Below are 62821 nucleotides of genomic sequence, written 5' to 3' on the forward strand. Positions count from 1 at the left end.
AAAATAAATTTTAAGTCTACTCTTAACATCCCTTAAAATTTTTATGTAATTAGCCGAAACAATTTGTTCTTAAATTATGATGGCTTTTATTATTATTATTACAATTTTTTTTTATTTATAAATTAATTCAATGCCTCTTAGATGACGAGCATATAAATGCTTATCTTTGTGTCCATAAATAACTAATGACATATATTGACGGGTGACGGGTAAACCAACAGAATAATACATGATTACCAGAGTTAAATGGATAGAGTTTATATGGATCTAGATATATAGATACATCGTCTATAAATGAATTTAGATACAGGTAATAAAATTTTACATAATAGATACAATTTTTTTCTTCTATACTTTATATACAGAGTTCGCCGTTGTTCTTGATCAAAAACTCTTATTATGAGAGCACAAAATAAGTAAGCAAGTTAATAATAAAAAAATTGTCAATAACCCTATTTTTATCGTTCTTTCGAACAAATTCTCCTTTAAAACGAGCATTTGTTTATAATTTATTCATTAAAAGTTCAGGATAAATAAATTTGTATGCTTATAACAATTTTGAGCATCAATGGTATTGTTTTCAATTTATTAATGGGTGGCGTGGTTAAGCGAGGATTTATATATTCCTTATAACGAGTGTTACGAAAAGTTGGCAGCGAATCGCCACGAGGAAAACTCGCAGTATCATCCCTAAAAACGCGAATCAAGTCAAATCCAACGAAACATCCTCCTCCCTATCATCCTTTACTTATAAAATTATTTTTGATTAGTATAATTCAACCATTTTGTTTTGAAAATTTTTCTAAAAATTTTGGCCTAAAAAGAAAGTGCTATTTAAATATTTGAAAATTTTGTCAAAATAAGACACATCAGCTGTGTATTTAAAGGGCACATAATTACACTTGCATTTTTTTTAGTTTTCTTTTTTTTTTTGCGAATTTTTAAGACTTATAGATATAAATTGAATTACATTATAAAATAAATCGAAAAAATTTGGAAGGGATGACATGTCAATTAATTATTTTTTATTAAGAAAGAATAAAATCTGTAAAAAGAATATAATTAAATTTAAAATACACATGATGTCTTAAAAAAATATAACGGGTAGTGTAAAAAGTACATTTTTTAAAAAATAATAATTCTATGAGTAATATAATTATCTCTGATCGATTAAATAAATCCTTTCAATCAGAGTCACTATCTCCTGTTGTTTCGGTTTCATGGGTGGTAGTGGCTTCAGTTTCATGGGTAGTGCTTCAGTTTCTTTAGGTGGAAATGTTGGAAATAGTGGAAAGGTTATTGTAATGGGTGGTCTTGTGGTAATGGCGGGCTTAGTTGTGGTTATTGGGGATCGGGTAGTCGTGAGGGGTGGTTTTGTTGTTATTGGAGGTTGATTAGTTACTATTGGAGGCTAATTGTAGGCCGAGTAGTTACTATGAGACCTAGTTGGAGGTCGAGTTGGTGGTTTAGTTTTGGCGCGGGGTGCGATTAACGGTTGGACAACTTTTTGGTAATGTTCAACTGAATTAAGGGAATATCTATCATCACACTTGACAAAGCACTTTTTCTCGCAACCTTAAAATAATTATTTTATTTATTTGGTATAGTATTAGAATAATAAATATTTCTACTTTAAAATATTATACGAACCGTAGCAAGTATTAATCTTCATATGCTATGGTTGTATAAAATATGTGAAGTGTTTTATTTTCTACAAATATGAACTTGAGTAATTGAATTGTTTGCCCTATTTTTTTATTAAAAATAATCTAAGCAAATTTTTTTTGATCGATATTTCTAAAGCATAGTTCTTATCTAGTAAAAATAATGAAATTATTTAATTTATGTGCCGTCTCTTTACCCTTATTATGTTTATTTTTATTATTTTTTAAATATAATTATTATTTTATTTTTATCTAAGCATAATTTCGCGCCAGATTATTGTAGAATCAGAAACAATCTCATATTGGCAAAGTTTAAAGATGGACCAGTCAGTATAATTCAGAGATGTTAGATTATAAATTGAAAAAATTTATATTTTAAATAATCATAATCAAAACAAATTATTTCATGTATTTTAAATATGCATTAGTAGAAGCTATCGATAGCAATAAGGATAATATTGGGAAACTTTAAAAGCCTCATTTTAAAAATAAATTAAAAATGGTAAAAAATAAAAAAATCAAATGATTAGTCTTAATAAATTTAAATTGTATATATATATTAAATAAATTTGTGACCTGTGGCTAATATAATGTGTTAAATGTATATCCATTATAAATAAGTAAAGATGCAATTAAATTAACAAGATGGCATATATTTTAATGGTAAAATAAAAATTAAAATATTTGAATTACAAATTAATAAGAAAAAATTTAATGTAATATTGCCAAACTAATTTCATAAATTTTTTTTTCCTTCAAAACTTTTTCAGCGAAGATAATATCGTTGATAATATCGCTAATTTACCGCTTGTAGTGCATACATTTTGGGTGAAATCTTTATCGCGGAATCCTTGAGAGAAAATTTTTAACCGCGATTAAAATTTGCTAGTATTAACGATAAACAATGAACAAATGCATTTATTTAAGGAAAATCAGCATGGAATATCAATTTATACCCATAATAAACTCAGAAATGTTTTAAGGGTATTTCGCTACTCATTATCAATTAAAATAAATATGCAAATTGGGTGATCTTTATCATATGTGAGGTTATAATTTAGCAGTTTCTTTCTTACAATAAAGAATGTTTAAGGCCGTATAATTTCTTAGAAATCATATGTTTACCAATAAATTTGAATATAATAAATAAAGGTTTTGAAAGTTTGGATATTACAATTCAAGATGCATTGCCTCTATTAACATTCTGTAAATCGCGTAAAATGCTAAACCCCTTATTCTTAGTCTATAAATACCAATTTCATGAACAAATTATAACTGACACTATACGCATATATTGACGGATAAACCAACCGAATAATACATGATTACCAGATTTGTTATGAGATACTTTTTTTAAATGGAATCTAGTTACAGATACATCGTCTAAAAATGAATCTAGATACGGGTAATAAAATTTTTACATATGTATCTATAAACAGATACCATTTTTTCCATACTTTTATTCACCGTTGTTCTCGAACAAAAACTCTTACTATGAGAGCACAAAATATGTAAACAAGATAATAATAAAAAAAATTGTCAATAACCCTATTTTTATCGTTTTTTCCAACGAATTCTCCTTTACGAACGAGCATTTGTTTATAATTTATTCATTAAAAGTTATTGTATCCAATAAAATTATTTTAAAAAAAATAATAAATTTATTTGGTTATAATAATTTTGTGCACCAATGGTATTGTTTTTAATTATTAATGGGTGACGTGGCTAAGCGAGGATTTATATATAGTGCCAACATATTTGAGCCTTTGCGTTTGCAGTATAGATTAAAATATCCTGCACAATTTTGAACTGATATCTATAGATTTAAATGGGAAAAATAAAATATTATTTAATGAATATTTATATTATATTTTTTTTACATTTAAATTTTAATATTTTATAATATATAAGTTTTAATATTTTAAGCATATATCTTTTTCATATTATATTGATCTTAATTTTTTTTTTAAATATATATTTATTTAAATTATATGCTCATATGAAAAATAAAATGAATTTTGCATTCAAATATTTTTATTTTTAATATAAAAAAGTGTATAAAAAAATGTATCTTAACAGATACAGATCCCTCTAAAATATTATCTAGATTTAGTTACAGATACTTTTTTAAATAAAATTGTATCTAGATGATACCACATTTTTATATCTAGATATTTTAACAACTGATCAGAGTTTTTTTTCCTCCCGTAGTAAGGGCAGGCGGGTGGGTTAATATATTTCCCGTTTCGGATCTCTAATACAGACAGGAAAATAATTCCCATGTATTTTATACAAATATAATTATACAAGATTAATTTTAATTATAGAAACGAAATTCTAATTTTCTATTTTTTTTTAATAATAATAATATGAAAAATAACTTAATTTTTTTAATTGCATTTATTTTTTTAAAAAAAAGACGTTAAAGAGAAATTACTTTTCTTAATACCATATTTATCTAAACATATTAATTAATACATTTCCCAAAACAAAAATAAAATAAAATTATAACCCCCACTCCCTTCGACCAAATTAGAATTTATATCGAATTCGATATTCGCGGAAATTAAACGCGTCTTATTCGGGCGGTGATGGAAACGAACCCTAGACGTGAATTCAAATCCCAAATACCCATTCCAGACACGGGTGCCTTTCGTAAAAATGCGACGTCTAACCACGACAACGCAAGCAGTAACAATCGTAAATTTTTAGATTGCGAACAGGGCCGCGATCATTACCTCGGAGATAACGAAGGTTCCGAAAAGTTGGCAGCGAATCGCCACAACCAGGAAAACTCGAGTAATAACGGTAATACCAGCATCATCCCTAAAAACGCGAATCAAGTCGAATCCAACGAAACATCCTCCTCCCTATCCTCCTTTTCGTCCCTAAACCTGAAGAGCCCGGGGTCCCAGTTATCCCCGCTGCTGTCCCCCTCGAACGAATTTATTGATAACGGCGACAACGCCTATCACCTATCACCCAATTATGCTCAAAACTATAAGCAAACCGATGCCCATAATTCCGAGGGTCCATTTGAACAGGCTCCTCCGAGAGAGGAGCTGAGAATCGGAGATAGGGTGGCCATCAAAAATAGCGATCCCGTGGCGAAATTACTAGATAAATCGAATCTTTATGCCAATAATAGCCTTCGTCCTAATAATTCTTCAAATTTCAGTAGCATGGCGAGCGATCTGAATGCCCTAAGCAATAGCGTAGTCAACTTGACCGAAACCGGGGAAGGGAGAAATATGAAAGCCGGGATCGTAAGATATATAGGCCCCATAGATGTTTCTCCCGGATGCTGGGTGGGCGTGGAGCTCGACCTAAACTTGGGGAAAAATGATGGGAGAGTTAAGGGTAAAAGGTTTGATCCTTTTATTTTTTTTTTTAAAAATATATTTCTTTCCTTTTCCACACCTTTTTCATTCATTCATACTCTTACTAATATTATGATCCATTTTTGGAACTATGATACTTAATAAAACATGGCTTCTCATTACCCATCTCGAGTGTAGGAAAACAGAAAGATAGAATGAAGGAATATTTACAATGAACAGGAAAAATCGATAATATATATTTTTAAAATTTACAAGGGAAGTGGGAAAGGGCTTATCAATCAATGATACCTTTCTTATAGTTTGAGTTTTGAGACTGTTGGAAATGGGAAAACCACTTCAAAGAATCACCTTATACAGATAAATGGCCGATATAGTGGTAATTTGAAGAGAAATAAAAAAATAGTAAGCTAATGCAGGATTGGCAAGTCAGTTAATTGACAGGTCAAATTCAGTCACATGTCAAATAAGGTCAAATGCTTTAAAAGATTGTAAGATTTATTTGTTCACAATATCAAGGGTAGCATCTGACTGAAAGTGAAGTAAGTGATATAATACAAGAATTGGGCATTTTGCAAGGTGGTGATGATCAAATTATTTCAAGAGATAAGAGGCATGTTTAATTGCATTGTGGGAAGCAGTAACTTCCATAAGAAACAATCAGATTTCGGAATCATATTCAAAAATTTAATGTATCGATAAAAATTTTACAATACTTCGGTATATTTAGGCCAATCATTTTGTTTGCAATTCCGAAATTTATTATCATCGAAAGAAAAACAACTGTTTAAATACGCTACATTTAAATGAAAAATTTTAGGTACAGGCCCATTAAAACCAGGCCCGCCAAAAAATCTAATCTTGGACCCTACTCGTCCCATAGGTATTGGCTCATGGGCCATGAAACGACCCAACTTACGAAGGTGTGAGCAATATACACATTGGCTGGACCGGTCAATCTGAAATTAACCAGCCGGGTCCAGCAAAAAAATTTTGGGGCATGGTCGTGGGCTGAGAATTTTATCATGGACCTCTAGTATACACATTTAAATCAAAAATACATGGATCACTTTTTTTAGTCCTATTTTAGGTAAAATTCTATAATATAATAGGCAATAATTCCCCCTCCCCCGATATTGTATTACACATAGATACTTCACGTGCAAACCCAACTACGGTATCTTCGTGAAACTCGAGAAAGTGGTCAAACTGCCCCATGATAACAGCAATATATACCATAAAATTTCCGATAACTTCAATACTTTCCGCAACGACCTCGTTTCAAACCGAAGGACCACGATCGCCGGAGTCTGTCTTACCGGCTGGAACAGGAACAGGTTTTACAACTCGACGACGCATTTGGCGCCTATGGGCAGTCAGGAATCGCTAGGGAGCGAAGCCTCATTCTTGAGTTTGAATCCGTCTAACGTACGCAAAACGCCTTCCTCATTGTCCGGCATCAATAAAGGGACAGATAGAATTACGATGAGCCAAAAAAGTAATTTATTTTGGTGATAAAATAAATAATTTTTTTGAACTAGCCAGAAAAATTTTTGTTATATTTTTTTAAAAACCTATTTCATTTCAGTAAGGAATATAGTTTAGTTACGGCTGAAAATAGGCAAATTTGGCTAAAGCTATAGCAGTGTTGTTGGTATATATGGAACCAAGAAATATTTTATCTGTATATCTAGATACATTTTTATAAAGTATCGGTATCGCGATCCATTTTAAGCGCTCTCTTTATCTATTTATCAATACAATTTGTTAGTTTATTTCTTTCCAATCGAAAACACGTTTTAGTTAACACAATTTTATGACGAAAATACGATTAAATGGTGTTAATAAATAATCTTTATATACTACAAATTTTTCGATGATTAATATTAGCGATTACCCGAAGAAGAAGAAATAGAGGAAAACAAATCAAAATAGCAACAATAATTTTTTTTTCAAACTTGATTGGACTACCTTTCGCATGGCAGAAAATTTAAAGATTAAAAAGAATAACAGATACCGCTATTAGTCTATGAACTTTCAAAGTTTACAGATTTTGCTAAGGAGAAAATCGCATAAAAAAAGATCACAAGAATTAATATATTATTTTTTTTACCAACGCCATTAAAAATGATTATTCTAAACATGAGTGTCGTTATTGTACTATACCTAAAAAATTATCCTAATATAAAGAGGTTATTCATAAAGTATAACACTACACTTCCTTCCAGCTTCCCAGTTGTAAGATTTTTTTTTTAGTATGGTTAAAAATGTGTTTACGGATGAATGGGGATATGCTTCTGTGCTGAAAGCTAAAGCTTTGATATTTGGTTTATTATTGTCAAAAGCTAAAATCATATTTTATAATCATTTTGTTATATATTTTAATATTTGGTTTACTTCAAAGATCTAAGTTTTAACAAAAGATCTTCAATTTCGACATTATTCACGCACGATACATGAATATAATAAAAATGTATCTTGGTAAATTGGTAACTGAAGATATATTTGAAAGTAACTTACTAACAATTTAGGTCCAAAAGCTGTGTATCAAAAAAAATACGCAAAGAATTGAGACGCATGTTTTTATAAGTTTCTTCAAAGTTGGATTATCAAAGGATGCTATGTGAATTTTTTGACCGAAAAATAAATTTTAGCCGTTTCAACTAGCCGTTTAAAAATTGGCTTGAAAGAACAATTATCCAACCATAGCTAAGGTATTTTCAATATGGAGTTGGGCAAAAACAACAAAACAAAAAAAAACATGTTTTCAAATGCTTTCCCTTTTCTTATTACACTCAGTATCCACATCATTCCACTAGGAACTCAAAATTTTAATAATAAGCAGGATGGTATAACATAAAATTTTGCTATTTATTTTAAAAAAATGTATATATTTGAAGAACTAATGCACGATAACATAGCCACTAAAGGTAAGGACGATTATGCCTCTACAGTAATGATGTTGCGAATGGAACTGGATAAATGCCGGAAGTGTTTGGAAGGTCAGAAAGTCGAAATAAATCGTCTCACGACTCTAATGAAAGAAGTTTATATAAAATAATATTATTAAATTATGAGGTTTTTAAAAAAATATTTTTTTATTTATATTTGTTGACCATAAAAATTTCTTTTATAAATCGATCAGATCCCGCCATTTTTGAATTTTTTTTAAAAAAACCCGGAGAAAATGCCGACCCGGTCTTTCCGTGTCAGCTCGACCGATCAGATAACACATCGGCACACCCTATATGGGTCGGACAAGAACATTCATGCATAGTTAACATATGTTTTGAAAATACAAAAGTTTTTTGGGGGGGGGGGGTGGAAGTAGTTATGAGGAAAATTTATCAAAATATTATATAATTATAGATATAAATATTATTTAAAAAAATTTGTATTTTGAGATATAAAGCAATATTTTTTTATAAAAAAAAATTGCTAGAAAAGATGTAAGGTATATTACAATAAAAAAAACACAAAATTAATGCCTGATCCATTAAAAGACATAAGTGCTAAAGGGACCGGGGCAGGGTTGGATCAAAAATTTCCAAAACAACTATAAATTTTCTGAACCCGTACCCGTAAATAACACATTCCTCAACACGTCACGATGCATAATTATTATTTATTTTAAAAAAAAAAGAAAAGCGAACAATTCGATTGCTTGAACCAAGATTACGTAGATTTTAAACACAGCAGCGAAGAAAAAATTTCGTTCCTTCATTCCCAAATCGAGGATTTTGAGAAGCAAAACGATGATTTGGAGATCAAATTCAAGGAAGAACAACAGTAGGATTATTATTATTATTATTATTATTATTATTATTATTATTATTATTATTATTATTATTATTATTATTATTATTATTATTATTATTATTATTATTATTATTATTATTATTATTATTATTATTATTATTATTATTATTATTATTATTATTTATTATTATTATTATTATTATTATTATTATTATTATGTCTTTTGACGTTACGTCGTTTACTTTTCGTAACGATTGTATTTTGACAAAACTGTCAAATGTATTTTATGATCAATTTTTTTTAAATTTATTTATTTGATATTAATTTTATTTTTAATTATATTCATGCATGACAATAAGGATATATCGATTTTAATAAACAAAAAATTGATCTCATTGAAAAATTTTTTTTAAAAAAATCGATCAGCTGTTGAATGGTATCGGCTCGGACCCTACTATGAATACAGCCCTTAGACATGAATTGGTATTAATTTTAAAGGGAGTATTTATTTTACGGCACCTGTCACAGATATAGCTATTTTAATGATTGTCATTTATTTCGACAAAGTCCACATCCAAGAATTATTTTTTTATAATTTTACTATTCTCTCTGCATAAAACAAAAATTCGGAATATGTATAAACAGATAAGTTCTATTTTGGCCAATATAAGGCTATATACAATGATAGAAAATAATAGAAACATAATTGTTAAAAATTTCCCTCCAAATGGAGATGGAATAATCTAATTAATTGTCAAGCGCCGATAAGTAAATATTAAAGTTATAGAAGTTATACTAAATCAAAAAAATTTTTTAAGAATCTATTGGATAACATATAAATATATAAAACTAAACCATCCTTATCCTTTTTGACCAGATTAAAAATTTTATATTTCGTTATTTCTAAAAAATTATAATGACATACAAACTCAACCCGTTGAAAAATTTGGCATCCTTAGCTAAAAATGTTAGAAGTATGTTATTTTTTTTTGCCATCGGTCTTTATGTTTATCGAAAACTAAATTGAGCTGAATAAATTGAAACCGATTGAAACTAAGGTAGAAATTCTGAAGAATTTTACACCAATATCTACTGCTTCGAGCCAGATATATTAACAGAACAGACCTTTTTTTATTTCATAAGTTTTCAGAATTTGCGAGCTTCTGTATATTCTAGAGTTTGCTAAGATGACAAAATTTCTTTTACCTATTTGATACAATAAATAAAATGACAGGTTCATCCTTATAATAAATGAGAAAAGATTTTTTTTAAAAAATTATCACGTGACTTTGCTTAAAATTTGGGAAGGGAACCCTATTCGGAAAGTTTCGAATGGTTATAGTATATTTTATCCGCCAAAATAAAATTGATTGTTTTTTTTTGATTCCTTGGGCAAAATCCGAACTAACCTTTATACCATTTTCTAAACAAATCCAACCGGTTGGAACCCCTTTAAAACCGTTAAATCTAAATATTTTAATCTTTGCTTGAGTGCGCACTTTTTTGAACCGGGTCTCAATATAATTATTCGGGTTCGGTTAAAATAAAGTTGATGTTCTTCCCAATTCCGGTTACTTTCAATTTGATTTTAAAATATCATAAAATTTGAGGAAACGCGAAGATGCAGAATTTCAATTGGAAGAGCTGTCAATCATGAAAGACGAGAACAATCGAAAAGAAAAGTGTACCTTAAAATCCGATTCGATGGGCGTTAATAACGCGGGTGAAGCTATCAGCGAGGAAGTGTTCGTGGATTTAGAGGGGGATTTGATACTGAACGAAAAAATTCGAGAAAAAGGTTAGAAGCAAAATATTTGTTTTTGAAAATAAAAATGTCCACAAAATCTAAGGAACCGAGCGGAAGCGTGGCCATTTTTATAAAAAAATGGCACATCCGGTTATTTATAAATAATAAATTAAGTTAGCATATGCTTGAAAAGGTTTAACGGCTGATTGAGTTCGTAAAATCTTTTAACGTTTGTCTTTATTAATAGTAATAATTCTTAATTCGTCAAGATTGGGATTAAAGATAATAGTTAATATCTAGAAAAAATTGATTCTATTAAAATATTTTATAAACAGTCCTGATCAGCTGTTGCATTGTGATTGCGGACTTATATATTGGCCATTTTTCGTCAATTTATTTATTAGCAGTTTAGAAGTCAGGGTTCGGTTGATTCAAGGGCCTCGTTTTTTTTAATAAAGTGTCCAGAAATTTCTTATAGATTTTATAACTTCCTGTAAATCTTATTTCTGCCATATTTTTTTTCACTTGCAGATGAAAAAATACAAACACTTTACACCGAGAATGATTCATTGAAATCAAAGATTGAAAGTATGAAATTAATTTTATTTTGGATACAATTTTTAACCCCCTTCCTTCTCTCACCATGACAAATATATTTCTAAAAAAAATTTATTGTAGAACTGGAGAACGATTGGATAGAACTCAATAATGAAAGACAATCTTTAATGTTAGCCAACTATGATTTGGTAAAAAAAAATTAAAATTGTAATTTTTTTTTAAAAAATATATAAGAAAGGAAGAAAAAAGGTGGAAAATGAAAAGAAAAGAAAATATATAAAAGAAAAGAAAAGAAAATATATAAAAGAAAAGAAAAGAAAAAAAAAGAAAAGAAAAGAAAAGAAAAGAAAAGAAAAGAAAAGAAAAGAAAAGAAAAGAAAAGAAAAGAAAAGAAAAGAAAAGAAAAGAAAAGAAAAGAAAAGAAAAGAAAAGAAAAGAAAAGAAAAGAAAAGAAAAGAAAAGAAAAGAAAAGAAAAGAAAAGAAAAGACATGAGTATAAATAAATGTTTACAGATGAATCTAATATTTAGACGTGAATGATCTAAAATCAGTGCACAGATTATCTTTTTTTTTTGGTTTTTTTAAAAATTTTATTTCACTATAATAAGAAACTAATTTATTATTGGTTTTGACCGGGAAAGCACAAACAACGTGACTTATGATCTCAACTATGTCGTATCATATGAAAGACTATGTCCGAACACGCATATAATTTTATTTATTAGTTATTTTAAAACTATTTAAATGTCATTAATTAGCTTAAGTAGACCCATTTTAGCCTAATTAATAGCGTCAAATCTAATAATATAAAATCGTTAAGTACTTTTCCGCATTCTAACACAGGTTTAAGCTAAGTTTTGCAAAATCGGCTTATTTGACCAGTTTGAACTTACCCAAAACCCGAAAGATTTTAACCCTAAGGAATAATTTGACATCGAAGGAAACCGAGAGAAAAAAATCAATATTTGCTCTCTTAAGACTTATCTGATTGTTTTTCGGCACAAATCCTTAAGATTGACTGGATTTTAATTCGCATTTGCTACATTATACGTTTTTATTTAAGAAACACATGCTTATTTGTTTATTTTTCTTTGCCCACTTCAAGCAAAAGGCTATGGATTCCCAAAAGAGTGCAGACGACTTCTAGACCCATTTGGGACAAATAAATAAGGAACACGATGCTATTGCGGAAAAGGTAGAGAAATTGAATAAGGAAATCCTTGAAAAAAAAATACAAAAATGATTGAAAATGATATTAACATGTTTTTTATTGAATAATTTCGCAATCCAAAAACATGACAAAAAATAATTATTTTTACAAATTCAAAATTTAATAGTTTTTTTTTTTGGAAAAAAAATATTTTTTTATTGCGCATGGTCTCAAAAATATTGTTTAGACCAATTAGAAAATTTTTATCGGATTTTTCTTTTATCTATTTGGATCAAGATTATATTACTTAACAAGAAAAGGGTAACTTTGTTTATACAATTTACTTTCATATCAACAAGAAGAACATATTCCACTTTTAGATAAGATTTTCAATTTGGGTTAGACAATTTTTGTGTGTGTTAGAGCATGCGCGATAAAAATGTTTCGAGAATCATCTTTCTCTTTTTTTTCTAAAAAAAAACTAAAAACGCGCAATTTTTGATTTTTTGTATTTTGTAAAAAGAATTATTTTTTGTCTTGTTTTTGATTGTAAATTATTCAGTTATGAAAAAAACATGATAATACTATTTATAAAACTTTATTAGGATTTTCTCATTAAATTTCTCTATATTCTTCAGCATATTTTCCAAAATGACAACCAGTTCCCTATTGAATTGTTCTAGATCGTTCAAGAAGTTTGCACTCCTTCGGGAATTCATAGCCTTTTGCTTGAAGTGGGCGAAGAAGGAAAAAAACGATAATGTAGTGGAAGTGAATTAAAATGCAGTCTTAAGGACTGTGCTGGAAAGCATTCAGATATATCTTGAGAGCAAGTGTTGATTTTTTTTCTCGGCTTCCTATAGGGTCAAATTATTCCTTAGGCTAAAAATCTTGAACTAAGGCCCGGTTTTGGCATTCAAAACGGGTCAAATAAGGTAATTTTGCAACATTTGGCCCAAACCTCTGTAGGAATACGGGAAAGAACTTAGCGATTTTATAATATTAGATAAAATATATATAGGATTGACTAATTGGGTAAAAATTTACATTGATTAAGTTGAAAAATGAGATTAAATAGGTTATTATAGACCCTATAAATTAGGTTAGAAATGGGTCTACTAAAGTTAACAAATTAACATTTAATAGGTTTAAAATAACTAATAAATAAAATTATATGAGCGTTTCGGGATTGTACAATAGTATTTTGTTAGTTTTTCAGAGTTGAAACTCGTTGTGCTGATTTGTCATGAGCAGCTGTTAATGATCCAAATATTTTGAGCGTCTCGCAAAAAACTTTCTTCCCTATTAAACAATTTCCGCTGCCGTATAAAGTTTGATAGGGAATCAAATTAAATCATTTTTCTAATCTTTCTTGTTTTTGCAACATTGGGAACTCCAAGGAAAAGGTGTTCGTTTTGCAGGTCAAGGAAATTGACGAACAAAAAGAGGAACTAACCAACAAATGCCTCAAGGCGCAGGCTAGCATCGATTTATGTCATCAGAACTTCATGGAACTGGAGGAAAAATGCCATATATACGAAAAGAGAATCGAAGTTTATTTCCTTTTTTTTAAAATTATTTATAATGCATTAGAGATCGGCTCAAATCGGCTCCATAAGTTGTTTTCCCCATAAAAATATTTTTACGCATGTATTTCGCCCTACACCAAATCTTATCGAGCCGAGCCGATCTCAAATACCGATAAATTCGTGTGTTTATAACCTGCCTGAACGTCACTCGATATCTTACAGCGTTATGGCGCAGACTCGTAACTTCCCCAAATTCCTACCTTTGCCCTTAACGTGGTGGGGGGGGGGGAGGGTGACAACCTCTCCGGTTGGCTATTTGAGGTTTAGAAGGTTCTCTATGGCCTGGGATAGAGTGTAATTACCGTTCCTCGACGATAAAGCATCTACATTGGGTTGATGTCAGAAATAAAGAAAGAAAGAAAGAAAGAAAGAAAGAAAGAAAGAAAGAAAGAAAGAAAGAAAGAAAGAAAGAAAGAAAGAAAGAAAGAAAGAAAGAAAGAAAGAAGGAAAGAAGTGGATATCATATATAATATTTTCCCTTGCCATTTATTCATGTGGTTCATCGTGATCGATAAGAATCGCATGATGCAAAAATATTTAAGATTCGGCGGAGTGAACAATTGGTGGCGTGTTTGCTTCAAATTATTTTGGTAATGAGTTAAATATAGACTTTTGAAAGAAAGAAAAAAGAAGTCAGAATTATAGAAGATACAGAGGAAAATGGTGAGGGGATAAATGAATCAATGATCGTAATAAAAAGAAAATGAAATAATAATATTTATTTTTTGAATTTACGTTTCCGCCAAGGCGAACAACGCGGATTCCAATCGTAGATACGAGGAATTAAAGAGCCAACTCTTCGAGGAGATGCAAGTAAAATTAAAACTGGAAGCTCAGAAGCTTAAGCGAGACAGGAGTGAGGAAAATCGTGCTTACCGAGATAAAATAAAGCAGTTAGAAGCCATTAACGCGGAAGTTCTGGAGAAATTTGTATCTAGTTCTCAAAAAGTATGAAATTTATGACATTTTTTTTTGATTGTAAAAAAAATGGGTCTATTCTAATTTCTTTCATTTTTTTCATCAAATATTGTCATTTTGGCAATATCACATGTGTCCACAACATTATTCTAAAATTGTAATGATATTCAACTCTTATAAAATCGATCCCAAATGATATGACCTAAATATCAAAAATATAATTAATTAACTATTAAATTTAACGAAAAAAAGAGAAATAAGCTATTTTTGATGTAAAAATAAAATAGTGGCCTAAATCCCTTATTCGAATTTACGAAAGTTTATTAATATTTTAAAGTTAGATAAATTATAAATATTGTTAATTTTTTAATTTTATAAAAAAAAAGGACATTATGACAAAAATATGCAAAATAAAACTTTGAAATTTAATTTATGAATAATCATTATTATGTATGAACAAGATTCGTAGAAATTCATTATTATTATATGGTACCGGCAATTTGTTATTTATTTATTTTTTTAAACTTTGAATCATTTTTTGAGCGCGAATATATAAAGAACATTTGATTTTTACCAGAAATATATTCCATCATGTTATGGATTACCTTACCTTATGAATTAGTGTTGTTATATGGCTCGTTTTGGGCCGATTTTTCAACACGGCTAACTCAATATTTTAGCCAGAAAAATATTATCTAGGCCTCTAGATTTCGATAATATATGTCTAAACCTTTGTTCCTTCTATGAGCAAAATCTTCAGGCTTGCGTAATATTTTTCTAGATAAAATATTGAGTCAGCCGTTTTTAAAAAATTGGCTCCGAGCCGTTCTTTCTTTCTTTCTTTCTTTCTTTCTTTCTTTCTTTTAGAAAAATATTATCTAAGCCTCGAGACTTCGATAATACATGTCCTAGACCTTTGTTCCTTCTAAGAGCAAAATCTTCAGGATTGCCTTAATATTTTTTCTGGATGAAATATTGAGTCAGCCGTTTTTAAAAAATTGGCTCAAAACGAGCCGTTTAACAACTCCTCTATAAATTTCAGACAATATTTCTGTGAACTCTCCATCTTAATTTAATTTGTATTAGTTTTTATCAAAATTGACTTACGATTCATAAGATAGGTATTCTAAACATGCTGGAATATATTTCCGGAAAAATCAGATTTTTAAAATTAAAAAGCGTGCTCAAAAATAATGATTAAAAGTTAAAAAAATTGCACAATGCCTGATAAAAATCCATTTCCGCTAACATGTACCCAAAAATCTTCTCTTCTAACTATCTATAACGATTTTTAATCCACTTATTTTGGGCATAACATCTGATTCTAGTAGTTATAAGTTTCTACGGATCTTTCCTTTTTCCTTGTCATCCTTAGTCTCCAGCGTTACTTTTCGAATTATAAATAAATAAAAATGGCCACAAGAGTATCTATAAATACGTGTCAACTTATTAATTTTAGTTTGATATTAAAATAAAAAATAGGCGCCAAGCAATTATATATATTTTTTTTGAATTTTATTAAGTTTTTAAAAAAAATTAAATATAGAAAGAATTATGTTGGTGTTTTATAGGGCTTGAAAAAAAACAACGTATTTTTCGTGTTTTTTATTTACATCCCTTGATCGAATAAACGAGCATATCCCCTCATGAACTGTTGACTCTCTTTCCATCCTTAGAAGCCGTCCTGGCTTTAAAAATTTTTAAACTCCTCGAATTTAAATAGTAAAAACCTCCTTTTTTTTAAAAAAAAAATATTGATTGTATATTTTTAATTTTTTTTAAAACTCTTATACAGATGGAAAGACTTGATCAAAATTACAAGATGAAAGAAGTGGAGCTGCAAAATTTCTTCTCTATTAATGCCGGTTTAAACGAAGAAATTGAAAGGATTCAACAAGAATTGTAAAATTATTTTATTTTTTTTAATAAATTACAACAAAAAAAATGAATATTTCTAAGGTTAAGAAAGAAAGAAAGAAAGAAAGAAAGAAAGAAAGAAAGAAAGAAAGAAAGAAAGAAAGAAAGAAAGAAAGAAAGAAAGAAAGAAAGAAAGAAAGAAAGAAAGAAAATAAAGTTTCTACAATCTCTTTAAATGATACATTATCATCTTACCAAAATATTTCATTTTATTTATAATGTACCTTAAAAATTACCTATTTAGGGAAAGAATGGAAGTACTGTTTTTCTCTCTTAATCGAGAAAAGGCTGAAAGAGATTCGGAACTTGATGGCTTGAAGGCTACGATCGTAAATAAAATTCAAAATTATTGTTTTTCTTCTAAATTTTAAATTATCAGTCTATCATCTAGAGGACTTATTTCAATTGTTTTATTTAAGGTTTAATCAATGAGATAAATTAGATTTTTGGTTTAGTTTGAAATAAAATATTTTCATATAAAAAAATTATATGATCAGGATGAGCAAGAATCAATGATTCAAGCTTTGCGTTCGACGAACGAGAAATTAAGCGAAAAGGACATTTTAGTCAAAGAAAATTCGGAAGATGAAGATGCCGACTTAAACGGATTTTCTGATTCGTTCAAAGAAGACATCGATAACTTGAACATGGACAGCGCGATGGGTAGAGAAATATTTTATTTTTCCTTTATATACCTCTCAATCAATTTAATTTTGAGTAAGAAAAAGAAAAAAAAAACTCTGCTAATATTGTAAAATATTAGCCAATTTAGCTAATCTGTCATCGCAAAATTATATTTTACAACCCTGTGATATTTTTAAAATTTCATAATTAAAAGTTCTAACATAATATTAAGTGTTTTAAGAGGATACGTGTTGTAATTCATGAATTTATAACTGGTTGGAAAAATGATTTATATTTAGTTTTAAAAAAAACATTAATACATATTTACATTTGGGTCTGATTAATGGGCGGGTATAGTTTATATTAGTTATGGGCTAAGATCTGATGTTGACTAATGTCTATTCACCAAAAATATAATGCTAAAATATTCACAAATTTTTAAAATTCGTATAAAGAAAATGATATTATAACTATCCGAAAGAATGCATATAATGGGATTATTGTCATTATTTTTTAACATATGTGTCTATTTACCGACATGTTATACACATTTTCTATAAATTAAAAACCCTTTGAAATTCTTAATTTTTTGTTAAATCGTATGAAGGAGATTTCAAGAATTTAGCGGCATCCCTAAATCCCGAGAATTACGAAACCATGCACAAACAATGCAACCTGAAAGTAAACCAATCAGAAATATACCAATATCCGTTATCGACATCTGCCGAGACCACGGATCCGGTTGCCAAATTATTTAACCCGATATCATGTGGTATCGGTATGTCGGTAAAAATGTAGTGTCAATTGGTTATGTCAATAACATTTAGCGTCTTTTAGCTTCTCGTGGTTGTTATTCGATAAAGAAGATTTTCAACTTAAAAGTATCTTTGTTGGTATGAAAGAGTCTAACTCCGGATTCACGGTTAGCTCGAATTCGCGGCGGGAAAATATTGGCAAAAATAAGTATCGCCGCGAATTGACTTTAACTATGAATAGATGGTTACTCGGTATTGAGCCAATCAGACTAATCATCGTCTTTAACTTGGTTAGAGCTGGGATCTTATTTTTGAAAATGGCGGACACGAGGGGGCTCTAATAAAGTATATAGATCATCCTCGCATCTTCGAGAGTTTATGGTGAGTTTTAAAAGTAATAATTTAGGACAATATTCCATTTTTTCACTCTCCACATTTTTTTTTTAAGTGAATCATTCCAAAAAAAAAACAATTTGAGATAACTATGTTTTTTACAGTTATCAAGAAATTTAACCACCCGAAATTTTTTTGGAAAAAATTTGTCCTGCCCGCCCTATCCCGAACGGAGTTTTTATTTATTTTTCCCGAAAAGCAAACAATGGTATAATTAGCGTAATAATAGGTATTTATGTAAATAAATATTAGGGATGATTCGTTCTGGCTAATGTTGTTTATTGCTGTATTTTTGATTGACTAATATATTTGTAATAAAGAAATAAAGGCCTTAGGGACATCGAAGCCATAAAGGCCAAGATGTCCGGTTATTTCCATTGAAAGACTGGTCTGGCACAAAAATGATATCATATTTAAAAATTTAATCCCGACTCGGCCCGGCCTTAAAATATTTTTAAAAATATTGGGCCCGACCCAGACCGAACCGAAATTATTTTTTTTAAATATACCCGAGCTCGGCCCGAGTACGGGCAGGCCGTTATCACATCACATTTGTTTTTTAACAGCAAGAATTCCTCAATGCGGTCATCATTGGTATGAACGAACAGCTGGCCCGGCTTAACGCCAGACTCGATGAAATGAAGATGCTGAGCGAAGAATCTAATACGAGTCTCAATAATGGTGGTCGGGATTCGGAAAATCGTTTAAAATCCAATTCCTCCGATGAAGATGGATGTGAGTTTTATTTTTAACAATATGTAATATGTTTAAAAAAAGTTGTAATATATGTTTAAAAAAAGTTGGAAGAAAAGAAAGAATGAAAAAAAAAAAACAATAAAAGAAGAAAAATAACGAATGAAAAGAATGAAAAGAATGAAGCTAAAAAAAATGAACTATCTATATTATAAAATAGTTAAATGGAGAGACAATAGCAAATTCTGAGTTTTAAACTAAAGTCCGATTCAAATTTATTGAATCAATAATAAGCTATAAAAATGGTTAAAATATTATCACTTTCGGCCCGGTCTAATAATTAAAATTACGCCAGAGCCGGGGTAAGATCGAACCTATCTTCTCAATACGGTTGGTCGATACAGTCTCTCCACTCTGAGAGCTTTCACGCCTTTGCCATTTTTAACGGTATCTGTATCGTGTGTCTTCGTAAGGGAATAATTGTTATAGAACCATTGTGAACAACTTTGCTATTCGAGATTTTATAGCATCCCCATAACCCATAGCCAGCACCCATCTGAAATACCACAAATCTCCTTTTGATTTATAAGATTGTTTGTTGCGAACGCCATCCACGAATGTTGGGTCATCCTGGTTACCGATGTCGACAGCGTTACATATTTCTTGGTTAAATAATTTTGATTCGGCGTTTCTTGTGAAGGATTCGATTGGTCAGAAAGTAACCTATCTTGATTAATAAGGGGGGTGGGGAAGACTAGTTGGGGTTACGAATATTTAAAATATTATAGTTATAAAGATATAAGTTTTCCTTAAGATCTATTGATTTAAATGCAGGAAATATCTTGGATTTAATTTATATTATCCCTCTATGGTATTCCTTCAGATTTTCTCTTGTGTTTGTACGTATTTTAAATTATTTGGGCCGAATCTGAAAATATTTTAACAACTTTGTAATGAAAAAATTTTCGAACCGTTTTTGAATTTCATTGTTGTTTGAACCCAGAATTTGCCCAAGATATTATTTTCCGAGTGGATCGAACACAAAAAAGGAATGTAAATAAATAGAAATTTATTCTAGTAACTTATAAGCTTATTATTATTTAATTGGTTTTCACTATATACATTTAAAACCGTCTCCGAGGAAAATTTCTTACTTTTCTTTATTCGCTTTAGCTTGAATCCTCCCTTAAATATATTCGAGTTCGACCAACCGCACTTGTGTGTAGTTCTTATTATTTACCTATTTTTTGCGCGCAAATTCAAAAAAAATTTAAAGCGGTAAAACAGATTATTAAAGCACGAGAAAAATAAAAATATTTTTAAAAAAGTAATTTTCAAAAAAGAAAATTTGCATAAAGTTGAATCTCCTTGGTCTGGGTATATGAAGCTTTGGCTTTAGCGTATAGAACCTGGTCTGGCTCTATCCGGCTTTGAGTGGACCGGACTTGGAAGGACAGGTCTAGCCCCGACCTAATCTAAATTTATATTTTTGCTTATACAATAAATGCCGCCTTATAAAAAACCCCATTTATTTTATATTTTATTCATTCTAGAGTTCGATCATGAGCCTTGTTCAAATCCGTGAGACAATAAAATAGAAAACTTTGTTTTTTTTAAAAAAAACACAATTATTAACTTTTCCATCCAATTAAATATATTTTTATATATATAGCATTCCAAAATCAAAATTGTGTGTGTTTTTTATTATTTTGTAAAATATTATATAAAATAATAATTTTTTTTAAATTATGAAAATTAAATTCATATCTATAATGATTTATTTTATTTTTTTAAAGATTTTTTGTTTTTTTTTAAAAAAAAAAATGTATTTTATAAACTAAAACCGATAATTAATGTTATTTGACCTCTTAGTTTTTATATGCATATTTTAATCAATAATTCATGACGCAAAATTGTAATATAATCATTTGACATTTATATATTTAAATTATTTATTTTGGGTTACTGAAAAAAAGAATAATAAGAATATGGAAATACAAACAAATTTATTGGTAAATATTTATTTATAAAAATACATTTTGAATTTTTTGAACTATATGGAATGTATGATGACAATAACCTGACTTTAATTATGTTTTAAATAAAAAAGTTTGTAAATGGTTTCCTTTGTTTAAATTATTTTTTTTTAAAATACATTAATCTTAACCTAAAAATGATTTGTGTGTCAGACCTGCTGACCCAGAATCAATGTAAATGACAAGATGGATAGTCAAGTTTGGGTTTTAAAAGGGTTTATTTATAAGTGATAAGAAATTAAGCATGGGGGGGGGGAGGGTAAAGGAGTTAATTTTTTTGAAGGTTTATTTTTATGAACTTGTGGGCATATAAATGGAGGGACATAGCATTTTAGACCCATAGAATGGTGAAGAGGCATCCCGTCTTAGGAACAAAAAGCCTCAGGAAAATTGGGATGGGAAAGATTGATCAATATTTAAATTTTGGATTATAATTAGTATGGATAAATATTTTTTGGAGGATAGTTTAAGGGGAATAATGTTAAAAGGAATGAATATAATTTGAAGGGAAAAAACAATGACGGAGCACACATTGAACTGACATATTTACGTAAATATTCTGTCCAATAAAACTACAATGATACTTGGATTAATGACACCAAGCCATGAGTTAGAATGGTCATGACCAACGATACTATAACATACAAAATATTGAAGGGATGAATGATCAATGATGCTACCATGTATATCTACGATATGGAAGGAGACTGACAACTACGTGATTACAAAAAATGACCAATCAAGCCATAACCTGTTAACCGTTAAGATTAAATGACCATCAACAGCACTATGAAAACTGTATATGATTAAGGGGAAAATGTGGAGGTTCCTAAGAACAGAAAAATATAATTTAAAAAAAAAAAATATTTGCACTTTTTTAAAAATAATTTATATAGACATTTACTTGGATTATATATATATATTTATGCGTAAATTGTATTTATTTACCCCAGCTTAGTTTAAAAAAAAAGGAAGGGGGGAGCATTTTGTATCTCTCAGTCACAAGTGACAGGTATTGACACTATTTTATAAAATTATTCGATGAAAGGGAGTTTGTTCTATTTTAATGTATAATATTTATTTAATCTTGATTTTGTATATATTTTTATAATATTAGTGTCAAGGAATAATTATTTATTTTTTTATAGATATTATCAATGTATGAACTTGATTATGGAATTATTACTGATATTATTTTTTTGAATAGGATACTTTTGTGAAATGAAATAAAACCAAATGAAAATATATTGTTTCTTATTTACAATAATATCGAAATTAATTGACTGCTATTTTAAATAGTTTTTAATATTTTTTTTCAAAATACATTTAAAATTTTTAAATATATATTATTCGTTCATGAAAATTTGAAAATAATTAAAATGTTAAAAAAAATAATTAAACATTAAACGCCAACTAACGGATTGTTTAAAGTTTAATTTTAGATTTGTATATTTTATTTTAATCTATAATTTAAGGAATATGTCTTATTCGTATATATTAAATAAATTCAATTAGTCCACTTAATAGTTGATGATAACTTTATGGTTAGTTTACAAGCCCTTCCAACACATATCAATTATTAGGAAACACCATAATCTTTTATTCCGAATAATAATTGTATTAATTTAGATTTATATTAAGTTATTGTATAGCGTGAATTACATTTAACGTAAATAATTTGTATATTGGATTTAATTTTTCTCTACCATAATTTTTAAGCTTATAATATTTAAAAAATGTTGTAAAATGGTAAATATATCAAAGTTTATAAAAATTACGACTGGTAATTATCAATCACAATCTTTAAAACATTTCGAATATGATTGAAATTTTTGCAATATACTAGTAATAACTAACACATTATTTTATAAGCATAAAATCATGAGGCTCGAACCGGTTCAGAAGCATTTTAGAGGTTCGGTTCAGGCTCGGTTAGAAATTTTTTAGCGGTATAGGTTCGATAAAAATACCGGCTTTTAGTGATTTAAGTTCGGTTTAGATCCTTGTAAAAAATAGACTAAAAAAATATACAATAATTGATTGACATTTTATACAATTTATAATTTACATGTTCGCAAACTGCAACACGACCACCATACACCCAATGTCCATCTCTTCCTAGTTCCTATGAAGTTGGAATTTATGATCCTCGAATTCATTCAATTATCGTATCTCTCTGGCATTGATCCACTTATAATATTAATCGAATCGTCAATTTGAATTGTAACGGTTTTTGGTGTGCTTTGGAACCGTTCAAGATATTTATTGAATAGTCCTTTTTTGATACTGATTTATGATATGATCTCCCGAAAATTTTTTCCAAATATTCACTTGGTGACATATTGATATGATGTTATAATTTATGGGATAGTCATATTGAGGTCAAATATAACGTGATTTATAAATATGCATACAAAAAAAAATGAAATAAACCATTATATATCATTCATTTTAAACAAATTTATAATGTAGAGTTCCTGATATGCTTCCTTATTCCGGGATATATTTATAATGTACATGTGCTGATAAGTTAGGTGCGATTGTGCATTTCTTTCTTTTTTTCAATATAAAATTTTTTTGGTTGATTGTATACTCATAATATAAATTTCAAAGAAAAAAAATAAATAAACAAAGATATCCTAAAGGAACATAACCGATTCATCAATATATAAAATAGTCTAGCCCTAACTTATTTGCAAAAAAAAAAATGATTTTGTAAATGTATCAATATTTTATCAGTGTTAAAATATTAGTATCTTTTTAAATTTAAATATCGATTATTTAAATAATAAAAAATATAAACAATTTTTACCACTCCCATTTACGGAATACGGAATAAGGCGCATACGCCCTCTCTACGTTGTAGTTACAACAGAGCTACGCTAGGTTTTCCTCATTTCCAGCTAATTGGAAGATTTAAGTTAAGTGTAAAGTAAAATATGAGGAGCCCTTCACACGTTTGTGGGCAAGCCGCACGTACTTGTACGCATAATAGTTCCTGAACTATTATTTAAACGTCTGTGGGCTGGAACCAGATAAGGGAAAATTAAGAGAAAAGCCCACACCCAATTACTCCCATTTTTAATTTAAGTGTGTCTAAACAAAACTTTTGGTAGTGTAATGAAAGGGGGAAAAATAATTAGCTCCCCGTTCCCAACTAGAACCAATAATTTAAAAAAAATATTGCATCAACTCACAACTTAAACCCAATGACATATAATAATACCTAGAATGGCGATGCATTCATAATAATGCATTTGAAGGCGTGGCTGAATTTAAATCAGCTGGACCCGCCATTTTGGGAACCCATGTTATAATTTTTCTCATGTTAAAAACTACTATTAATGATAACTTGCTTCTTTGTTATCTCGATGATCGGACAATTCTTTAATAAATTTTGCGTCAGACATAGGAATAAATTAGCCTCTCGTTTAAAATTTTTATTAATGATATGGGTAATCAAAATGACTTCACCAGCTATTTTCATTGGTGTACACTTTTAATGAATGTATCATCAGTCTTGGTATTATATATGTCATTGCTTAAACCATTCTTCAAAATTTATGGCATACGAACAAAGAATCCCCCCCCCCCACCATATTAAAACATTATCTATTTGGAAGTTGTTCATATAAAAGACATAATATAATATGATTTCATATTATTGACTCAAATCAATAGTTTTTGTCTTTACAATTTTATATTAATGGAGGTCAAGCAATGTTCTGTATGTTCGCTCCTTCTAGCTAATTTTTATCTCAAATTTTAACATGATTTCGTACTTTCTTTATATTCTCTCCTGAAGTAAATATAACGCCACCAACCTTATTCATGTATTATCATGATATCCTACCATTCCCCATATTTCCTGTATGGTAGTCAATGGATATGAGGACTCCCTTGCATTCTTGTTTGGAGTGTAACTGGTAAAAAGCATATATATTCGAATATCCTACCAAATTATGGGTGTTACCAAAATGTGAGCCAAATATGCTGATACCACAACGACATCTAGGGGTACAGTTACCACAACAACAGCTGTTGATGCTGCTAACCACAATGACAACCATATGCTGTTGCTAAAACATGCTGAGAAATCAAGACGCAATCAACAGCGATATACTCAATAACTCATCATGCTGAGACGTTAAGACGCAAGCCGCCAGAACAATATACACCATTGACCAATGACTACCATACCATGATGATCGTTGGATCATTAAAAGTCTGGGGTACATATAAAAAAGACTAGATATAATTATGCAATAAGCTAGAACATAAGGGAGAAGAGTGATACCTCTCAAAATTATGGCATGCATTAACTTCATAGGAAGATCCTTTGGTCGTAATAGTAACAAGTAACACAATGATCCTGTCTGCAAGATAGTCTATCTTGATGCACACAAAAACTCTATGAGTAAGCCTAATGTCGCCCCTCAAAACAATGCAGTATCAGGATCATCGGATTTGACAATCTGTACGGAGGCACGCGAAAAGATTTTGGATATAATGATTTAAGAATCTAAAACAAAAGGGAGAGGAGAGACAACTCAAAAAATTCTGACATACAACAACTTGACAGACATTGGCAAACATGGAGTTAATGTCAAAAGATTCATGGCCGATTCGGATGCCAAAATATAATATCAAGTGCCATAGAAAATTTGACGAATAAAACGTAGATAGATCCATAACCGTTAGGGGTGCCATTAGATTAAGTTATAAAAGCTAAAGCCATGATAACAGCCATAGCCAAGCAATGTAAACATTCCAAAACGAGAAGGGATTTCGTGTGTCGAAATATCCCCGGTTACGAAGGCCATAGCGAAAATGATTAGGGCCAACTACCTACATTGCGGTGCTGACTATGCAGAGTAGATAAGGTTCTTAATGCCTCTTAACAGTGATTGATCTCGTCTAAAAGCAGAGCTACGATAACTAGAGTAGACAAAGGACAAGTATAGATCTAACGTTTTTTTAAAATCCACTCAACGCTTCCAAGGAGAACCTGGGCGGGGTTTCTTTGGAGGATGGAATGTTAATATATCTTTTATAAATTAATTTTTACCGTAAAGTAACCTTTTTCTTTGTCGTTGTTCTATTTTTTTTATTATTTCCTTTATTTTACATTAAAATATTATCTATTAACCTAATATTTTCTTTTATTATATTGTTAATACTTTGATCGATTAACTTAAAAATTGATGACGTCGATAAATGATTGTTTTTATTATTTTCATAACTAACGTCAATTTTTCCCAGTCTACATACATTTTTTACGAAACCGTGAATCTATATTTCTTAAACAAAAACTTCAACTAGAAATTTTTAAACATAATAATACTTGTTTTTTAGGAACATATTCATCATTAAATTAAGCTCTTTTTTTAGAGACTTCTATATTTATATATATATATTTTTTTATAAATAGTTAGTTATTATAATTTTTAATTATACTCTCAAATATAACTCTTACGTATTAAATAAATATCATTTTAATATTTTACGATTATTTTAACCTGTAACCTTGTTTTCGTTTAAATTGTTTTTTATAATACACATATATATATAGATCGTATGGGGATTCTGAATCTCTTGATTTTAAATCCTTTACCGAGGGCGATTTATAAAATTTTAAAATCCGGTTTAACCGGAAATGTATTCTAGCATGTGTAGAGTATTTACCCTATAAATTTCAGCCAATTTCAGCCGTAGACATTTTAGTATTTTTAATTTATATGAAATATCCATATAAAAAATAATATAAATTAGAAGTAGTTCTAAAGTTTATGGCAAAATTGGCAGAAATTTTTAGGGTAAATACTCTATACATGCTAGAATACATTTCCGGTTAAATCGGATTTTAAATTTTTTAAATCGCCCTCGTTAAAGGATTTAAAATCAAGAGATTCCGAATCCCTATACTACATATATTACCTTATTTATATTTAGTTTTAGTTACTTTTTAGTTAGTTATACTTTATAATAAATTTATAAATTTTCTCTCAACATTTTTTTGCTTACACAACACCATTGTTTTCGTTATATAACTGTTATATATACAATTTTTATTATTTTCTTTGTTTAGATTTAGTTTAGTTGATTGGTTATTATTATCGTTACTTGAATTAAATTGTCTTATATCCCAGTCTATTATCACCTATATCATCATGGGAAATTTTGAAAAATAATTAAAATGTTGTTAGAAAGAAAAAGTAAAATTTAAAATTTAATAAAAAAATATACTTAAACATTAAACGCCAACTGACGGATGGATTTATTTAAAGTTAAATTTTTAGATTAATGTCTACTTGTCGTGAATATTAAATAAATTTTTAAGTTCAACTTAATATTTGATAATAATTTTATGGTTAGTAATTATAAATATTTGATAATACGTATTAAAACATTATGGAAGTGTTATATTTGCGTATTTTTATTTCGATTTTTTATATTTATATTAAATCTCACCATTTAAAATAAAATGGAAGAGAAAAATTTCACAAAAATAAAATATAACCCATATAGGCGAGTATTTTTTGCCCATTATGGGGTACCATGAAGAGATGTATAAAAAAAATTTTTTTTTCAATCTAAAAAAGAATCTAAAAGTAAAAAAAAATCTCTCGTTTAAATACAAAATGATTTGGAAGATTTTTTTTGGATTCCATGAAATTGATCATCGGGAAGATAATATATTGGACAGTTATTTTTTTAAATAATGATACCTAAATTACTATTTTTGATAAATTCCCTGAATTAAAAAATATTACCCTGCTTCCCTCTAGTGCTCCTGTGGAGCGCCTATTTAATATTGCGATAGACGTCTTAAGGGAGAGGCTTGGATGTTTATTAGATTCTATTTTAGAAAATTCGTATACCTTCTAAAAAAATGAAAATCAAAGGAGCGGTTATGAAGTGGCACTCCATTACTTGGAGCGGGAGCTAGCTCCTTTTAAAAATGTAGTAGCGGGAGCGGGAGCTAGCTACTTTTGAGAAGGTAGGAGCGGGGGCGGGAGCGGGAGCTAGCTACTTCTAAAAAGGAGCGTTAACAACTCTGCGTAATATGATTCGTATTAAGATCATTATTCAACGATTTAAATAATTACTCTGTAATTTAAATATTTGAACAAGAATTATGTCGTTAAATAATTATTTTATTTTTGAATATGGTGTTAGTTAAATAGAGTTTTTCGACGATTATAATTTAATATTTAGTAGATATATTTTGAATATTTAGGTTGTTTGAATATATTATTATATCACGAACTTTGATTTACTTTTAATTTTTTTTTTGCATATTAAAAAATTTATATAAATACGCAAACGATTTATAAAATAAAAAACAGTTTTTGGTTTGGAAATTTTATGGTTTAAATTCAGAGAAATCTCTCTTGAATAAAGTCGTAAGAATCGTTGTTGAATTAATCAATTATAATAGTCTTTTTTTTCTTATAATTTTTACAAATTATTAAAAGTTTCATTTTTATTTTTAGATATATAATAATCTCGGTAATTTGCCTTGGAAATTTTATCTAGTCTCCCTTAAATCTTTCAACAAATATGTTACAATTATACGAGATTGTGACAAGGAAGTAGTTACATATAAAAGATATTTTTTACAATTAACAACTTTTGCGATTAACTTTCACAAGAATTACCCAAAGGATTAAAAAATTATCACCACACAAATTTTATTAAATCTTTTATTCCCTAAATTAACAATAATATCGAAATAATATTAATAATATAACACGAAAACTAATATACCTAGAACAACCTCCCTTATTTTTCAGAGGTATTCTTAGGCAACTACAAATATATATATACTAGAGATCTACAAAAGTAGGCCCGCTTAAATTTTTTTAAAATATATCTAAATTTATCAATTTTATGTTGAATATTTTATGTAAAATAAAAATGTTTGATTTTATTTATAAAAACTAGACGCCATAAAACGTATATCGTTTATTTTGAGTAATTATAAAAATTAATTTATATATATAAATAAATTCGCCGGGCCGGTAAATTTTTCAAAATAAAATTCGGGTTCGGGCCGGGCCGGTAAATTTTTTCAAAAAATATTTCGGGTTCGGGCTGGGCCGGTAAATTTTTCAAAAAAATTCCGAGGTCGGGCCTGGCCGGGCTTGAAAAATTAGGCCCGATGCAGATCACTAATATATACATTAAATATATTTTAAAAAATAACTATCAAACTACAAATAAAAACAAACAATATTATTTATGATGTATATATAAACATTATTTATATAAAAAAAAGTTATTTATCATTAACTTCATTTAAAGCTAACATTGCAAAATTTTCTTGAACATCTTCAGTCACCATAGATAATATATATATTAGTATATGATATGATTTCATATTAACTTACCTAAATGCATGCCATTTGTATCATATTTCAAAGAATGAATATATTTTTTTTTATTTCTTTACAATTTTAATATTAAAATTAAAAATATGATTTGTCAGCATATTTTGAGCATTTATTCTACTTCAACCACTCTGGCGATATGCCTTGGTTCCGGTTGAAGGCGGACAAATAATCAAACTATATTTTTAATTGAAACTTAGAAGAAATGGCTCATAAAAAGTGAATTTTACATTTTAAAGCTATAATCGGCAAAATTTCTAGGGCCGGCTCACGCGGTTGGAATTTAGGTTTAGTCCGACCTGGCCTCCCGCTTAAGTTGTACTCGGCTCGGCTAAATTCTTTGCTATATCGTTTTAGCTCGTTTTTTTAAATACAAAACCTAACTCGATATAAAATTTACTATTATAATATTGGGGAGGGGTTAAATTAATGATTAGATTATCTCTTCCACCAAATACCAGAATTCCAATGACCATAAATTTTTTGCCTAGCCTTGTCTGTTAATTTTTTCTGCCTTGTCCAAAAGAAAATAGTTATATTTATTCATTTAAACGAAATAAAAATGAATAAATGACAGAGAAAAAAAAGCCAGTATTAGCCAGAGATTATCATAAGGATAAATTTGGTGATTATTTTTAAGTTTAAGTAAATAGCCGATTTATATGCAGGAGTTTTTCAAAAATTATATATGTTACTTTTTTTGACAATATCGGCCCAAGACTCTGAAAAATTTTAAAAATAGTAAAACAACTCGAAGAAGCTGATGCGATCTAAACAAGCAAAACATCCGGGAATTTTTACATCCCTTAGGCTATGGAGAATGTTGCCTCCTGCCCTTTACCCTGACTCTTGCCCTCATACTTATACCTTAAAGAAAAATTAAGGAAATTTTAAATAATCTACCCCCTCTACCTATCTTAACATTTATTTATACCCCCCCCCCCCCCACCCATACTATTCCCCCTTCTATTTTGATGATCTAGCATCATACCCTACCCGCTCATAGTAGGAGTTTCTGTATGAATTTTTAATAGAAGTTGAAGAGTTCACAAATCACGTAAAAACAATATCTCAATGATTTTGTTTTGACAAAATGTGGGTTAAGAAAAAGGCAATGGCATAAATGTATGAGTTTGTAAATTCAAAATATTAAAGGAAAATTCAGATTGGATGTAATTCTATATTTTTCAAAAAAAAAATTATAAAATTCCCAAAATTATCATCCATAATAATTAAAATAAATGGAAAAACCTACGTAAAGAACAACAGTTTCAAGTGAAGGAAATAAGATTTTTAAATACTTTCCCCTAAATATTTTATTTAAACTTATGGTTACCTCGCAAAACGGCATACTGCTGCATTTAGAGCAGGCGCGATTTTCTCAGGCAATGTTGAAATTAATCGCTAGCTATATCACAGAAACGTAACAAGAGAAATAGGAAATTTTCTTTAGTTTTCACCAATTTTTATGTGTTTTTTTATTTTCATATTTCATAAGTGGTTCTGTTTTTGTATGCAAACAAACACTGTTATTCATTCTCGATAATCTGAAGAAAATCTTTTTAATAACAGAGAAATAACCTATAATATGTAATAACTGAGGAATAGGATAAGTGGGAGATATGTGATATGGTTGATGGTAGTGTTGTTAAACGGCTTATTTTGAGCCGATTTTTATAAACGGCTAACTTCATACTTCATCCACAAAAATATTACCCAAGCCCGAAGATTTTGCTCACAGAAGGAACAAAGGTCTATACATATATTATCGAAATCTTGAGAATTAGGCAATATTTTTCTGACTAAAATATTGAGTTAGCCGTTTTTAACAACACTAGTTGATGTTTAATTAAAGGTTTGAGAGATGTGAATTAGGTAAGGATAGTTCATCTTTTTTTAAAACAATATAAATCTGATAGGTCATGCGATTGTAAACAGACTAATTAATAACAAATTTTAATGAGGCGACGGTAATTTCCTTGAGATGTATCTAAATTTCTTAATTTTTTTGTTATAAAATTTTACAACACAATAACTCGTCGTAATTAATTTGCAATTTTGGATATTAAAATTTAAAAAAATATATACCTTAATTAATTACCCTAGCTAAATATTTTTGTAATTAATACAGATAAAATATTTTAATATAATATACGAAAATTTAGATTAAATTAGTATAGGACAAATTGAGCTGAATCAAATTAATTAATTCCAAGAAATGCAATACAACAGCAAAGTGCATCATTTGAAAAGCTAAGTAAATTAGATGTTCGCAACAACGGTCTTCAGGTCAAATTGCCCCATTTTTAATAACTCAATGTGTAGTATTAGAAAGAAATTGCTTCAATGGTTAAAACCTGCATTTATATTGCCTTCAAGATATTTACTCGGTAAACATTTGTTAAACAATGAATATTGAAATGATTTTAAAAAAATATAGAAAGAAAGATTAAATAAAAACAAAAGTTTGATCCTCATCAGTGATAGGAACAAGTAAATTTCATTACAGCAACCTCAGGCCCCTATTTTATAAATCAACTGAAACAAGGGATAAAATCCAACTACATTGTTATCCACATTTAATGGGAAAAAACTATTTAGAGATAATTTATATAAGTAAATCAATGCTGTGGTCTATTATATAATTTTCCAACTCGTGACGAGTTTATTTATTTTTTAAAAATGGCCGGCTCGGATTATTAAGCCTAGCCCAGCTATTTTAAATTATACCATTTTATAAACCCATTCCGGGGAAATATGTATTTAGCGATTCGTTAATTAAAGGTGTCCATACATTATAAATCAGCTGTTCGCACCATGATGGTGATGCAACTGACTCCTACGCCAATCTAATTGTGCATATGCACGTCATTAACTCCTGGTTCGCAGGTCTGATTTACAAATCAATTTTAGGTAAGATAATTTTTATTTAAACATAATTTAAAGTCACGTCATTGTCATCGTACATTCATTCATATAGTTCAAAAAAAAAATCTTCAAAATGTATTTTTATATAATAAATATTTACAATATTTGTAAAAAAAAAAAGATAAATAAATTTCTTATTTATTTTATAGTAACCCAAAATAAATAATTTAAATAAATCTATTTTAATTTTTTAAAAAAATTAATATGTCAAAATATTATATTACAATTTTGCGTCATGAAATATTGATTAAAATATGCATAGAAAACTAAGAGGTCAAATATTTCGTTTTCAAAATACATCAAAAATAAACATAAAATTTACCTTTAAATATAATAAAAAAATAAATAAAATAAATCATTATAAAGATATGAATTTTAATTTCATAATTATTTAAAGTTACTATTTTATATAATATTTTACATACCTCGATGAAATATTAATAAGATATAAATATAAAGTTTTTTTTCTTCTTTTTATATTATAAAAAACACACACAATTTGGAATTTGGAATGCTATATATATATAAAAATAAATACATTTTTTTAAAAAAAAAAATATTTTAATTGGATGGAAAAGTTAATAATAAATGTAATTGTGTGTTTTTTTTAAAAAAACAAAGTTTTCTATTTTATTGTATCAAGGATTTGAACAGGGCTCATGATCGAACTCTAGAATGAATAAAATATAAAATATATGGGATTTTTTTTTTATAAGGCAGCATTTATTATATAAGCAATATAAATTTATATTCGAATCCCAGTATGGCCCTACTCCAAGTTGGATAGGGTCGGGCAAGGCCTGTTCTTCCAAGTCCGGTCCACTCAAAGCCGGATAGAGCCAGATCCGGTTCTATGCTATAAGCCAATAATTTTCAATTACACGTAACCAAGCAGATCCAACTTTTTGCGAATTTTCTTTTTAAAAAATTACTAAATTACTTTTTGAGACGTGGGGTTACAAGATATAAGCCTTAACGCGTTCACTAATCGACCTAAACGATGCCAACCGCTTACTATTGGTATCTTCTTGAAAACTTAATGTTAGGTCTAGAATTCGACCCAGCTCAATCCTTTACAGCTGCATATACACCGCTTACGATGCTAAAAGTGATAATTGTAAACTCCTATTTTTTTTTTGTTATCGGTGAAAGCGCTTTAAAAGTCGCAACAATACAGATTGGCACATATTATAAGTGGGAGCTGTCGGTCTTGTTTTATTTTTGCGGGTTCAGCTCGGTCCGAGAAAAATTTTTTGTGTTCGATCCACTCGGAAAATAAAATCCCTGGCAAATTCCGATTTTTAATTAAATATCGAATTCTAATTTATTGTATAAAGATTGTCCAATGATTATCAGATTCGGACCGGCCCACTAATTTAAATTACGGCCGAACCGGGGCAAGAAAAGATCTCTACGAATACCATACTAATATAAATCAAATCCAGAATATTTCCCGCATTTCAATCAATCGAACCTTCACAATCTTCGCAATAAGGTCGGTCGATACTGCCTCTCCACATTCCCTTGAGACCTTTCATGCCTTTGCCATTTTTAACCGTATCTGTACCGCGTTTCTTTGTAGGGGAATGATCGCAGGAACCATTGCGGACAACTTTGCCATTTATCGAGATTTTATCGCAACTTTCGGGAGAATTTGAATGTCCGTTGATCCCCTTAACCTTAGCTAGCACTCCTTTGAAATCCCATAAATCTCCTTTTGATTTAGGAGATTGTTTGTTACGAACGCCATCCACGAATATTGGATCATCTAAGCGACCGTTTTCGGCAGCGCTAGTGTATTGGCAATGTGCCGTCTCGTGAGAATCGAATATTTGACATTCGTCGCAATAAGGTCTCTTGGCTAAGGCGTCGGCTTTAACCTTTTTAGCGGCCGCCGTTAAACTTTTGTTAAACAAGAGCTCGGCAGAATCGGCAAATAATTTGATACGGTGTTTTTTGTTAGAAGTATTCGACTCGTCAGATAGTAATTTATCGCGTTTGGAAGGGGATCTTGGCGGGGATACGAATCTTTAAAATAAAGTTATTCTTTACACTATTTAAGTAAATTTTTAGCTTTCTTTTCATTTTTTATTTCTCTTCTTTTGTTGGTTTCTTTCTTTCTTTTCATATAACTCTTTTTTTTAAAACATATTATTAATCATTTAAAAAAAATAACTCATATCCATCTTCATCCGAAGAGTTAGATTTTAAATAAATTTTCGAATCCCGATCACCATTATTGAGACGTGTGTTAGATTCTTCGGTCAGCATCTTCATTTCATCGAGTCTGACGTTAAGCCGGCCCAGTTGTTCGTTCATGCCAATGATGACAGCATTCAGGAATTCTTGCTGTAAAAAAAAATAAAATGGTGGTGAATTAGCATTTTAAATTATATCGAAAGCGATGCCCTAAATTTCCTGATAACTGTAAAAAGATACATCGTTATCACAAATTATTTTTTGGAATGATTCACCTTCAAGAAAAAACGCTATACAGAAACTATTTTTTCGTGTCCGGTCCGCCATTTTCAAAAAAAAATGGTTCCGGCTTTAACTAAGTGAGAGAGGAAATTGGTCGGATTGTCGCCATTCCGAGTCGGCATTCGCAAGTGCGAATTCGCGGCGATAGTATTTTTGACAACATTTGCCCTTTCTAATTTTGACAATTTTGCTCACTTCGCCGCGATTTCGAGCTAACCGTGAATCCGGGGTGAGGGGCTCTTTCATACCAACAATGATACTTTCTAGTAGTCAAAATTTTCTTTCATCGAATAACAACCACGAGAAGGAATAACGACGATAAAAAATTATTCAAATAACCAATTGATACTACATTTTTACCGATATCCCTATATTACCGCATACCGGGTCGAATATCGGTTTAAATATTTTGGTAACCGGCCCATGATTTGGGCGGATATCGACAACGGATAATTGGAATATATCTGATTTGGTTTACTTTTAGGTTGCATTGTTTGTGTATGGTATCGTAATTCTCGGGAATTAAGGATGCCGCTAAATTCTTGAAATCTCCTTCATACGATATAACAAAAAATTTAATTTTTTAAAAAAAGGAAATAGAATTTCAAAGGCTTTATATTTTTTATAAAAATGTGTATAAGAGGTCGGTAAATAGACACATATTGAATAAATATTTTAGTCTTACATTTAAAAAAAAATAAATTACAAAAATCTTCAGATAAATAGTATCATTTTCTATATGAATTTAAAAAAATTGTGAAAATTTTAGCATTATATTTATTTTTGTATTTTTGGTGAAAAAACCTTAGTCAACATCAGGTCTTAGCCCATAATTAATATAAACTATCCCTGCCCATTCATACCAGACCCAAGCTTAAAAATGTGTTACTGTTTTTTTAAAAATTAAATATAAATAATTATTTGCCGACACCAGTTATAATAGGAATTACAACGAGGATAATATGTTAGAACTTTTCATTATGAAATTTTAAAAAATAACACAGAGTTGCAAAATACAATTTTCTGAGCTAAATTGGTTAATATTTTACAACATTTGTATAGTTTTTTTTTCCTCTCTTTCTTTCTCAAAATTAAATTGATCGAGAAGTATATAAAGGAAAAATAAAATATATTTTTTACCCATCGCGCTGTCCATGTTCAAGTTATCGATGTCTTCTTTGAACGAATCAGAAAATCCGTTTAGGTCGGCATCTTTCGAATTTTCCTTGGTTAAAATGTCCTTTTCGCTTAATTTTTCGTTCGTCGAACGCAAAGCTTGAATCATCGATTCTTGCTTATCCTAATCATTTAATTTTTTTAAAATGAAAATATTTTATTTCTTTTTACGAAAACTAAACCAAAAATCGAATTTATCTCAATGATTAAGCCTTTAAAAAAATTGAAGTCCCTCTAGACGATCGACCGATAATTTAAAATTTACAAGTAAAACAATAATTATGAAATTTATTTACGATCGTAGCCTTCAAGTCATCAAGTTCCGAATCTCTTTCAGTCTTTTCTTCATTAAGAGAGAAAAACAGTCCTTCCGTTCTTTCTCTAAATAAGTAATTTTTAAGGTACATTCTATAAATAAAAGGAAATATTTTAATAAGATGACAATGTATTATTTAAAGAGTTTATATAGTAGCTATCTAGATATCTATCTATCTATTTATCCACTATCTTTCTTTCCGTCTTTCTTTACTGGTACTAAAGATATAGCCCACGCAATTCGTGAAGCATTTCAACGGACAAAAATTTAACTAATAAAATTTAGCTTTAGAAATATTCATTTATATTCATTTTTTTTTGTATAATTTTAAAAATAAATAATAATTTTACAATTCTCTTTGAATCCTCTCGATTTCTTCGTTTAAACCAGCATTAATAGAGAAGAAATCTTGTAGCTCCTTATCTTTCATCTGGTAATTTTGATCAAGTCTTTCCATCTGTATAAAAGTTTTAAAAAATTTGAAATATTCAATCAATATTTTCTTAAAAAAAAGGTGTTTTTACTGTATAAATTCGAGGAGTTTAAAAATTAAAAACCATGATGGTTTCTAAGAGTGAAAAGAGAATCAATAATTCATGAGGGGATATGCTCGATTATTCAATCAAGGGATGTAAATAAAAAACACGAAAAATACTTTGTTTTTTTTCCATCCCTATGGAAAAACCAATATAATTGGATTTATATTTTTTTTAAACATAATAAAATTCAAAAAAAATATATTAATTTGACTAAGTGCCTATTTTTTATTTTAATATCAAACTAAAATTAGTAAGTTGGCAACAATCATAGATACTTACTTTGCCCATTTTTATTTATTTAAATTTCTAAAAGTAACGCTGGAAACTAAGGATGACAAGGAAAAAGGAAAGATCCGTAGAAACTTATATGGCTACTAGGACCAGATGTTATACCAAACTAAATTGATTAAAAATATTTATAGGCAATAGGTTAATACAAAGAAAGAATTATGTATACATAGTACATATTAATAAATTTCTACAAGTCTTGTTATCGTGCATAATAATGATTATTCAAAAATTGCATTTCAAAGTTTATTTTAACATATTTTTTGTCATAATGTCCTTTTTTTAGAAATAAAAAATTTATAGTATTATCTTACAATTTAAGAGTAATGTTGTGGACACCTTATGATATTGCAAATTGACACATTAAAAAATGACAGTATTTGATGGGAAAAAATGAGAGAAATTAGATTAGAAATCAAAAAAATGTCATAAAATTTCTCACTTTTTGAGAAGTAGATACAAATTTCTCCAGAGTTTCAGCGTTAATGGCTTCGAGCTGCTTTATTTTATCTTGGTAGGCACGATTTTCTTCACTCCTGTCTCGCTTAAGCTTCTGAGCTTCCAAATTTAATTTTACTTGCATCTCCTCGAAGAGTTGGCTCTTTAATTCCTCGTATCTACGATTGGAATCCGCGTTGTTCGCCTTGGCGGAAACGTAAATTTAAAAAATAAATAATATTATTCCATTTTCTTTTTATTACGATCATTGATTTATCCCTTCACATTTTTCCCCTGCCTCCTTCTAATAATTCTGATTTCTTTTTTTACTTTCTTTTAAAAGTCCCTGATTTCTACATATTTAACTCATTACTAAACGAAATAATTTGAAGAAAACCCACTAATTGGTCACTCTGCCATTTTGAAATTCTATCGAATCTTAAATATTTTTGCACCAGAAGATTCGTAAAGGGATGGGCTGGCAAATATTATATATTTTTCTCCTATATGATATCCACTTCTTCTTTTTTTCTTTCTTTCACCGTTTATTAATAGCGGTTTTGCAGGTTTACCCGGGTAACCCCCCACCCCTCCCATGGACCCCTTTCACGTATACCCTGCAGATAAAAGTCGCATTTGATATCACCCAATTTTCTTTCCCTTTCTGACACCAAACTCGATTTAGATGGCCTTGATCCGTATCCATCCCAGAACATGGAGAACATTTTAAACATCTATTAGCTAGCTGGAGACGTTTCCACCTCCCCCCCCCCCCAACCACGACGTAAAGACCGGAGGTAGGATTTTGGGTGAATCATGACTTTATGCGATACCGTTGTAAAGCGTGATATCGAGTGACGTTTAGGAACGTTATAAACACACGAATTTATACGTATTTGAGATCAGCCCGGTTTTATAAAATTTTGAGTAAGGCGGAACACATGCGTAAAAATATTTTTATAGGGAAAACAAATTATGGGGGCCTATTTGAGCCGATTTCTAATAGATGCATAATAAATAATTTTAAAAAAAAATGTATTAAACTTCGATTTTCTTTTCGTATATATGGCATTTTCCCTCCAGTTCCGTGAAGTTCTGATGACATAAATCGATGTTAGCCTGTGCCTTCAGGCATTTGTTGGCTAGTTCCTCTTTTTGTTCGTTTATTTCTTTGACCTGCAAAAAGCACACCTTTTCCTTGCAGTTCACAATGTTACAAATAAGAAGTATAATTAAAAAAAGCATGAAAGATTCGAAAATGATTTCATTGGATTCGGTATCAAAACATTTTTTAAAGCTGTGGAAATTGTATAGGGAAGAAAGCGTGTTGAGAGAAGCTCAAAATATTTGGATCATTACCAGCTGCTCCAAGGGTGAATTTCCATGACAAATCAGCACCATGAGTTTCAACCCAATTTCGTAAGATCCTATAAAAATATTTTTTTAGCTTCCAACTCAACAGCGGGTGAGATATGGGTGCCTCCTCTTAAGGTCGAAAAAAAATGAGGTGTTTTGGGCAAATGTCCGTCGTCTCTTTAATTTTAGATATCTTTGGATATAAATTTATCTAGAGGCATCATCAATCATTTAATATTTCTTATTTACAGCTTAATAGTAAGGCCTTTTAAGGTGAATATATTTTTAAAATGTCAAAAAAATGGAAATGATCATAAAATAAAATCGGTATTTTTTTTTCATTATTATAAATAGGTTACTCTGGTAGGCATGAGGGGGATTAGAAGAACCAATAAAAAAAAATAGGCAGGGAAAATGGGGATCCAATAGAAGTAGGGAACTTATTTAGATTAAGTCGAAAATCCAGAGATTTTCTAATTGGCCTAAACAATTTTATTTTTGTGTTAGAGCATGCGCAATAAAAATGTTGCCTAGAATCATCTTTTTCTCTTTTTTTTGTCTTGTTTTTGGAATTGTGAAATTATTCAAAAAAAAAAATTTATAATAATACCATTTCAATCATTTTCGTATTTTTTTCGAGGATTTCCTCATTCAATTTCTCTATACCCTTCCGCATATTTTCAACAATAGCAACGAGTTCAGTATTTCTTTGTTCCAAATCGTTCGAGACGTTTGCGCTTTTTTGGGAATTCATAGCCTTTTGCTTAAATTTGGCAAAAAAAAAATGTTTGTTTTATACACCTATAATGTAGCAAATGCGAATTAAGATCCTATCAATCTTGAGGATTTGTGCTGGAAAACAATCAGATGTCTTAAGAGAGCAAGTATTGATTTATTTTCTCGGCTTCCTTTAAGGTTAACCATTCCTTAGGTTAAGTATCTTAAACTAATTTCGGGTTTTGGGTAGGTTCAAACCCGGCCAAATAAGGCGTTTTCGCAACACTTAGCCCAAACCTGTGTTAGAATACGAAAAAAAGGAAGGAACCACCATTTTATATTATTAGATGTAATATATATATATATAAGAAAAATTAGGTTAAAATTCACATTAATTAAGTTGAAAAATGAGATTAAATAGGTTATTATAGACCCTATAAAATAGGTTAGAAATGGGTCTACTAAAGTGAACAAATGATATTTAATAGGTTTAAAATAACTAATAAATAAAATTATATGTGTTTTTCGGGCTTATACAATAGTATTTCGTTAGTTTTTCATATGAGAGGACAGTCGAGACAATAAGTCATGTTGTTTGTGCTATTAAATTAGTTTCTTATTATAGTAAAATAGAATTTTAAAAACCAAAAAAAAAGGTAATCTGTGATTTTAGGCTATTCAGGTCTAGATATTAGATTCATCTGTAAACATTTATTTATAACTTCTGTCTTTTATTATTTAATTATTTAGTTTTTTCATTTTCCACCTTTTTCCTTTCTTATTATTTTTTTAAAAAAAATTCCAATTTTAAATTTGTTTTTTACCAAATCATAGTTGGCTAACATTAAAGATTGTCTTTCATTATTGAGTTCAATCCAATCGTTCTCCAGTTCTACAATAAAATATTTTTTTTTAGAAATACATTTGTCATGGTAAGAGAAGGAGGGAGGGAGGTTTAAAATTATATCCAAAATAAAATCATAATTTCATACTTTCAATCTTCGATTTCAATGAATCATTCTCGGTGTAAAGTGTTTGTATTTTTTCATCTGGAGGAGAAAAAAAATGGCATAAATATGATTTACAGGAAGTTATAAAATCTGTAAGAAATTTCTGGATACTTAAATCAACCGAACCCCGACTAGTCTCTAAACTGCTAATAAATAAATGGACGAAAAATGGCCACTATATAAGTCCGCAATCATAATGTCATTCTTTTAACAGCTAATCAGGACTGTTAATATTTTTATAGAATCAATTTTTTTTTACATATTACTATTATCTTTAATCTCAATCTTGACGAATAATTTCAATTAAAAGATTTTTTAAACTCGATCAGCCGTTAAACGCGTCCACCTAGAATACTGCCGAATTCCTCATTTATAGAAAGCTCGAATTCGCGGCGAATTATAAAAAATACGCTCGTATTTTCGAATTTTTCATCGCGAATTCGCGCTAACTGTGATCGCAGACTAAGTCGTAATCCGTGAAAAAAAAATGTGATTGCTTTTCTAAGGTATGATAATTTATTTTAAGTAGATTTATCATGAATATGCTTCTAAATAGAAACCGGATGCGCTATTTTTTTTTAAAAAATGGTCATGCTTCCGCTCTGTTTTTTTTTTAGATTTTGTAAACACTTTTATTTTCATAAACAAAAATTTTGCTAACCTTTTTCCCGAATGTTTTCGTTCAATATCAAATCCTCCTCTAAATCCACGAACACTTCCTCGCTGATAACTTCGCCCGTGTTATTAACGCCCATCGAATCGGATTTTGATGCACACTTTTCATTTTGATTGTTCTCGTCTTTCATGATTGACATCTCTTCCAATTGAAATTCTGCCTCTTCGCGTTTCCTTACAATTTTATAATATAATATTTTAAATCAATTTAAAAGTAACCGAAAACGAAAAACCAAAAAAAAAAAAGAATGAGAGAAAAATTTGGGCTATGAACATAAGCCAAACCCCGTTTGTTTTGTAAGGGTTTCTTATGAAGAACATCAAATTTATATTGACCGAACCCGAATAGTTTTATAATGGCTCGGTTCAAAAAAGTGGCCACTCAAGCTACGATCGACATATTTAAGAATTTAACTGTTTTAAAGTGGTCCCACCAGTTCGGTTTTTTTAGAATTCGCTATAACGGCTAGCGCAGATTTTGCCAAAAGAAATCGAAAAAAAAAATCATTTTCATTTTGGAGGATATAATATACTCAATCGAATTTTTTGAAACGGTTGTTGCCTTGTAACAAGCTTTTAATTTAAGCAAAGTCACGAGACAAAAGCAGGAATTCTCGCGACAGCTAATTCTATATTGTGACTAAATTGGTCAAAAAAAAAATTTTGTCATCTCCGCAAAACCCTAGAATATTTTGAAGCGCGAAATCGAGTATAATTTATTTTATTTTTTAAAAAAAACCCAAATTTATAAAAACCGGAAATGGAACAAAACCTTTATAACATTTTTAGCTAAAACCCGAAATGAACAGAACTGTTATACTTAACAGTTCGAAGCCCTGTTAAAAATAAAGAGTAATGTCAGATAAATAAAAAATTGATCTCAAGTAGATTTAGAAAAATTTTATCAGCTGTTAAATCGTTTCGGAACGAAATCCCATCATAAATCCAGAATAACTGTTCCAACTCATACATTTTGTGCATCATAAATACATTTGACAGTTATGCCGAAATACAAGTTACAAAAAGTAAAAGAACGTAGCGCCAAAAGATATAATAATAATAATCGTACTGTTGTTCTTCCTTGAATTTGTTTTCCAAATCATCGTTTTGCTTCTCAAAATCCTCGATTTGGGAATGAAGGAACGAAATTTTTTCTTCGCTGTTCTGTTTAAAATTTACGTAATCTTGGTTCAAGCAATCGAATTGTTCACTTTTCTTTTTTTATAAAAAAAAATAAATAATCAGGCATCGTGACGTGTTGGGAAATGTGTTATTTACGGGTTCGGGGTCAGAAAATTCAAAATTGTTGGAAAATTTGGATCCAACCCTGCCCCGGTCCCTTTAGCACTTATGTCTTTTGCAAAAATTCTCGTGAGTGCCAATCCCGCATGAAAGATGTTCTTCACATCACTAGAATATTTTAAAAAGACTATACCCCCTTCCCCCTGCTTGAATGTCTTTAGTTCAGGCATTAATTTTGTGTTTTTTATAGTAATGAATCTTATATCTTTTCTAGCTATTTGAAAAAAAAATAATTAAAATACAAATTTTAAATAGTATCTGTATCTTATAATTATATAATATTTCGATAAATATTGTGCATCCATGCCTCTACCCACCAAAACCTTTGTATTTTCGAAACAAACTGTAGAACCTAGCATGGATGTCTTATCAGACCTGGATAGCTAACAAATCCAACCCGGATAGATCGATCCGATATTTTTCCTGACCGATCGGGCCAGATTAATACCTCGGCTAATTTTTCTAATTTTAACTATAAAAATAAATTCCGTTTCCTTAAAAAAATCTTTCTTTCCTTTTTTTTCCCTCAGTCTCCAAATAATAATTCCCTGAATTTTGTCGGAATTGGATCTTTGAAAAAATAATCGTCGGATCGAACTGGGCCTGAAGGTGGCGCCAAGCTCCATCATATTGTAAACCAGATACAAGTGAAATTTAGAACCCAATACTAAAATGACGAACTATAAAATCTCATAAACAGATATAATTACTTACAATAGGATTCTAAGTTGAGTCCGACCCTCAAGCAGGTCGGGTTATACGTTTAAAAGATTTTTTTAATTAAAGAGATCGGGTAAAGCGGAGCCCGCTTAAGTACGCCAGGGATAAGACTGGAATTTTTTTAAAACAATTTATAAAATGGCGGGATTTAATCGATTTATAAAAGAAATTAATTTTGCAATGGTGTCGTTAATATACTTCTTTCATAAGAGTTGTGAGGCGATTTATTTCGACTTTTTGACCTTCCGAACACTTCAAGCATTTATCCAGTTCCATTCGCAACATCATTAGTGTAGAGGCATAATCGTCCTTACCTTTAGTAGCCATGTTATCGTACATTGGATCTTAAAATATATGTTTGTTTTTTTTTATAAAAAAATGAGAATGTTATGTTATACCATCCTGCTTGCGTATTAATAAAATTTGAGTTCCTAATGATAAAGAGAAGTGAGAAAGTATTTGAAAACATTCTTCAACTTCCGGTAATCGCTAATATCAATCATTAAAAAATTTTGTAGTATATAAAGATTGTTTATTGCCATTAATCGTATTTTCGTCATAAATTGTGTTAACTAAAACGTGTTTACAATTGGAAAAAAACAAATTAAAATATATCGCGATACCGATACATTTGTACAGATTTATGTATAGACAGGATACAGATAAAACATTTTTAATTCTGTATATCTCTAACAACTCTGCTGTAGTTTCAGCCAAATTTGCCTATTTTTAGCCATTACTAAACTATATTCCTTACTGAAAGGAAATAAATTTTTAAAAAGTAATATATGACAGAAATTTTCTAGCGATCCCAAAAGAACATTTATATCGCTTGGTTAAATTACTTTTTTGGCTCATCGAAATTCTATGGCGCGCGTTATTGATGACGGACGATGAGGAAGGCGTTTTGCGTACGTTTGACGGATTCAAACTCATGAATGAGGCTTCGCTCGCTAGGGATTCCTGACTGCCCATGCGCGCCAAATGCAATGTCGAGTTGTAAAACCTGTTCCTGTTCCCGGCGGTAAGACAGGCTCCGGTGATCGTGGTCCTACGGTTTAAAACGAGGTCGTTGCGGAAAGTATTGAAGTTATCGGAAATTTTGTGGTAGATATTGCTGTTATCCTGGGGAAGTTTGACCACTTTCTCGAGTTTCACGAAAATACCATAGTTGGGTTTGCATTTGAAGTACCTATGTGAAATACAATATATGGGGAGAATTATTGCATATTATATTATAGTATTTTGCTCTCCTAAAATATGTACAATAATAGAAAATGCAGAACTAAGCTTGGGTAATAATAAGTGTTTCCTAAAATACGTAAAACATTTTTCTAAATCCCAATGTTCCTGGGGGATTTTAAGGAAGAGGGCCTCCTTCCAATTTTCAAAAAATATTAGCGAAAAGATGTCTAGATGAGCGAAAGTGCGCCCAGCACAAAAGAACCAATCCCGATGAGATTATTTCCAATGTTGCGGTCATTGGCGGTAAGTTCAGTGCCAATAAATATGCCAGATTGAACCATAAATTTTGCCGTAATTATAGCTTACATTTATTTCTTTAAATTAATATATGATTGACATTTTATCTGAATCCATATAAAAATGGTAAGGGAGTGTTTTTTTCCCCATAACTAGTGTTGTTAAACGGCTCGTTTTGAGCCGATTTTTTAAAACGGCTAACTCAATATTTCATCCGGAAAAATATTACGCAAGCCTGAAGATTTTGCTCATAGAAGGAACAAAGTTCTAGGCATATATTATCGAAATCTCGAGGCTTAGGCATCTGTCTAAAATATTGAGTTAGCCGTTTAACAACACTATCCATTTCTAACAGTTTGAAAACCTAGGGAGACTTTCCCATTCTAACTTATTTAATATCTTTGATGATAAACCCTTCTCCACTTCCCTTGTCTTTATTTCTTTTTTTCTGTTTTCCTGGGGGTGGGTGATGATTAGTCATGTTTTATTAAGTATCATAGTTCCAAAAATGGATCACAATATTATGAATGAAAAAGGAAAGAAATTTACTTATTTTTTAAAAAAAAAAGATCAAACCTTTTATTCTTAACTCTCCCATCGTTCTTTCCCAAGTTTAGGTCGAGCTCCACGCCCACCCAACATCCGGGAGAAACATCTATGGGGCCTATGTATCTTACGATCCCGGCTTTCATATTTCTCCCCTCCCCGGTTTCGGTCAAGTTGACTACGCTATCGCTCAGGGTATTCAGATCGCTCGCCATGCTACTATAATTGGATGGATTATTAGGGTGATGGCTATTATTGGCAAAAAGGTTTGATTTATCTAGTAATTTCGCCACGGGATCGCTATTTTTGATGGCCACCCTATCTCCGATTCTCAGCTCCTCTCTCGGAGCCTCGTCGAATGAACGATCAGAATTATTGGCATTGATTTGCTTATAGTTTTGAGCATTATTGGGGTATTGGGGAGAGGTGTTGTTACCGTTATCGATAAATTCGTTCGAGGGGGACGGCAGCGGGGAAAACTGGGACCCGGGACTTTTCAGGTTTAGGGAGGAAAAGGAGGATAGGGAAGAGGATATGTCGTCATTCGATTCGTCTTGACTCGCGGCGTTTTTAGAGATGATACTGGGATTACCGCTATTACTAGAATTATCTTGTTGGTCGTGGCGATTCGCCGCCGACTTTTGGTAGCACTCGTTCTCTTTGAGGTAAAAGCCGCGGCCATGTTCGCAATCGAAATATTTGCGATTGTTGCTGCTTATGTTGTTGTGGTTAGGCGTTACGCTGCTGGCGGGAAAACGATTATTAATTGAATGATTCGCTATTTGTTTCCATTAAAAATTTGAATAGAATATAATAAATATGATTTTTTTTTTCAAAAAAAAAAATTTGAATAGAAAAAAAAAGAAACTTACGATGCGTTTTTATATTACGCGGGATATAGGTGCCATCGGAACCGAAGGATAGGCAACGTTGGTAAAGGGATTTTTCTTGTTGAGTCGCCGATGTGTTCAGTGAGTCTAAAACTACGCCTACTCTGAATGAGGCATCCGTTTTGCCCATCAAACCCATGTACTGAACCTTTTAATTAAGAAGGGGGTGAAAAAAAATCCATTTATAATTTTCGAATAGAAAGATTGGGGGAAGAGGGGAAATCTAAAATTATGAGCATAAGTCTAAAGACCCAACTAAAAATAATTAGAAATCTTATAAACAGTTTTTATGAACTAGGACTGAACCCTTTGAACCCAGAACTGGAGTCTAAATAACCAAATTTTTTTAAAAAAAACTTAAGGTAGGGCTTGAAAATGGGTGGCCAAAGCAGGTTTTGCGGAAAAGATACTTTAGAGAATAATCGTATATCAGATTTATGAGATGACCCTTGAATCTAAGAACCGGAAACGGGACCGCTCTCGAAAACCGAAATCCTTTTAAACCCGGGTTTCGAACTCCGAATTATATAAAATAATGCCACATTTATTAACGAAACTAACCCGTCCACTGAAAAACACGTCGTCCATAGTTGCGTTGGCGTCTCCCTCGATGCTAAGAGCTCGCAATGGTATTTTGAACCATATTCTAATGCCCAATCTGATATCCTTTGCTTTAGCGTAACCTTCGTAAGCACCACCGTCTTGGCGATATATTTTGTCGGCGGTGACGTTATTCGCGTTGTCGAAAACAGGATACGAAATATTACGAGAAGTATCCGCGGTGAGGGGTCCACAGAGTGTATCTTAAAACGAAACGAGAATCGCGAGAGGGGTGGAGAGGGGATTAAGAAATTAAATTATTATTTCATTTTTGTGTCAGGCATATGGATATGCTGAGATTTATTTGGTCGAAATAATACCGTCGGTAAACTATATGTCTTTAAGAGTGAAGAGGAATCAGGGCATAGAGGTATTTTTTAAAATATTAAATAATTTATAGCTTGGAATATCATTTTTTTTAAAATATTTGAAGATCTGATTTAAACGGGATTGTATTCCACCAAGAGTAGAGTATAGCAGTACCTAGGGTAAAAAAAATCTTTTAAGTTTGATTTCATCATGAAAGATTTTTTATGCATAAAAATCGTGAAAAATTGCTTATAAAAAATTTTGGAATTCTAGGTTAAAATTCTCAAAATAAAAATTTTCAGAGATCAAAATCTTTGAAGAAGAGTTATTTTTTATATTGAAGAGTATTTCAAACTCTGCAAAGATATATTGGAAAGATTCATTTAAAATAATCTTGATCTAATATTTCACCGCGAAATTCGTAGGAAAGGCGGGGACTAATGTACACGTCATAGAACGCGATCGCGGCAAAATAAGTCATTTAAAATTTTTTAAAAAATCCATACGCGCGCAATAAATTATTTATACTTTCTACCCTTGGCGAATTCCTCTATACTCATACGACATATAAACGAATTTGACCTAAAGTTATCTTTTTGATTTTTAGCCGGAAGGAAAACTGACGTTTAAATATCGAATATGTTTTAAAAAAGACGACACGTAAACGAATTCGGTCTAAGTTATCCGTTTGATTATTAACCGGAAGGAAAACCGACGTCTAAATATCGAATTCGTTTTAGAAAAGAAAAGATGAATTCGATTGGTTAGTAACTAAGTAAACTAAAGGAAACGATTATGCGTTCCACGTATTACAATTTTATGGAGAAGGGAAATGATGGGCGCGAGAAGCGTGAAAACTAGAGTCAATGCAAAACCGTTAAAAACTACCCAGAATAATTTAAACAGTTTTGCCGTAAACAAGGTATACAAATCTGCTAAAAACTTTGGTCATGCTCATAAAATGTAGCGGTAGAGTTGTTAAACTGTTATTAAATGGAGATTCGCAATACCCTGGGCTAGGGCGGGTAACGCCCGGAAATTTTTCCATAGAAGGAAAAAAATTTTTATTCTAAAAAATTTTGAAGATTAAATGACCGGCTACTATGATCATTCATTCTTAAAATAGGATTTCTCTTTTCTTTCCTTTTCCTACATTCCGTGTTTACCGTTACAATAAGAAAATCGTGAAACCTCAAATTCTCATAATCCTTGGTTATTATTTTTTTCGAGGATATATTTCCGGATTTTAAACCGGACCGGACAAAAGCTAAATTCCAATCGTGCCAGAGTTAAAAGTTTTGGCAATTTGAGGGCCTGTTACCATGAAATGAATATAAATTAAAAAAAATTGGAAACCTGGTAGATGACCTAGTACTTCTTCGGCGTAAGCGTCAGCTCTAGGTTTTATCAAACCCGCTTTCCGCGCAGACTCTGATAGAGCTTCTTTTTTTAAAAAAAATAAATAAAAATACAAAATTAAATTAGAGATTTGATATTTATTTGTTTTCCATTTCTTCTTTCCATTCAATCCATGTATTATTTATTTTTCTTTCTTTCTTTTTTTTTCATTGGCGCTCACAGTTAGTTATCTTCATAATTAAGAGAAAAAAAAATCTTATATTTCCAGACCAAAAACAAATGTATTTTCTTCTTTCTTTTTCCCTATATCAACACACAATATGTTTTATTTTACCATTGTAGACATTATATGTTTTTTATAAACAGATTTTTAAAAAAAATTGAAATATTTATGTTAACGAAGAACAAACTTTAAAAATCACAGTGCAAGTTATACGGATTACCCTCCCTTCCCCGTGGTGTTTAATTAATTATTTTTAAAGTAAAGAATCCCATTATAATATAGAATAAAGTATATGATTCCTCGTGGTAAATATGTCACTAAAATTAAGAAATCTTAAAGCGGGAAATGTTTTTTTTTCATGAGTAGAGATAACCAGATTATTTACGATATCGGTCGATACCTGTTAGTATCGGTTTTGGTAGTGGGTTATTCCGGTACAAATCGATAAAAAAAAGGGCCTATTTTTTGTGGGCATTTTTTAGATCAGAATGACATGTTGCATAGCTGTCAAGAATGTTGAGAAGGAATAGTGACAATTAATTTTAATTTATTAGTTTCGGTCAGGGTTCAAAAGATAATAAATGGCGTCTTATTTCTTTTTGGCCAATCAAGTAAAAAATAAAGATAATTCGAATTTTTATTAAAAAAAAATACTAAGAGGCCTATATTTGGTATCTTTTTAAAAAAAAATGTTTTGATGTATATTTTTAAATTTATAATTATTAAATCATTTAGTCCGCTGAATTCCATCTGCTTTTTGAAACATATTATTAGATTAGAAGTCCTCATAAGTGTGACAGACCCAATAAATGCCTTACTAAATGTCTTAGTTCAGCGAACTTGTTTCTGTATCGGGAAATGACTTTCAAACATGTGTTCATTACCAATGTGGTAGGCTACCCTACAATAATGGTCGTACAGGGATTGGATTAATTTTAGAAGTCGGCCAACCCCAGGCACAGGGCAATAGTTACATAACTGAGCACACGCTTAAACTTCAGAGTATGCTGTAAAGTGCCGAGAGGTACCAGCCAGGTTACTGATAATGCACAATGTTTAACCAAAGCCCTCAACCTTGGATCCACTTTTACTCCAACAACTAACATTGCCACATTTACGTTTGTGAGATGAAGCTATGCAAATACCGCCCTGGTCAATGCCCAGTGCTCAACATGATGTCTGACACCTAATAGCGCACGTGCATTTGCTCAATTAACCTTGGTGCTTATAAATTTCTGTATATAGTTTGAATAATTACCTGTGCCAGTGTGGTGATTCTCCTTGTACCAGTTGACCTTAGTAGCAGAGTTAAATACTTGGCACATAGGAGTAAATAAGGATTAAGAGTGACAATGGTCATTTCCCTTTGCTATGCTGGGACAGATTAGTATTTCAACGTATGGATATCAAATGCCCCTTAACTCCTATCGCAGACAGTTTGTGCGCAGAATATTCGTGTATCCAGCTAAGTGTATGTATAGGCCCAGACGTCCCATATTATGGCAAGCGGTCACATCCACCTTACTATGTCTAGCTTTTCTCTAATAAAGTAGTATCCATACTTGCTGAGATACTTGAAACAATTAAAACATAAATGCATAACAAAAACATGGTTAGATATATTGATATTTAACATCCGTAATTATGCAATAAGACGAGACGGCGTAGGACCTTTATAACAGGATTTAGATCTCGTTCTTAGTCCTTTTAAAGGATGAACTAGTACAAGGAGAACCACCACTTTAGTCAAGGCACATACTCAGGCTATGTATAGAAAGTTGTCAGTATAAAGTTTGATGTAGCCAACGTATGTGCACTGAAAAGTGGCAGCCATCGTGTTGGGTATTGTTAAAAAAATGGTTAGATATATTGATATTTAACATCTGTAATTATGCAATAAGACGAGACGGCGTAGGACCTTTATAACAGGATTTAGATCTCGTTCTTAGTCCTTTTAAAGGATGAACTAGTACAAGGAGAACCACCACTTTAGTCAAGGCACATACTCAGGCTATGTATAGAAAGTTGTCAGTATAAAGTTTGATGTAGCCAACGTACGTGCACTGAAAAGTGGTAGCCATCGTGTTGGGTATTGTTAAAAAAAAATGGTGTCAAGCTTATATTTGGCACAACGCTCAAAAAAAATAAAGATTACTCGAAAAAGTTTTTAAATGGCAGTGGCCTATATTTGATATTTACGAAAATTTATTTCTTTAATTTTCCATTGTTTTTCTCATTTTCAGTGATGGTTTTTAAATATCGGCTAAGCGTTTAAATATTTTGAAATTTTGTAAATATATTTATATTTCAATTAAGTGTATAATTTATACGTAAATTCGAGTTTTTTTTTTAAAAAAAAATTTTTAATCTATAAAAACCTCCCACACAAACATACTTAACAACTTGCGCAAAAGTGACATTTATTTGATTTGAAAGATGTCCACGATCACGGAACACTTTCGATTTTACGCGGAATGGCCCCATCGGCATCAGCTAAGAAGGTGATTTCAGTGCAGTTCCCGATTTTATAAGCGGGATTTCATAAACTTTTTACATCACCACGAAAAATAATACTTTTTTTAAAAAAAAAAATATTATAATTCTTTTTCAAATTATTTAAAATTCATTTATAAAAAACAAAAGTATCTTTTTTTCAATTCAAGGCCATTTAAATTATAAAACGGTTTTAAATAATTTGTCGCTAATTAATTTTATGGTTTATGCAAAACGAGTCACATGTTATCGTTTGTCGTCAAAAAATAAATTAGAACTAATTATTTTAAAAAAAATGTCTCGGCGATAAAAAAAAAAGAATAATAAATGGGGGAAGGGAGGGGGGGGAGTGATGATTGGCACCAATTCAGAATGTAGCCATTTTCTTCCACATTTACGACGATAAATTTAAGAAAGAGTGTCTAAATAACATTTAAAAATAAAATGCATCTTAAGGCTACGGTCATAACAGAACGTTTGGATTATGGTCCGACTCAAGGAAATTGCCGTCAAAACAGCTGATTCATTTAAATTTCTATTAGTCTAGATATAATCAAATGCCCCTTGTCAGATTTAGAAACAAAGTTAATTATTAAAATGATTAAATTCTTTCTAATATTAAAAATCAATAAATAATATCGTGTTGTTAAAACTACCTAACTTTAGTCTGACTATAAAACAGCGCAGCCATGTTTTTATTCCAAAAAATATTGGTTTCGGTCTTCAAGTTGAGACTCAACTTAGAGGCTCTAGAAGCTTGATTAAGCCATAATAAAGATGGTCAATATTAGGTGATTTAACAATGCACTTAACACTTAACCCATTATCTCTTCAAGCATTATATTAACCCTAACACGTATCTTTCTAACCTCAATTCCTATTCCTATACTTCAGATACTTTTTTTATAAATTTTAAATGTATCTTATCCAATTAGTTGAACATTCCTAGATTTACGCGAAGCTATTACGAGCGTTTGGGTAGTCAATTTATAACTAGTAAAAAAAGCGGAGGATAAAAAAAAATTGATATTTAAAAAACGGTATTATGTATAATGCTCGATTAAAGTTTTACTATCTCATACCATTATACGCTTCGAACACGGATGACGTGGGTCTAACTCGTTTAGCATAAAAAAATGAATCATGTTCGGCGTATATCAAGTTTTTTTTTCTTAGAACTTATGTGTATCACATTTCAAACTTGTAATACCCATTTTATTATTTAAAATAGATTTAATTAAAGCCGGAAATGATACCGAGTTTTAAATGACACGTTGCAAGTCAAAAATGCTATATTGCATCATGACTCGTTCCCTTCTTCCACGTTTCTGTATAGGAATTTTTTTTTAAAATAGGATTATGTGCACTTTTAAGCGCGTCACCTAATTTAAAAATCTGTCATTCAAAAAGCAGTAAAAATGGTGTCCAGATAGCCATTTAGAATATAATTGAGGATTAAAAGGTAAATGAATCTAGGGCGTGATCTCGGCTTTGGGAGTTATGATTTCGGGATTTCTTGGTTTCAATTTAAGTTTTTAAAAAAGTGCCTCGAGGAAAAAAAATAATATTATTATTTGTGTGCTTAATTATTAATTATAACTTAACTACACTTAATGACTAATTCATTTAAATGTGTTTAATCGATATTGATCAGCTGGTGACACGCTATACCGGTTTCCCGCGTAAATATATTTATATTAAAAAAATTATTTATCATCGCACGGGGAAACTAAAATAGCTCGTCGTCAGCTGCTTTGTATTAAACGACGCTTTACAAAATGCGTTTAACGAATGAATACGAATAGTCAGCCTACGGATAACTTTTACAATGTATGCATACTTACGGAAGGCTTTGTTAGGAATTCCCGAATCCGAAATGGGTATTTGGGATTTGAATTCCCGTCTAGAGTTCGTTTCCATCTCCGCCCGAATAAAACGCGATTAATATAAAACTGTTTTTTTTTACTATACTTTTTCGCGAATATCGAATTTCGAAATCAATTTCTATAAAAATAAAATATATAAAAATTTGGTCGAAGAAGGGAGTGGGGGGGGGGGGGGATTTTTATTTAATAATAATAATAATATGTTTAAATAAAAGATGCTATTTAAATAAAAAAGTAATTTCTTCTCTTTAACGTCTTTTTTATAAAAAGATAGTTTTTATTTTTTATATATAAAAGTATAAAAATTAAGTTATTTTTCATATTATATAATATAATAAAAAAATAAAATTATAAATTTCTTTCTATAATTAAAATTCTTCGCTTCTTATATTATAATTTTATTTGTATATAAAATATTTATCATTTTGAAGAAGAAAAAAAAACACATTTTATTTTTAAAAATGCGATTTATTTGTATGTCTGTATATTAGAGATCCGAAACGGACGTTTATCAGCCCACCCGTCCGCCCTTACTACTGGCGGAAAATATGAATCGGACTTTGGGTTCTCTAATCTATACATACTCATGTTAACAAGATCAAACTAAAAACATAATCCCTTAAGCGCCCCGGGCTCACACCGGGAGGAAATTATAATTAAACCAATAAGAAATAGGGATTTTTTTTTGAATCAGTTAACGAAAAAAAATCTTAGGGTCACCCCTAGCCAAATTATGGGATCCCTTATCCAAATTTGAGACCATTTTGTATCTGTAAAAAACTTGGTAGGATCTGCCACGCGCTGAAGGTAACTTTCACCAAACTAGTTGTCAGGAAAGAATTTTATAAAAATAACATTGTTCTTGCTTCCTACCAATTTCTTTCTTGCGTTCTTACTTTTATTTTTTTATTAGTTTAATGCCTTATTAATCTAATACCAAAATTTGAAGCCATTTTTGTATCTGTAAAAAAATTTGGTTTAGTATCTGCAAAATAAACTTTCACCAAACTAGTTTCCAGGGAAGAATCTTATTTTTAAAAAAATTGTTCTAGTTTCCCTCCAATTTTCGTTCTTACTTTTATTTTTTTATTAGTTTAATGCCTTATTGATCTAATAATTTGTTAAAGTGAAAATGGTAATAAAAGATAAAAAATTTTTTACTTAATATAAATAATGGTGATAATTGGCCAAAAAAAATAAAAATAAATAGTTGTAAAAAAATTAAAAAACTTTTAAATTTTTTAAAAAAATAAATAGATACTAAAGAAGAGGGGAGATAATTTATTTGGAGTTATTTAATTCGATAAAGGGCATTGATTTCAAAACTTTAAGTAGTTAAATATTTATTATTATTATCTTTAATAAAAAAATTTTTTTTACTATTACAAAAATAATTTTTAATTTTCTTGCTTAGGTCGCAAAATTGTAATTACGAAAAAAAAAATTCAACCTTAAAACTCCATTTTGTGTTTGGTCCTTACAAAAAATAATTATAAGATATACTATGAGCAGTATCGTTGTAATTTGTATTTACAGATACAAGATCTTTTGTAGTATCTTAAAATATATATTTTGTATCTTTTTGAATTTTTTCTCTCTCCCTAAATAGTATCTTGTATTTAAACGATACAAAAAAATTCATCTTAAAACTCCATTTTGCCTTTGGTCCTTACAAAAAAAATAATTATAAGATATACTCTGAGAAGTATCGTTGTAATTTGAATTTAAAGATACAAGATACTTTAGTATCTAAAAATATGTATTTTATATCTTTTTAAATTTTTTTTTCTCCCCCTAAATAGTATCTTATATTTAAATGCCAACCCTTAAAGGTGCAATATAATAATAAAAAATAAAAAAAATTGAAATAGAATGATAAACATAGGATGGAAAATCCTATGAGGTTGGGAAATAGGGATTTCAGGATTTCTATCTGCAATATTTGTCGAGGGATCTTTTTATCTTAAAAAAAAATTGAGTTCAAACCGCGTTACATAAATTAATTAATTTTTAAATATAAAAATTAAAATATTTAAAGATCTTGTATTACAATATTTAAAATTAAAAATAAGTTTATGAAGATGATTTAATTAGCAAAACTTATCTAATATCTCATCACGAATAGAAATTAATGTCATCATCATAAATTATTGATTTATATTTAATCTATTTATTAAAAAATAAATAACATTTTAACAATTAAAAATATATTTTATTTTATTTTTTAAAATATTTATGAATTTAGTGGATAGGGAGGGGAAGGGGGGGGGGGTAGCAAATTGTGTTTTGTGAATGAAAAAAAAATAAGAATAATATATGTGTCACATGAACCCCCAAATGTGGATTGTTATTATTTTTTATTCTTTCTAAAATTATATTTATTTATTTTTAAATAAAAAAATAAAATGAAATGTAAATGAAAAAAAAAAAAATTTGAAAATTATATCGATGAAAGTATATTTGATTTGTCAATTTTTAAAGATGAAGGGAATATCAAAATCAATTTTTAAAAATGAAGGGAGAATGTCAGAAGAAGAAAAAACACAATTTTTAAAATATAGATATAGTAATGTCGTATACCTAGACTGACGATGAATTAATAATAATATATTTGAAAGCGTCGTTGAATGCAAATCAGCTGGACCGGCCATTTTGATAACCCATATAGCATTATTCTCATATTAAAAATACTAAATATTTTCTAATTTTTTTTTTATCCTAATTTTATGATCCAGATTGGTGTTATTTAAAAATATGTTATTTTAAAAAGAATGGGTAATCAAAATGGCGTCCCCAGCTGTTTTTCATTGATGTACACTTTTAATGAATATATATCGTCAGTTTAGGTATTATTATATGTCATTGAAATATAGGCAGAATCATTATAAAGAGGTTTGGAAAAATATAAAAGGGTTTTAGGGTGCCAGCAAGGGGGAAAGGGAGAGAAATCCCCCCCCATGAGTGGCAATTTGAAAAAAAAATATCTTCATGAATTGTGAATCGCAAAAGTATTTTCTATTTCAAATAGGTTATATTTTATTTTTAAATATTAGCAAAAAAAAGTTAAAAATTTAAATATTTATTTCCTACAAAAAATAGTTCGGATGTAAAGTTCCGTGTCAACTAATTTGATCGAATGTCAGTTATTAGAGGTGATTTAAATTACATGAAAATAAAAGGGTCGAGAAGGAAGGGCGATATTTAGGTGGCTATTATTATTCATTATATAAGTATATGATATTAGATTTGAAGGATTTAAACTAGATCTGAACTATAGAGATGGGTATCAGCTGTTCTCTCAAGAAGGAACCCTGATAGGAAGTGCAGCTTATGTGGTTCTAATCACCCCCCACCCAAATTGGTCGCATAAAAACACGATATACAAAGTTTAAGAAATGAAGGATTATAGGCAAATGGAACAGATTCGCATATAAAAATTTATGAATAAATGAATTGCGGCCGGCCTATCAAAATACAACGATTGGTCGGCTCAGGCCTTATAGTGAGCACAATAAGCTTTTCAAAAGCAAATAATGGATCTAAAATGGCATCGTGCAAATTGGTCAAAAGGTTGACCGTTTGAGCCTCGCGTTACGGCCTAACGCCGAAGCGCATGCCTTTTAAAGGAAAAACGTAAGACTTGCTTTTTTTTTCACTACTTTTTAATTCTTCATTTTTGTAATATTATATAAAATGTTTTAAAAAAAATAAACTTACTTGTACCTTAGAATGGAATATTTTATTTTAAAAAAATTCATAAAAGGGCAGACGATAATATAATTTTCGAAGACAAATTCTTTTTTTTAGAAGTTACTTAAAATTTTGAATCGATGATATTAATAAAAAGGCCACCTCAATTTAAACCAAGGGGAGCGTTTACAGAGCAAAACAGAAAGGCTGAATTTGTGCGAAATATGACCCTCATTCTTTAATCACTCCGTACCCCAAGACTACCCTAAGGCCTTACCCATATAGTTTAGGTAAAGTCAAGCAATTTAATAATGAAAATATATTTAAGAAAATAGTTTTATGACACCTTATAAATTTTAGATCACGTGATAAAAATACTCCTTGAAAAATTCATGTTATGCCAAAGAATAAAAAATTAATTTCGTAGAAGGGGAAAAAAAATTTACATACGAGGATTCGATAAATCGGTTAGTCGATAAGAACAAATCGCACATGCGCACTAAGTTCATATGCGCAAAATAATAAATTGGAATAAATTTGACATCTCGAGGGACCAAATTTCTAAAAATAAGAAAGTTCTTTGATTAGTTAAAAAATATATCAGGTAACAAATAAGTAAGAAATGATTCTGAACGACTAATAAAGTTAGAAAGTGCCAGTCATTAAAAAATTTCTAAAGACAAGGTTATCCTTAAAAAATGGCAGTCATATCCGATTGTAAAAGTTTTTTTTATTAAAAAAAGGTCACATTAGAAATAAGTCATAATCTGGCATGCTATTCATCGACATTGAATATTGTTTTTTATTCTATAAAATGTGTTACATAAAAAAAAATGATTAAGTAAATATTTGGAATTAGAATTGTATTTAAAATTTAAAACGTTTTCATTCAAAAATTATTATAAAAAAACCTACATATGATGATCGAAAAGAATTTATGCATTGTCAATATAGAAGAGTTTGATAAAGCATTTATAGAAGGATTGATTTTGGGTTGGAGAGACCAAACTAAAGGGGGGGGAGGTGAGGGAATTGATGGGGGGGGGGGGGGGGGTGATCACTTTTCGAGGGTTAATTTATAAAAGAAGAAGAAAAATATGAACAAAAACGTTGAGAAAAATTGAAAATGGTTCAGATGATTCTTTTTTAAATGGTAATCTTGTACCCCTTAGTTAGCTTATATTTTCAATAAGTTACTTCTATTTACATTTCCAAAAGTAAATATTTACATTGCAAGTTTTACTTTACAAAACTTTTTATTATACAAAATAATTTTGCCATTTATGAGATAAATGAAATACAATATTAATAATTACACTAAAAAATATGTGCAACAATTGCACTAAAAAAACATGTAATATCTATTTTTTCATAAAAATATGGGCTCATTTATTAACTTTATTAACAAAATTTTTTAGATTTTATGTCTAAAGAGCATACTAGTTTCTCCAAAAATAAGCTTCCATCATAGACTAAATAAACTTTCTACAAGAATGCTTAATGTAAATGAGGAATTATATTCAATTTTTAAAAAAAATTTTAATTTGGAAATATCAATCAATCATCATATAATGAGGAAAAGATGCTAGAGTATAAAGGGAGGGGATGCCAGAAAAATAATTTTATGATATACCCACTTTTTAAACAGATCTTTTTACATAAAAATATATATAAGGACAATGAAAGAGAAAAATTCAACATATTTATATTTTAAAAAGTAACTAGAAAAATAAATTTATTCTTTTATCATTATATTTCAAAAATATAACTTGTTACAGTTTTTAATGTAACTAATTATGTGAGAGAGCTGCAGGCCATGCTGGGCCCTAACCCCAGCCCAGGGAGACTAAAAAAAAATTTCCCTATATAGTTGGGCCAGGCCATATATTTTAAAACTGAATATTTTAAATTGCCATTATTAACTGCAAAAATTAAGAATAAATGTAATATATTTCAAAAAATTCAGACAGAGCCTGAAAAATCTAAGTCAGGCCATGCATGTTAACTCTACAGGTCTCTGATAATTATAGTGGCTAGTTTTTATAATAACACTATTTTTCAAGGATACTAACCCTGGGTTATATTAGGCCTTTTGGCCTATAAAAAGAAATAATGTTATATAGACTAATCTCGGGCCACATCGAGCCTTGATTTCTTAAAGCCTATAGATGTTTAAGTAACATTTTTGTAATGTTGTGTGTACAAATACGTGTGGCTTGCCCATAAACATGTGGAGGGCTCCTCATATTTTTACTTTTACCTAAATAATAAATTCCAATTAGATGAAAATGAGGAAAACCTAGCATAGCTCTGTTGGACCTTCAACGTTAGAGGGCAAAAGCAATTATAAAAATAATTAACAATAAAAATTTAAAGTTCAATATTTTTTTTAGTTTGATCTAGTAAATTCAACTTAAAGTTTAATAAATTATTTATAATATCATTATCATATTTTGATTTATTATTCAAATGTATTTAAAACCAACAATAAAAATCAAAAAATCTAACAAAACAAATCAAAAATAGAATTTCAATATAAAAATATATTTTTAAAAAAAATCAAATGAGTATATGAGCACATAATTATAATCTATATTAAAATGAGATACAAGAAATATATACAAAAATTTTAAAAAAATATAATAAATTTTACATAGGCTAATATAGGCTCAAAGCTGGTTAAAAAGATAAATAATTTTTTTTAATTAAAAATAATATAATCATTCATATGCTCCTCATAATTTTCCTTTGAAACAATTTACAAAAAATCCAGTAAAATTAATTTCAATGACAATATTTTTAGAGTAAGACTTAATTATCAGATGATACAAGGTAGAAAATGTGACATATACAGGTCTATTATTTATTAATAATGTTAAATAACAAATATAAATTTTGGTAATTTGGGATATTAAAATTTAATAAATTTTACATTATTATTAATGATATTCATCTCACTAAGCATTATGAGGTTGGTCAAAATTTCAAGAAAAATATAATGTGTAAAAATCGAAGGTAGAGAATTAATTTCTTATAACTTCAAATGTAGCAAAAAAATAAATTTACCTAAACTAGGTGTAAAACATATGATAAATAATTATACACTAGGAAATTCTATATTCATTAGAGCTAAATGAATTATACTCTTTCACTTTATTTTGATATTTCTTACAAAATCATCAAATTTTTTTCTCATAAATATTATTATAATTAAACAAAGTCACCTAATATTTAAATTATGCTAATATTCGCGTTTAATAATTTATAAATATATAATGTGCCAAACGTTGCTATAATTTTCCTCAGTGGTGTCGCTAGGGAGAAGGCGCACCCCCTGAAAAATTTGAGTAGCCCCCTGAAGCAAATTATTTTTTTTAATGGCTCCTTAATATACCATCCCTGAATGATTTCTTTTATAATTACATTAAGTAATATATAGATATAATTTTATTATTTAGAAATTAATAAGACTATTTAAATTTTTATTAAATGAATACTATTTAAATTATTAAAGTAGATTAATACATACAATTATATTTTCACTGTGTCAGCTTGCAATCAAATTCTGAATTAAAAATATAATATCAATAATTCACTAAATATTAATTTAGCCTTAACAGTTGAAGTTTAATTGACTTTTATTATTTAATTTATTATATAAACCTTATTAAATAAATATAATCATATATTATTTGAAAATTAGCAAATTTAATATTATAAATAATTAGCCGAGTTCAAAATGACTAATCAATTGTATATTTATTTTTAAATTTTATTATCATACCTATTCCTAAAAATATTTTCAAGGTCCAAATAAGTATAAGATTTTTTATAAAAAGTAAGTAGACATATAGTTGATAATCCTCTACTATATACAGTTGTTTATAAAATATTAGATAAAATGCCACTTTTATAGACGTATTTGACAGTTATATAATATATTACAGTTAATATTATAATAAATTTTACTAATAAATGGTTTTGATAATAAATATAGTAACATTGCTACAAGTATGTAACGCCATTTATTTAGTTATTAATAATTTTAAAAATTGAACATTTTATTATTCATTTTGAAATAGATGTAATAAATTTGATTACTTTTCTTCTCTTTTTTTCAAGTGTTTTTAGGAAAGCTATTTTTTTCTTTTTCGAAAAACAGTTTTGAGTTAAATTTTTTATACAAGTATATTTTTGATAAGATATAATATACCAAGGTGGTGCGACAATATATAAAATCTTAATTGTTTCAGCATAACATTCTGGTCCTTATTTTATAGTTAGAAAATGTTACATTTCTAATATAGCATTGCAGTTTAAATAACTCCAGGCTTCAATATATTTGCATAATTATTTCTTCCAAAGATTTTAGGTCAATTTATCTAACCTAATAAATTCTGATATTAGCATACATCGTGAGTGTCATTGCTATTACTGCAAATTAAACAGCATCTAATATATGTGTTGCTATGAAATTTAAGATTATTACTTTTACACACCTATAATTTTAAACATTTAACATTTATTTACATTAATTATTTTAATCTTACTATCATAATCATAATATAAATAATCATAGTATAAACATATTAAGTATAAACTCTTGAATAAAAGATCATCTCATTTTAACTACAACCCAACTGCTTCAAAAGATCACTTTTGATTGACATTTCATACATATCATAATATTGACATTTCATACATATCATAGTATTGACATTTCATACATATCATAATATTGACATTTCATACATATCATAATATTGACATTTCATACATATCATAATATTGACATTTCATACATATCATAATATTGACATTTCAATATCATAATATTGACATTTCATACATATCATAATATATATATATATATAAATATATAACAAAACTACAACAATTACTACAACGGCTGAGAGCTAATGATTGCATATTTTATTAGATAAACAATAATAGTCAACTGTGTAGTTGTTTATATATCATTTAAAATGGAAAATAATCTTTTATAAATTTAATATCTCACAATAATTTTCTCGATTACTTATCTAACTTCCATCATTTCATCTAAAAGGAAGCTCTAACTAATATATAGGTTTATGATTTGGATTGGTCGTTTATACCATCTTCTTCAATAATTATTGATTTGGTTTAGGCGTATAAATTTTTCCTTATTAGTCCATTCTATAAACATTGTCTAAAATGGTAACAGAGTGTTATATTAGTTTGATAACTTTTGACGATGTAAGTTGCTAAGAATTATAATATTGCATTATGTGGTTTTTAAAAACCATTGTCAATGTAAGTTGCTAGGAATTATATTATTGCATTTTGTGGTTTTAAAAACCATTGTCAATTGAGGCATATGTATGAAATAATTAATCTTTTTTATCACTTGTAATTCTTTAGACGCAAATTTTTTTTATATCAGCAATCGAAAGTATTTTATACTGTAAATTTTTGTATTAAAAATATTATTTTTAGAAATATCTTGTATTGTTTTAATTATTTATATGCCAGTTTATTTTGTATGCATAATATACATTACAAAATATGAATTTCAAAATAATTGTTCAGAGTTAACAAATTAGTATAATATATCAATATAAACACCAGCCAAAGGTCGGACAAAGGCGGACCGAAGGCCCCTAAAATGGAGGGTATGGGGGTAAAGCCCCTCATAAAAATATTTTTAGTTGAGCCCCCTGAGATTGTAAGGGCTAGCGACGCCCCTGATTTTCCTGAGGAGAAGAACAATATTAAGAGTTTTGCTGCTCCAAAAAACTTCTTTAATAGATGTATTTTTATTAGAATTTTATCAGCCATTAGTTAATTTTAAAACTAATAAAATTTTATTTTCTACTATAAA

The 62821-nt window shown here is 29.5% G+C and overlaps 2 protein-coding genes across 2 annotated transcripts; one reads left to right on the plus strand and one right to left on the minus strand.

The window, feature by feature from the left end:
* The first annotated feature begins 6370 nt into the window (after window positions 1-6370).
* Window positions 6371-16629, plus strand: LOC135930794 (uncharacterized). Its single transcript, XM_065467584.1, has 9 exons — window positions 6371-6500; window positions 7903-8048; window positions 8646-8791; window positions 10372-10559; window positions 11040-11096; window positions 11187-11254; window positions 13617-13769; window positions 14553-14753; window positions 16519-16629. The coding sequence occupies exons 1-9, from the start codon at window positions 6371-6373 to the stop codon at window positions 16627-16629; spliced, it is 1200 nt and encodes a 399-aa protein (XP_065323656.1).
* A 16247-nt stretch (window positions 16630-32876) lies between these two features.
* On the minus strand, window positions 32877-60080 carry LOC135922263 (CAP-Gly domain-containing linker protein 1-like). Its single transcript, XM_065456675.1, has 22 exons — window positions 60025-60080; window positions 53227-53386; window positions 48664-48750; window positions 46960-47201; window positions 46381-46546; window positions 45539-46286; window positions 44326-44672; window positions 43679-43824; window positions 42528-42673; window positions 41445-41632; window positions 40766-40822; window positions 40598-40665; window positions 39667-39819; window positions 38745-38897; window positions 37705-37905; window positions 36786-36892; window positions 36416-36500; window positions 36084-36243; window positions 35422-35495; window positions 34639-34811; window positions 33937-34490; window positions 32877-33132 (listed from the first exon to the last, which is right to left on the minus strand). Exons 2-22 carry the CDS (start codon window positions 53300-53302, stop codon window positions 33101-33103), a joined length of 3963 nt encoding a protein of 1320 aa, XP_065312747.1. The 5' UTR covers window positions 53303-53386; window positions 60025-60080; the 3' UTR covers window positions 32877-33100.
* Between the last annotated feature and the right edge of the window lie 2741 nt (window positions 60081-62821).

The sequence above is a fragment of the Gordionus sp. m RMFG-2023 genome, chromosome 1 (genome assembly GCF_954871325.1).
Source record: "Gordionus sp. m RMFG-2023 chromosome 1, tfGorSpeb1-WG-v2, whole genome shotgun sequence".
NCBI classification, from domain to species: domain Eukaryota; kingdom Metazoa; phylum Nematomorpha; class Gordioida; order Chordodea; family Parachordodidae; genus Gordionus; species Gordionus sp. m RMFG-2023.

Bases quoted from the DNA above. Each gene is read 5' to 3' on its own strand.
- LOC135922263 (XM_065456675.1), bottom strand. From the start codon at position 53,302: ATGGAAACGAACTCTAGACGGGAATTCAAATCCCAAATACCCATTTCG. The intron at 35,496-36,083 runs GTAAAAAATATA...TATCGTATGAAG, and splicing joins GAACATGGACAGCGCGATGG to GAGATTTCAAGAATTTAGCG. The intron at 33,133-33,936 runs GTTCGATTGATT...TATTCATTCTAG, and splicing joins TTATTGCGAAGATTGTGAAG to AGTTCGATCATGAGCCCTGT.
- LOC135930794 (XM_065467584.1), top strand. From the start codon at position 6,371: ATGGGCAGTCAGGAATCGCTAGGGAGCGAAGCCTCATTCTTGAGTTTG. The intron at 8,049-8,645 runs GTTTATATAAAA...TAAAAAAAAAAG, and splicing joins TCACGACTCTAATGAAAGAA to AAAAGCGAACAATTCGATTG. The intron at 13,770-14,552 runs GTTTATTTCCTT...GTTTCCGCCAAG, and splicing joins TATACGAAAAGAGAATCGAA to GCGAACAACGCGGATTCCAA.